Raw genomic sequence first — 61,371 nt, 5'->3', positions numbered from 1 at the left:
AAGACTTGTTCGCATTTATTAAAATGCAAAATATATGTAAGATTTATGTGAAGATACAATGAATAAATATACAGTTTGGCCTAGCTAGATCTAACATTTGAAATACAATTTCATCAAATAAAAAATGTTGAATTAACTTGAGTTTCCACAGTTAACATTTTTAGGGTTTAGCGCCACTCCCTCTGGTTACATTAACATTTAACACTATCCCAGAGTTAATTTTACTTTAACGCAAAAAGGATTCAGAAATAACACTGAACGGTGTTTATGAACATTCCTAAATACTTTTAATGTCAATAATACGAAACGGTGCTATTTTAATGATAACCGATGTTTGTAATGTTTTAATGTTACTAAATCATTAGTTACTTTAATGTTTTAATGTTGCTAAATACTTTACTTCCGTCTTTGTGGTAGGAGATATCCCACTTCAGAGGTCTCTTGAACGCAGCCTGTACCTTTCTGGAAAATTAGCTTACGAGCAATGATTTATAAAGTTAATTTTTTTTATTAAAAGTGCCATATTATGTTACATTATTAAGTGGCAACGGTTGGAGGTTGGCATAAAGACAGATTGCACAAATTCACCACAGGCTTTCACAATGGCGATGGAAATAATAATCTGGGCATCGCATTGCATGGCTGGAAAGCATTTGAAAATACAATACAATGCAATACAATATACTTTATTGGGGAAATTTGTCTTGGGCTTAGTGAATGCTGCATTTCCAAATCACACAATAACACAATATGTAAGTAAATAAATGCACAGTAGGTAAATAAGTCAATCAAATTAATTAGTCACATTAATCAAACACATTAACATGACAATCTAGACATGAACATAACATGCGGACAGGCATCATATTGAACCGCTCAACCAGCAAGTACTTTTGCACATATAACTGCTGTCAACATGAACCTCCCATGATGTAATCATGTTATCAATATAAATGCAGAGGGACTTATAAGAACACACCCGTTTAATTTGAGTGTCAAAAATGGGTTGTCCCTACCTCCACTGAGGGCATGGGCATACATGGATCACATGACAACCATCACGAATTTCAAAGTATGAGCTCAAGGTGTCTCCTGTGAGGAAATGGCTTTGGCTACCAAGATGCATTAGCAACATAGGTCTATACGGGGATGGATCTCTCTCTCTTCCCATTTCAAGCAACAGGGAGGAAATGGAACCCAACAACAGAGGTAGCAGATGCGAAGGCAGCCTTCAGACATGGGAACATTGTGGGACAAGTTCAACATGGCAGAGGGGTCAACCACATCCACATAGCGATAAGCGACACCGAAGGAACAGCATCATCTGGTAGAGGAGGAGATTCAACGTCAATAGGAGATCAAGAAGATGCATTGAATGGCTCAAAATCATTTGGAATGAGCTGTGGATTATGGAAACAAACAGGCTAAGTTTTATTATAAGAGCTAAATACGATGCGCTGCCCTCACAAACAAATCTGCATGCTTGGTGTGGACAGGATCCAGCCTTCCACCTCTGTGCAACTCCAGCAAACCTTACACAAATTCTTGTGGGTTGTAAGAAGAGCTTGACACAGGGGAAATACACATGGCGCCACCATTAAGTACAAAAGTGCTTGGCTGCAGCAGTAGAGACCAAGAGAGTGGCAGTAAATGCCATCTCCCAAAACCCCCGGGCTAAACTCTAAAAAGGAAACTTTCATTGTTACATGAAACATATGAGTATAAGCAAAACATATATTGTTATGCAAGTCAAAACACAAGACAAATATCAGACAGACTATAAATACTTATATGCAGTGTTGATTAAATAAAACTATTAAATTCTAGCAGCTAGAACAGCCTAGGCCAACAGGTGGCCCATGTGATTGCGACTAGGTTATGGTAATTTATTGTAATGTTATGCCACACGGGACCGGGGGCATTGAGCATGCATTAATGGTGCCATTAGGGCTAGAACAGCCTTAGCCAACGAGTTGGCGCGTATGGTTGCGATGAAGCAAGTGTTGTTGAGGCTGCAGCCAGTTATCTGGATGAGGTAATTGACACTGGAAGTGGGGTTCAGAGGACATGTGGTGCGAAAAGAAGAACCCAAGGGCAAGGCAAGGCAAGGCAAGTTTATTTGTATAGCACATTTCATACACAATGGCAATTCAAAGTGCTTTACATAGAAGAAATTAAAAATATCCATTTGATAAAACAGTTAAGAAATAAGAAAAATAAAAGTAACCAGTTAAGAACAAAAAATAAAATAACATAGTTTAGAAGAAATAAGAAAAAGAAAAATTAACCAGTTAAGAATACAAATAAAATAAAATATAGTTTAGAATAGATAATAAATAAAATAAAGTACAGCACAAACAGTCGGACGGTCAGAGGCACAGTGCACATTAATCAAATGCAAAGTTAAACAGATGTGTTTTGAGTCTGGATTTGAATGTGGCTACTGTGGGAGCACATCTGATCTCTTCTGGAAGCTGCTTCCAGCTATGGCTCTCATAATAGCTAAATGCAGACTCTCCTTGCTTGGAGAGAACCCTTGGTATTTCTAGCTGATACGATCCTAATGACCTGAGTGTTCTTATGGGTCTGTATTCAATGAGCATACGTTGAACGATTAATATACCAGTAATAAAACTTTAAAATCTATCCTATATGTAACTGGTAGGACCTGAGGACTGGTGTGATATGATCATATTTTCTGGTTCTGCTCAGTATCCTTGCCGCAGCGTTCTGTATGAGCTGCATCTGTCTTATGGTCTTTTTGGGGAGGCCAGTTAGGAGTCCATTACAATAATCCACCCTGCTGGTGATGAAAGCATGCACTAGTTTCTCTAAGTCTTGACTGGAAACAAAGCATCTAATTCTTGCAATATTTTTCAGATGATAGTATGCTGATTTAGTTATTGCTTTGACATGACTACTGAAGCTAAGGTCTGACTCTAGAGGTCTGACTTCATCTTTATTTCCAAACGCAATGACTTCAGTTTTGTCTTTGTTTAACTGAAGAAAGTTTTGGCACATCCAACTATTTATTTCATCAATGCATTTGAGCAGGGAGTCAATGGGGCTAAGTATATCTGTGTGTCGTCTGCATAGCTGTGGTAAGCAATTTGGTTATTTCTCATTATTTGGCTCATTGGAAGCATGTACAGGTTGAATAGGAGAGGCGCAAGAATTGAGCCTTGGGGGACTCCGCATGTCATGGATGTCCACTCAGACTTATGGTCACTTATACTCACATAATAACCTCTTGCTTCTAGGTATGACCTGAACCATTTTAAGACTATCCCAGAAAGCCCCACCCAGTTTTCCAGCCTGTCTATAAGTATGTTGTGATCGACCATGTCAAATGCAGCACTGAGGTCGAGTAGGACCAGCACGGATAATTTGCCTGAATCAGTACTTAAGCGAATGTCGTTTACTATCTTAATGAGCGCTGTCTCTGTGCTGTGATGTGGGCGGAACCCAGATTGAAAATTGTCAAAGTATCCGTTTGAGCTTAAGAATTTGTTCAGCTGGTTGAAGACAACTTTTTCAATTATCTTACCTATGAAGGGAAGATTTGAGATCGGTCTATAGTTGTTTAATATGGTCTTATCCAGATTGCTCTTTTTCAGGAGGGGTTTGACAACAGCAGTTTTCAGGGAGTTTGGGAAACTTCCAGAGAGAAGTGAGGCATTTACCACATCTAGGACATCTGCTTCCAAACAGTTTAACACACTTTTGAAAAAAGATGTGGGAAGTGCATCAAGGGCGCAGGTTGATGTTTTAAGGTGTTGAACGGTTTCTTCCAAATTTTTGCCTTCAATTTCTTCAAAATCAGACATTGTAACTACTTTATCAGGTTGTGGTGTGATCTGCCTGACCCCAGCGCTACTCAAGGATGTGCTGATCACCTTTCAAATATAATTGATTTTATCAGAGAAGAAAGAAGCAAACTCACTGCACTTGCTGTCTGAGAGCATTTCACTGGGAATCTGGCTTGGGGGGTTTGTCAGTCTGTCTACTGTAGCGAAAAGAGTCCGGGTGTTGTTTAAGTTGCTGTTTATAATATTTGAGAAGAAAGTCTGCCTAGCTTTGCCTAGTTCCATATTGAAAGCATGGATGGTGTCTTTGTAGAGGTTATAATGGACTACAAGTTTTGTCTTCCGCCACAAGCGCTCTGCTTTTCTGCATTGTCTTTTCAGTAATTTCTGAGGTAATTTATCTAGGTATAATCTGTGAATTAAATGTGTTTTATAGACACACCATTGGTTTATGTTATGAAACATAAGTCACTTCAGACACCCACAAGATGGAGCCATTAAACAGCCATGCAATCACTTAAAGAAGGCAGGCAGGTGGTGCTAGAGATAAACACACTTGAAGTGTAAAAGAAAGACAAGAGATAGTTCTGGGGAACAATTTATTCAACACTTTATCTAATCCTGTTATTCGAAACTTAAAAAAAGGAATTGGGATTGTGAGCAGGAGCAAGAGCAAGACCAGAGAAGTGAGATGACTTTTACATGACCTATGCTGAATTTCATGGAGATAATAGAAGTATCTGTTCATCATTACTTTCATCAGATTTATTATGTGACAGGCAATTTCCAGGCAGAGGTGGTGCGTTGTAAAGTGTAGCTTTCAGAGATTTATTCTTCTTTCGCCCTTGAACTGTATTGCTTTTATAGCTCTAGCTTGCGTATTTTGTTTAAACTATCAGTTTTTACTATATAAACACTGCACTGTATATGGTGAACAATTAAGGTGGTTTAATCACATATGAATATGATAAATATTAGTCTATACTAGATCTCACATTTATTCTAAACGGATTCGATTTATTTCTCTAGAAAATGTTTTACTAGTTTTCTTGAACAAATAACACGTCGGTGACAAAGAGTGTAAAATCGTTTTATTGGCAATTCAGGGACAAAAATTCAAAATCATACTATGTTCATTTCATTATTATTATGTGAATTAATATCTATAAAACAAACATACAATGTTTAAGCCATCACAGTTGAAACTGTTAAAATAGCACTTTCTAGGAATGCTGTTTTTACACATTACAAATACACTGTATAGGTGTGACTCTCATATTTTACAAAACCCCTGAAAAAAGAGAGTCCTAAATATAACTGTAAATAAGGCATCAGGCGAATAAAAACCTTCTACATTCTAAAGTCAAGCTACATTTTGAACCTCCGTGTTCAGAAAGTCCTGAGCACACCGGGTGAATCTGTGCATCTTCCATTTGTTCGGAAGGTCTATAGACTTAAACACCTGTGATACAAACATATTCATGGTCAATGGCAGATATTCATTGAAAACAACTTCATGTTTTTCCATTTCATAAATCTCTAAAACAAAACTGTCAACTGTATTACAAAAAGCGATATGGCCTGTTCTCTTGCAAGAACAGAGGAGGCACCACAGGCTGCTGTCACATTACATGATTTCCTGTTCTTTGCATCCTTTTTCTGTTTAGCACTTTACCATGGTCAGCTCACAATGTTTTGCTGGTTTCCGGTAAACCAGCATAATCTTTCTTGTGATACTGGTCTTGCTGGTTAACCTAGACAAGACGCCTGATATGAACACAACCTCATAAAAGATCATTATAAGATAAAGTGCAGCCTTTCAAACCCTTTAGGAGGATATTTAGATATGTAAATATTTGTGAGGTTTGATGGTAATGGGCGAAGAGAATGACTGTGAAGAAATGTTCACAAGGAAAACAAGCAATGTTGTTTTGTTGGAATAAAAAATGTGTGGAAGGTCTTATCTTCTTGTAGGAGTATCTGTTAGTATGGTAAGAGAGCCAGACTCCACCCAACTCATTGGACGGTACTGTTATTCGCATGTTAAATCCTGATAAAAGCTAGTCATTCATTTGAAGGGAGTGTCCACAAACTATTGACCACTTCAGAATTTCCACATACCAAGATTCCTGTTAAATCCTGATAAAAGCTAATATCATTCATTTTAAGGGACTGTCCACAAACTATTGACCACTTTCAACACTTCAGCATTTCCACATACTTAGATTCCAGTTAAATCCTGAAAAAAACTAAATTCATCCATTTTAAGGGAGTGTCCACAAACTATTGACCACTTTCACCATTTACTGAGATTCCTGTTGTGCATGCTGTTTTTCACTAAATGTCTATTTTAGCAAAACACAAGATTCCAAAACACTCCTGAGATTGCTGTTTTGAATCCTTTCCTGTTCAATGCTGTTTTTCACTAAATGTCTATTTTCGCAAAACACAACATTACATTTACTGTACTTTTCTCACCTTTGGATTTGTGCTTGAGGATGAATTCTTTGCTCTTTTTCCCGAGGATATTGGATGCGGTGCATGTATAAGCCCCCGGGCCTAAGGTCGTCACCGTCAAAACTTGTTGATCATGAACCTCCTGAAGGTTTGAGGAGGTCCAGGTATACTCAGGAGAGGGCTTGCCCACTGCAACACAATTCAGCACTGCTTCTTCACCATCGCTGATTTCAAGTATCTCCTCGCCAGGGCTGGTGAAGTCAGGGGGATCTGAGTGAAAGAAAACACAGATAACCTCAAACTATTTGGACTGTAGCTTTGGTTTATTGTTGCAGATATTTGTTTACATTGAACATTAATGCTGAGCACTTCTGATGTCACTGTAGGAGGAGGCTGAGGTCCTTCTGCTCCTAGTTCCAGCTCTGCTTCACATCTGTAGTGAGCTCCATCTTCACCTCTGGTTGGGACTATCAGTAGGGTGGATGAGACTTGCACTGGTGTAGCAGGTGACAACTCTGAGAAGGAGTGGTTGTAAACCTCAGTTTGTCCTCTGTACCAGCGTAAAGCAAGGTACTGGACAGGGGCAACGTTGTGCACCTCACATTGTAACTGGTACTCTCTTCCTTCCACCACTGGACTGGTGTGATTCACTAAACTTATGGAGACGCTGTCTGGTTTCTCTGCGTGACAAAAAATCCATAATCAACTTTTTACCATTCAAAACATGTATATGACTCTTTCCACTGTGGAGCTATGTCTCAATGGTTTTGGGTCCATACAATGGAGGTCAATTGGTGCCGGTGCTGTTTGGTTACCAACATTCTTCAAAATATATTTCGTGTTCTGTAGAAGAATGAAATAATCCAAGTAATGTACTTACTGTATAGAACGAGGTTTAGTTTTTCTTCACACTGTCTAGGTGCAGTGAAGAACACGCCATAGCAGATCGGTTCCTCAATCCAGTCAGTCAAACTATCCACCCGCCACTGAACGCTCTGGTCATGTTGTGTGTGCGATGCACCAATGACTGACTCCCATCCCAGCACCCGTACCGGACGAGAAGCCACACAACTTACTGACACTGGATCTGCATATTTCACAACTACTCTCGAAGGAGATATCCCTAGAGAGCAACTGTCACCGGATACTGAAATTTTTTGATAAATATCATCAAAATATCCCTCATCAAATGTATTTTTATATACATATTTTTAATAGCTCACCACAGAACATATAAACAAAATTTGAGTTCATTTGTAAAAACAGACAATAGATTTTTTTAAATCATGCTTTTTTTGTGTTATCTGTTAGATTTATAATTAAATCTATGATAAAGATCAAAGAAAAAATATATAGATTGTTTAAAAAAAATGTTACACTTATATTTTTAAAGTAAAACATTTTGTTTAAAGATTTATTTTCTTTTGAGAGTAAAGGTTTTGGTTCTATCTACTGTAAAATACCTCTTCTTAATAACAGAAATTCATCAAAATATTTGATTTAAAAAATCTGTCAGCTTTTCTGTAATATCTTAAGTAGATATGCAGTACATTGATCATTTAAACTTAAATAATGATTTCTCCCAGCTTACATTAAAACATTAGACAACAACACAACACCACATGCTTACTAAAACATCTTACCTGTTTCGAAAATGAACAACCCAAGAAACCACAAAATAATGTTTTTCATTTTGTTCAAAATGGTTGAAATCTGCTGTAGTCCAGGCACAGAGGCAAGAGGAATTCCAAGTCAGGTCTTGCTTGGCAACTAAAAACAGTGAACTGTGTCTGCCAACAAAAGCCTTCCCCTGTATCGAAGGGTCCGGAGGGGGGATTGAAACACTGGGCCTCATTAAATTCAGCCTTCCCTTTGCGTGCACTTAACATTTATTTTCATGAAAATTGATTTGTTTATAAAATTGCTTGGTGATGATTTGTGTTGGTTTGTTTGATTTGACCCCATTTATTGTGTAAAACCAAAATGTATCTTGTAAAAAATGTCTGCAACTGTTTATATACATTACCAGCGCTCAGCATCCTTTAGCTGCTTTATTCAGTTCATTTGATTTTGTTTATTTAAAACATTTGTTCTTATATATGTGGTTTAAAGGGTGACCCCGTTAAGTAATGTTTCAATTACCATATCACGTGTGTTTTTGTGTTCTTTATTTTTTTAAATGCATTTATCTTGGTCAAGAGCTACTTAGTCCCAGCGCATGCTGTCTTGAAATGCCTCGCAGCAGAGAGGTTGCTATGGCAACACTCTGTGCTCAGTCACACATTTCTGGCAGGGGGAAATCATAGCGGTCACTGTGTTAAACACACACAAAAGAGACACATAAAGACTTTGTTTAAAAATCATTACAATTAATGTTTTCCTCTAACGTTAAGTTCTTATATCAATCATGAACAACGCGGCTTGTTTTGAAACTGCAGTGACTTTAATACACGACAGCGATGGATTTATAACTCTGCTACAATCCGGATTCTGATCTTGTTGAGGTATAATGAAGATTAAAGAATAAGATTTTTACATTAAAAGCTTAAAAACATTTTTAATTGATTGTTCAACAGCATACCGGATGAAAGATCCGAAAGACTCACAGTGTCAAAATCAAACATCAGTTACACTTTGTGTGTGTGAATTGAAACTTGTTGTCATAGGTAAAATGTGAAAAAAATACGTAATACATTTCGTTGCACTGTACTTGTATGTGTGTAATGACAATAAATTGAATCAAATGCAAATCCAAAAAGAGAGTTTGTACAAGAATATTCACTCCAATAGAAAACACACGCATCCAAAAATACTGTAAACACGCAATTCTAAAAAAAGTAGTTCAGTACATAATTTCATTTAAGTCAATTAACATTTTTTCACATTTTTATATGTAAATGAAGATCTCCTCAGGGCACTTTGTGAGATATCAACCATCAGCTTTGGGACAGGTTGCATAAAAATCAAGCGAAAATGTGAGCTAAGTATAGAGGGAAAACAGTTCAATAATCCAATTTACATATAAGCAGGCTAAAGTTCAATGTCAGCCTCTCCAGAAAAGTATTTTTTTTACCACCAGAACATTGGCGACCTTGGTTCTTTGGCTTTGATGTATGGAACTCCCATGCCACAGGCACGCTCAGCGCCGCCGCTCCAACCAGGCGCATCATGCGCTGTGCGTAGGGCACCAAGTGCTGAGGGGGCACCAAAAATAGTCTAATACATTTTTTTTATCTAATATTATTTTATTAGGCTTTAGAAAAATTATTTTGCAGGCACATTTTAGCCATGTATATGTAAAAGAAAACGGCCGAACATAAACAGTTAAACTGGCAAAAATATATTTTTTTTCAGGGGGGGCATCATAATGGAATTATGGTTATGGCACCAAAATGGCTAGGAGCAGCCCTGGGCACGATGCTTAAGCCCGTCGATCGGCTGCGGCCGATATAGCAGAACCGGGTCACGGCACCAATTTTATGTAACAGATTCGCTCTGGTTGTGTTGTTTCATTAAAGAATTTCAGGGAAGACAGAATGATGAAGCCCATAGTTCCTTTATTTGACCTGCAGGAGACAACCATAAGGCACGAAATGTTATCCTGGCAAATCTCTTCTCTCCGCTCACGTGCAGCACTTTCACGAAAAGAGAGAGCGAAAACTTAACCCATCGACACACAATGTGCTTCTGCGGAGAGCCTATAGGAGCCGCAGCATTAAGCTGCAAGGGCCCCACTATTCTGTGCCCTGAACGAAAACAACATAGATATGCTTGGTTCCTATTATAAACATCACATCCAATCACGTATATTACATCAACATTTAACAACTCTCATTCTCCTTCACAACTCCTTCCTGGTGGAACATTCTTCCTTACTCGGTCTGGTCAACCACATCTCTCACAACATTAAAAAACTACTTCAAACACACCTCTTCTGTGAATACTTGACCGACAAATGAAAGAAATAAAAACACCAACCCTCTCTCTTTCTCTCAACACTTATTGGTCTGGCTTTTGTGGAAACTAGTAACTTTGTATTAGCACCTATTGTTTTATTGCTCCTGTATGACATATCGCTTATTGCTCCCTGAACTCTCTGTAAGTCACTTTGGATAAAAGCGTTTGCTAAATGACTAAATGTTAATGTATGAATTACCTGCAGAATTGATGATATAAACTTTGCTAGAGTCTCCTAAAATGTTTTTGGCGGTGCACGTGTAGTTTCTCATATACACTGGGTGTGCTTGAGCTGTGTGCTGTAAGGCTCCACCAAAACAACTGTCGGGTCCTTTTACTCATTAAAATTTACTTCTTTGTGCAAGCGACCGATGGTTTGATTCCGGTGAACACACATAACGATAAAAGACATGCATGCACTAAATGCGCTGTCACTTTGGATAAAAGCATCTTCCAAATGCATAAATGTAAATAATCAATCAGACTTACACGCTACTGTCATCTGAATATGTTCTGATATCACTGTAGGAGGAGGTTGAGGTCCTTCTGCTCCCAGTTCCAGCTCTGCTTCACATCTGTACTGAACTCCATCATCACGTCTGTCTGCAGTGATCTGAAGTGTTGATGATTTATTCACTGGAGTCTTGGTGGTGTCTGTGAAGGTCTCAGTACGCACCAGAGTTTCTCCTTTATACCATTTCACAATGAGATTCTGAACAGGAGCCACATTCACAACATCACAGTGAAGTTCATATGTGGAGCCTTCAGTCATCGGTCCTGTGTGATCACCTGTGCTGATGGACACACTATCTGGAGTCTCTGTGAAGCAAGATTTGAACCTCAAGTCATGTAGATATTATATTCTGAGAATGGGAATCCCATAATGACAATGAAACTTACTGTAAATAGTGACTGGAAGATAACTTTCACATTGTGCGCTGTCATAGTTCATATAGCAGATTGGCAGTATGTCCCATAGTCTCAGGCTCTGGACACTCCAGGTGATCAGATTCTGGTCTCTTTTCATGGGTACTGATCCCTCACTGGCTTCCCATCCGATCCCCTTATGTGTGATAGTAGTGCTACAGTCCACTGACACAGAGCTGCCGTACCTCACAACAACTCGCTTTGGGTTGAACTCAACAGGACATTTAGCATTTGTATCTGTTAAATATAAAGAACAGCAAAGCATGGAAAACAGCATATAGATGACAAGCAAACACAATAGTAAACTTTTGTGATATATTGTAACTGACCACTGGCCTGCAGGGCTATGCTCTATTTAAAGTGCTGCACCAGTGCCATAAACCTTCAAGTTACTGAGAATGTTTTTATATAGTGAAGATCGTCTACAGTATAATATGGTAAACAGCTAAAAACGCTGAACTACTGAGACATCTGCTTGACATTTGGAGTAAAGTGTTACAGTACCTTGCTCATGAAATAATGTTCAAAACTAAATATTCACGGATACAAACTATCTGTGTTTAAGGCATAAAACAGAATAAAGAGGAATTGAAGTCAAGATACATACCTGTGAGACTCACAAGAAGACAAAAGGCAGAGAGACAAAAAAGTCCAAAAAAACGTAACATGTTGTATGCGTTCAGAAAACATATAACAGGTCCCTCAACTGATCTCTTCAAGTCTGCACACTATTTTTACTGAGATGCGTGATTGAAAAGCTTCACATAAACGAACCCCAACCACATATGTTTTTATTTCCTTTGACTGGGCGTCTTCCCCGTATAAAGTGTCTGCAAAATCTGCGCAATATTCTGCGCACTGGCGACGTCATCTGGGATGTAAAAGCAATGACAACTATGCAACTGTTCTTTGCAAAGTAGACATCATCAGCAATTTATTCAACACTGTACTTAAAGCTATTCCTACAGGTCTAGTGCAACTGATTAAAAGTCATTTATTATACAACCAAAATGATACGAGGGAATCGGCTTTATTGTTGGATGGCATTAGCATTTATGATAAGAAATGCAATAATAAGCATATTCGCCAGGTTTTTCAAAAAAGAGATCTAATTTGCCCTAGAGGCAGATCACATTGGGCTGCCTTTGTAGGAAATATTGAACGGAGAAGAGCGTGGTTATTACCACATAGATATTTTATTCCCAACAAGTCCAAAGAAGTCCACTTTAAAATATTACATAAGATATATTGATATCTCCGGTGCTTGTTCGTTTTGTGGGGACAAAGATGAAACATTAATACATTTGTTTTATTCTTGCAATTTGGTTCAGAAATTTTGGTCTAACGTATTTTCCCATCTGAATAATACCTCTACTCATACGCACTCTTTTAACTTGACAGATATTATTTGTTATTATACTGACTCCCACACATCGAAAGAATACATTTTTAACGTTTTTATTTTATTTGGCAAATTTTTCATCCATAAACAAAAATGTATGGGGTCACCCCCTACCTTTTCTCACTTTTTGGTGGAAATAGACTCACTGCTTAAATCTTTTAGTTTATCTAAAAACAAAAAATGTAATAGATTCCTGAAATTGTATGAACAATTACTTTGTAATGGTTTTGATACTCCGGATTAACCAGTTATTAATATAAATTCCTCATGTAAAGCTGTACGATATTTATTTTGTAATTACCCTGTAACCTTTATCTTTTATGTTACCCTTTTGATACTCTTCTGAGTGTTCTGTATATTTGCATATGTTTCTTCAATAAAAAAAAATTAAACATGTTTATATAAATACATAATCGACATATGATATATGTACGTATATATGGGTTAGCCAATCTTTTTAGCTGACTTCAACCTAGATCACTTGGTGTAAGGATGGATAAGGCGTGACTGGACAATTTCATGATTCTACTCACTGTATTGTGCTATTGAATATGATTGAAATATATTACCAATAACTTCATAATGTAACTTTCCATCCCTTTCGGTTTACTTCATTGAAGCATTAGATTTTGTTAAAATGTTCAAAGCAGAAGATGAATATAATGTAGTTGGGAAATATGAATGTATTATTGTGAAACTAATGTTTGTATAACTACAAACTTTTAACTACAGTCTTACTACAACCATGTTAAACAATTGCTTGGTTAATAAAACGAGAATACTTATGTTTACTATATTTATGTTTTCTGTAAATGCTTTAGTATATCCTTGTATGCTTTTCGCAAGGCTTCCTCTTAGATGAATCGTGGTAGTCACTAAAACATTGTTAAATTGCACATAAATGAATTAACGTGTATAATTGATACCCACTTTCTCCTGCATTTGAGATCTAAAAGAAAACCAAAATACCACTTCACAAATGACTGATAAAATATATTTAACCGTAATAAATCTATAATAAACCAGCAAACATTCAAATAAATTTCACAATTATAACATGCACCCGGTCGTCACGAATTTGCCCCTCCTACGACGAAGGCGTCGCTTATGAATATTGATTACGCAACGCCGTTTTCGCGGATTATCGACTCACGTAACCTAATTGATATTTATGAACCAATCCCTGGCCATAGTAGGAAAGGTCTCATCCACAAAAGTGTGCCTCATACGCCTCCCATCTTCCATGTTTACGTCAAATCCCACCCAGCAGCGGATGTTACTGGAAAAGTGGAGCCGAGAACGCCAACAACGTATGATCTGAAAACCCTGGAAGAGTTCTTCGACCCGACATCTTCATTAACTCGAGGGATACCACAGGTAACGAGGCTTTGCCTGCGTGATTATTACGCGTTTTATAGCGTTGTCGTGGTAACGCTACTGGAGCCATCAGTGTGTTTTTGACCGAGGCCCGCGCTCGAATCATTGATGATGATCGCAAGGGATTTCGATTGCTTACGTTGTTTATCTATCGATACATATTTGACCTGTGTGATGTACACTTTGGCTGCTATGTAGCTCGAGGTTGGTCATGCTTCAGTTTTATCTTAATGTGCGTGAAAAGCAGTGAGCTGTGCTTGCTAATCTTTGCTGTTTGCAACAAAGCGTAGCGATGGTCACACACACTACACTTGCGTGCTATATTTGGGCGAAGTGTAGAGAACGTGGGCGTATTTTTAGGTGAACTCCACCCCCATAGTAGGATTTATGACAAAGACAATTATTTATGACACTTATATCTATTTAAATGACTCGTCCTTAAACGTAAGGCTAGCTCACACGCGCACACAAAGTGACGTAATAGTGAAATCATCAAATTCAGAGAAGTTACGTAATCCGTGTTGCTATCTGGGATTAAACTCGAGGTCGGCTGTTCGCTGCTCTCTATCCACAACACTCTAGAAAACACGAGAACAAACACATCAAATGCCCCAGTGACACACTCGTGTATTAGACGAGTTGACGTCAACAACCACCGCATTATAGATCTTATAGACCAATCTTACTTATCGTAAACAACAGAGGTCGTTTATTGGCAGAATATGTACAAGTTACACTCGACACACATTTATATGATCTAGATATAGTAGCAGACACGTGCCTTTATTTATGCATTTCCTGCTTTATTTCCTGTGTTAAATTACACGAAAGATGTCACGACACCTTTTATGTGGGGCAGGGGTAAAGAAACATTTCAACTTTATTAGATGAATATGATTTTATAAAGACAACATATCGATTCTGAACGTAAACAGCTGGCTTTCACTTGGAGTGCAAAAAAAGAACTATGGAGAGAAAACCTCTCTAGGATGATACATTGTGTGTATCTAGATACAATTAACATGAGATGCAAGGATACAATGAACATTCTGGAATCTGTGTAGCAAAAAAGCTGATAAACACTTGAAACAATCCTAATATTCAGTTGACTTTTAAATGAAATTTCTGAGCATCCCTTGCAACCTTTTGGAGGCCTCCTGGGGGTCCACGGACCCCAGTTTGAAAACCCATAATGTTGGTGGGCACGCCACATGTTTATGTGATTTGGAATGTTTGGGGGTGATACTTGGGAAATGTAGATTATATTTGTGGTGGATATGTTTTCTTAACTTCCAAATGATATTTTCCAGTTTTCTTCCTTTCTTCCTTTCTTCCTTCCTCCTCTGTTATTGGTTGAATTATATAAACAGTGCATTATCTGTTGTCTACTGGTTCATTTATGTAGCCAAGGGCCTTGTGGCTTTCACCGCTGACAATTATTTGTTTAAAGTGCAAAGCAAACATCATTCATGGTTGTGGGTGTGTTCTTTTTGTTGATGGACTCAGGAGAATGAGCAGGGAGTGTGTATCTGCTCAGTGATAACTAAATGAGACTGTAGTCATAGATGGAGCTCAGACTGAACCATCCGTCATGTTTGTGTTCACTACAGAAACAGGCAGTGTGAGCAGAGGTCCCTTCTCTAGCGCCCGTCAAGGGAATCAACATGTCCAGTGACCCCCCTCCTCCTTATCCAGGGGGCCCCAATGCCCCTCTTCTCGAGGAGAAAAATGGACAACCTCCAGTTTATGGTAAATTTCTACAGTAGATATTTTTTCTCGTCTGTGTGGTCTTTTGAAATCGTTTTCTTTAATCGTATACAGAATATATGTTTCCCTCTTTTCACAGCTCTTTAAAATTTCATGAAGCCAGAGGAAATGCATTTACGTTTAAAGGGCACTCATAGTTGTACTTGCTCAAAACATGTCAGTGTCAAATGTTGTGGCCAGACTAAAATGTACTAAGAAACTGCAGCGTGCAAAATGCTGTTAGAATTAGAGTGGGATGCAGAAGCCTGAGACCAAAGAGAATCGGCAATGTTTTCAGTTATTAGTAGTTTGAAGAATGTTTACAATAAACAATATTTAAAGGTCCAGTGTGGGGTGATCTATTGATAGAAATGCAATATAATATACAAAACTATGTGTTCAGAGATGTATAAAGAGCCTACACAATGAAGAGTTATGTTTTTATTACCTTAGAATGAGCTATTTCTATATATTATGCAATATTTTATTATTAAATACAAGACTTTCTAGAAACAAAAATCAACTTGAATTAACTATGAATAAACGTAACTTTCTGCTGGGTCGAAAATAGAATAGATTTCAAAATAGACGCATTCTCACTAGTGGTCCCTGATTCATGGTGTGATGCTGGAGGTCTGTGATTTCTTTCTTTAATTTTGTCATATCATGTTTCATCAGCAGCCAATGCTCCAGTAATGACAGAACCACCACAGGCACACCCCCTGCCTCCAGAATACGGACCTCCACCTTATGAAGCCACTCTACAGCCCGGCTTTGTTCCACCGCATGTGCCAGGTGAGAGCGCAATGCCTAAGCCTATGGCTGTACCAATGACCAGGTACCATCCCCACGTGGGTTTACCATTCACCTCTGTATGTTATACAAAAGAAATTCATTATCGCAATATATTCCCCGCTGCAGGTGGTTACTACCCTCCCCCTGGGCATTTTCCTCATTCAGTGGGAATGGAGCACTATGGTCCGGGGCCCAGTAACTTTGCACCGGGTCACACGGCCACGGTTCTCACTCCTCCTGGTGCAGCCACCACTGTGACTGTTATGCAGGGGGAGATGTTCCAGTCAGCTCCAGTGCAAACCGTGTGTCCACATTGCCAGCAGCCCATCATCACCCGCATCAGCCATGACATCGGCCTCATGAACACCCTCTTCTGTCTGTTCTGCTTCTTTGTCGGGTAAGTGTGAATAGAGCAGCAACAGTAGGATTTTATGTAAGGCCGTCTTTGTATGTTTGAGAGAATATGACATTCGGTAGGCCTGAAGGTGCTATTCAGTGTTCAAATACTTTCTCGTATCGCAGCTTATTTGGTTCAATGTTATTTATTTAGTGCTTTCCACAATTTGCACTGTTGCAAATAAGCGGTTAAGAAATTATTTTTATATGAAAAAGATTATGTATAAAATATGCAAAAATGTCATCATTTAAATATGCTGCATTGTCGTAAGGGCTTATCCAGAAGCGATTTCTATTCTGTTTTTGTAATGCTATTGGCCCAGAAATTCACCTTTAAGATTCCTCAAGATTGACAGCACGTTGTTTATTTCTTTGTTTTGCAGTTGTGATCTGGGCTGTTGCTTGATCCCCTGCATGATTGACGAACTCAAGGATGTGACGCATACTTGCCCGAACTGCAAGGGCTATATTTACACATACAAGCGCATATGCTAACAGTTATATGCTGAAAACAATCGTCCTGTGACCTCAGTCTGGTGGGTTGACAACTTTCTTTTCCGTCTGATACCCATATTTTTATTTTCCGCCCCATTTATTTGTCACTTCTCACTTTATATATTAAATCTCACTCTTAATGTACTGAGACTACAATGTAGTTTGAGGCTAAAACCTGTAAAATAAAGCAGCGCTGTTTAGCAGATAACGATGGAAGGAATGAGAAACATTTTATATGCAAAACGATAACATTGAGTCATTAAAGCACTATTACGTTTTTTTTTGCAACAAAAGTGTACGAGTTTGGAGAAAATGTTAAATGGTATCTTTGTCAAGCTCGTACGTGAATGTTACCTAGCAAAACTGAAGTTCACTTCAGATCAGTGTTGTTTTATTTTAACTGTAGGATTATGCATTATTTTAACATTGAATGTCTTTGAATGAGACTATTATTAAAGTCCTAGAGTAACGTCGCTTTTTCCTGTGAAAATAAGTTTCTCTGTATTTGTCATCTAATGCAAACGTAAATGTTTTTTTTTCCTTAACTTTTGTTTGTTGCTATTTTTTGTTTGCAGTTCACTTGATGTAATGTGCATTATTGTGTAGATCTGGTTCATTTCAAATGAAGGGTTTCTTTTTCTCAACAAGCTACTCCGTAAAGCTTATAGTGTGTTAATGCAATGTAGTTAATGTTAGGGTCGAATACAAATTAACTTTTAAACTGTGAATCAAAACTATAGCTTCGGTGCTTCTTGAACCACTATAGAAGCTGTCTCCGTTGTCACTAAGCTACAGTAGATGAAAGCTGTGCGACTTGCAGAAAAGCATCATTTTTTTATGTTAATTGTGGTCAGGACCGCCGAGGTTCTGTTTTTTTTCCTTTACTTGAACCTAGTGAAGTTGTTTCCTCTAAAGAGAGGAAGTTTTGGTACAGGTTATTTAAATCTGCTTGCTGTTGGAATACTCCAGCATGTTGAAGCCCGCTGCATGACATCACTGTAATCTTTGACAGTGTTTCATAGGGCCATATGTCCTCTGAGCTCAACGCATCACGATGTGCCGCTTGCTACACTGAGCTTCAGAACTCAACGGAGATGTACTGTTCACTGTGTGCAACGGGCCACAGGGATTTAAGAGATGATTGTCCCATTTCTCTGGAATGATCAGATCGTTTCATTTTTGGCATTTATCCTTGACATTTCTGCTAATTTGTTTCTTATGTGGAAAAGCTTTGATGATTTAGATTTTTGGATCATCCTAAAAGTGATGACCTACACTCGTAGGTGCTTCATGATGCCATAGAAGAACCATTTTTGGCTTTACCATCCAACGTACCTTTGATAAGATGGTTAAAAAGGGTTATTTTATTGCATCTCCGTATAGAACCTAGGCCTGGATGCAGAATACAGTTTGTAAACATTACAAAGGATTCCGTCCTGTCTAAAAGATGTTATTTACCGCATTGTTTTTCAAAAGATTCTACATCATGCATATATTACACTATATATCTGAATATTGTATTACTGAATGTTGTGTACTGCTTTCAACAAGGAGATTCAGACACTGTCATATTCTGTTTCTCTTTTAGACAATCTGACTATGTCTATTAAAGCATCAGACTTCTCCTGTAGTGTAAATTATAAAGAAAATATATAGTTCTTTGTAAATGTGTACAAACCCACTGTGTGACCACATATGTTTGTTTTTCTTGAACCAGATCTGTTGAGTCAACACTGAATCTTTCAATAGTGTTTGAGCCTTTGCAGATAAACATGTACCTTTGTATGTTTTTTACCTCATTTATAATTGCTTCATTGCAACCGTAACTAACCCTCAACTTGCAAGCCATGAGCCATCATTTCATAACAGATACATCTCCATCTTCCACGTCCGATAATAGTAGAATAATCTCCAGTAAATATGTAATGCATGTTCATGAGGTTTACTTGCACAATCCAGGCTGGCTCCCTTTAATATGCTCTTGACTAGGTCTACATGCTTTGTGACTTGATGCTGTGCCGGACAGAGTAAATGTCAAGCTTGTGTTACCAGAATGCAGCAACTGTAGATAGATGCCTTGAGAATAATCTGTGGCACATGCAATGCTAAACAGAAGTCTCCAATGAATATGTAAAACTAAATATACTGACCTGTTATTATTTGAGGAAATAAATGGACAAACCAGATCATCTTGAGTTTTCTTTTTATTGACACCCACCCACAAAAACGTCATGGGGTCAGAACAAACTGTCTGTAAACAATGGAGTGACCTCAAATAAATTAATGATCATATACCTAACTGATATATTATAGTATCCAAATGTCAAAAGCATGCGAAAAGATAAATGTCGCTTTAACTATATTGCCATCTATAGAAACCGAGTGCATTGTATTGGATGTATAATCCAAAATGTGATTTAGTCCCTCCACCTATGCCCACATTGTGGACTACAGCACTTGTAGAAAGTTGTCATTGGTTCATCTGCAGATCTGGTTTGTATCTGCATGAAAAACGCCCTTGGGTGCTCACATTTTGGACAAGTTTCTACAAAGAATAAAATGAGAACATACATTATGGTTCACAAACCAAGTAACAAGTAATTTGAAGCTATCATAAAGTATATCATATAAAAAAAAATGTACTCCGACATGGGCTTTACCTGCTGTTGAATCTACGTTTTCCCATGCGGCAGAGCCTCCGAGGACATCATCGACTTCTTTCAGTTTGGGATACTTTCTATTATTCACCTAAGAAATGTTATTCAAACAAAAGTTATTAAACAACGATTTAATAGCAATATGAAACCGTCATTTATCGAAGGTTTGCTTTGTGTGTTTTACAATAAAGGGATACTTCAACCAAAGATTCTGCCATAATTTACTCACCTTCGAGTTGTTCCAAATTAGTAAAAAATCTATTTGTTCTGATGAACAAGGAGAAAAATATTTGGAAGAATGCTTAGATTCAGACAGATTTTCCTACTATGTGTGTCAAGGGGGGCATAAGTCTGGTTATAAGTAGGGATGCACGGTAAATTATCGGCCGTATCGGTATCGGCCGATAAACGGTCATTTTAATGTTGTCAACCGATAATAAAATTTAGGCCGATATATTAAAGCCGAGAAATGATGAATAATTTATCTGCTTGAACCACTTCAGGTGCACGTTGCTCAAAGTTAAGTACAGTACTGTATCTTTCTGTTGTGATCATTCACTGACTGCTATTAGCAAAACATTGCTGATGTAGGTACAGTATGGTTGTGTAAATTGTAGAAACAAAAGCACATAGTTTGAATCAGACTGCTGTCTGAATGCTTTCTGTATTTAGACCTGTAAGGCTTGTGGCTATTGAACACCTTTCTGGGTCGCTCTGGGAGGACATCTACAATCTGTTTACTAAATAAACATTACACGAGAAAAGTTTAAATTAGTTGAACTAGTGTAAAGTAAGCTCGATAAATACATTTCAGTCTCAGAAAATGTTATGTTAATATTTAGGTTCTGCGTATCGGCCAATTTATCGGTTATCGTCTTCCAGTGCTCAAGAATGATCGGTTATCGGCCAGAATATACATATGGGTGCATCCCTAGTTATAAGCATTCTTCCAAATATCTTTCTCTGTGTTCATCAGAACAAATACATTTATACAGATTTGGAACAACTCAAAGGTGAGTAAATGATTAAACAATTTGTATTTCTAGGTGAACTGTCCCTTTAAAATCAAGCATGCCAGCCGCAATATGACACAAACATGCGTATATGACCCGAACACACACGCAACTATAAGAAAATGTCATTCATATTTGATTCAATTGCACACAATCTATAAACACATAATTCTAAATGTGCCAATAATACAGATCACTCCCTTCTTTTGGTGTTGTAACGATCTTCCCATTACCTTCCTCGTGACGTTGTGTACATATGGACAAGTATTACACGCGAATCTGTAGCATCTTTGACCCTCTTCAACGATCAACACATTTCCGCACGTTGGACAAAACAAAAGCATTTTCCAACAGGTGGATAAAACAAACGGGATTAAATACGATCGGTTTCTTTCGGTCTTTTCACTTCGAGAAACACATGACGGCCAGCGGCGTGTCACACTGTTTTGGGCTCGGAATGAAACCAGAAATGAATAGGAATTAAAGTTGGTACTAATGAGCAGAATGATGCTAACGCGGGTGAACCTGGTAAAAAGTAAAGCTTGAACCATTTGCATTTTAAGTATATATATATATATATTTAGATAATCATAGATTCACAGAAAAAGAAACGTACATCTTTAACACGCGGAACTAAATAATGGTGCATCGCCGAAATGTGTCGACAGAGTGTTTCTTTCATTGTGCTTCAGCAGCACAACGCAGTTAGTTTAGTTTTATCAGACAAACTTTCACTCATATATCGTGATACTGCTCTCAATATGAAGTTGTTGTTTGATATGAAGATGTAGTTTCGTCTACTGAATACATTAACGCCGAAATGTCGGAAAGAATGTCGACGGGTAACCAAGTACAGAAGAAGTTACGTAGAGAAACGATCCACATTAACGGATTTATGGGTACACAGAGTCAGAGATAGTACAGATTTTACTTAATAAAATGGATGAATGTCCAGATCTCTTGATTGTGGAAAAGGGAGAATTGGAGGAGAAAAGTGTCGCAGATGATATCAAAACGGAGGAGGAGGAGGAGCAGGAGGATGAGGAGGCATTGCCACATTCAGAAATTCTAGACATCTTTGAGGAAGGGCTTGCTCTGATGGTGCAGGACCCTTTACTTTGTGACCTGCCGATTCAGGTGCGTCCTCATTGGAAATCACAAAACATGGCCATGATCTTTTAAGATGTTTATTTGATTGAATTTTATCATCCAACTGTATAGGTGACATTGGAGGAGGTCAACTCTCAGGTGGCACTGGAATATGGTCAAGCCATGACTGTTCGAGTTTGTAAAGCCGATGGAGAAGTCATGCGTACGTTGTTCCTGCAATCACCGCTGTTTGTTCTCAGGATTTTGTTATAAAGAAAGATGTTGAGTCTGTTTAAATGCGTTCTCAGGTCAATGATGTATTTATTTATTAATATGCATTTATTTATCCGCAGCTATTGTGGTTGTGCAATCAGCCACGGTGCTGGATCTGAAGAAGGCCATTCGTAGATATATGGAGCTCAAACAACAGCGAGAGGGTGGCGTCAAACACATCGGCTGGTGAGACATGACACATGCCATGTGACTTTGAATATACGATATGCTTAATTTATGTTCATATATTTTTCCTTGTGATAAATCCACTTTTCCTCTCAAGGAAATATGTGTGGAGAACCTTTCACCTGGTTTTTAATGGAGACAAATTAGAAGATGACAACGGAAAGCTTAAGGAGTAAGTTCAAATGATAAGTGTCCTTTTTAAGCTGTAATAGAAAAGAGTGAAACGTGACATATATTACCTTGATCGATGTAATGAAATGTAATTCAGTGTTCCCTCACATTTTTCAGTTATGGAATCAGAAACAGAGATGAAGTGACATTCTTGAAGACACTGAGGAAGAAATGAGCACGGGCTTGACATTCAATTGCTCAGTTTGTGGAATGAAATTCTTGTCAAAACTGGAACAGTCTAAATAAAACAAATGAAAAAGGAAGATTGTCATTAGTACCTAGGGTATATTTAGTCATATTCAAATCAACCTTTGTTTTCTTTGCAAAGATGCAAATATGTGACATGAAAGCAAAAGTCATGTTACCGACACACTTTAACAAAACTGAATCTGAATTATATTAAACATGATATTTGTGGAATTTAATGTTAATGAAATAATGGAAATATTGAACTCCTTTCCTTGACAAATAATAATAAAAAACTATACAATATAAAACTTTAAATAAAATTTTATAATGGGTCCAGCAGACCTGACAAAGCCTCTCAACAAGATATGTTTTTAGAAACCTTCCGGTGACACGAACTCTTCATGGCTCTGAACGCAAGAAAAAAGTCACACCACATATTTAAATATTGAAAATATGTTCCTCGTTCTGTAGCATTTCAGTTTGACTTTCCTATTATTTCCTTACTGCATTGTAAACAGTTGACCAGTAAGGCTAAATGCATCGACAACAGCAAACACAGGTAACTGTCCTTTATATCTTTCATTTTTAATGTGACCCAGACTTTGTTCACTATATTATGTCACAGTGCAATTCGAAAGTTTTATTTATGTAGAATTACGGTCTGATTTCCTAATATTTTCTGATTTGATTCATTTTAACAGTGCTGTAAAATATGACAATGTCATATTTTATATAAGTTTCTTTAAATAAATAAGCAATGTTAATTCCTGTCCTGAAACCACAGTGATATCACGACACCCAAGCATGGGCTCTTAGAAGACTAAGAACAAGTGAATTCTCACCATGCCTGGACAATCTCATGAACGGGAGTTGGAACTCCCAGAGGAGCTCAACGGGCTCTCCTTAAGAAGGCAGCGGCTCACCGACAGACGCAATGTCTTGGCTTTGCTGATCGATTTCAAGCAACATAACTGCCAAAATGAAGAACGTTAGTACAATATGTTAATAGCATTTGTTATTTTCAACTAAACTAATGTTTTAAAGGAATATTTCACCTTCAAAGTGAAAATTTTGTTATTGTTTATTCACCCCCTTGACGTTTCAAACCTCTATCACTTTCTTCTGCAGAACAAAAGATATTTAGAAAATTATTGATAACAGAAAACCGTGGGTCTCCATTGACTTGCATTGGTTTTGCGTCCATACATTAGAAATCAATGGGGACCAATGGTTTTCTGTTACCAACATTCTGTACAATAGCTTCTTTTGTGATCTGCAGAAGAAAGAAAATCTCACAGGTTTAAAATGGTAAGAGGTTGAGTAAATGATGACAAAATGCTCAGAATTGATCTAATCCTTTAAGCCAAACAAATCGTGAAAAATATGTTATTTTTAATATAAATTATAATGTATATACTACGTTTGATCTTACTTTTTTATCATTGTTGTGACCAAAAGAGTATTACAGAGAGACTGCAGAACTTCAAGAAATTGATAAGCAACTCCAAGCTCTGTCTCAGAGGAAGATTCAACTGCAGATGGAACAAGACCAGATAGGTGGAACTCATAACATATTAATTGGTAAAGTAACTAAAGACTTTTGTACATTTAATGTTTTGAGCAATTCCTGGAAATAACCCTAATGCACTTAGCTTGTGCATTTGAACTGACCATTTGACATACTTTTGTGGATATTTTATAACTTCTTTATGACAGACACATCCGTATCATCTCCTATTATTGTGGAGAGTCCACCGTCCTTTCCAGGTTAGTGAGTTTCATACACTTTTTCCACGATGTTAAGTCAATACTGCAGGTCATGGCAACATGTTTTAACATTACTCATCATCATAAGCTATTTTAACTTTTCACTAGTTGAGATTGAAAATAGTTATTATGCTTTAAAATTAAAAAGCAGTTTTTTACACTGTATGTGATGTGTTTTTAAAACAAGACGACACACATTTAGCTTCCTGCAAGTTGCTCATTTGTTTATTTCAGCTCCGCAGATTATTCTGGATGTTCAGGAACTTCCTAGACACCCATCCCAGACACAGTGTCCATACTGTCATGAATATATAACCACAGAGGTCACAAAGATCACCAGCAGTACCTCGTGTCTCATGTGTTTTATTTTCATTATGTTTGGGTAAGTTGAGCACTGTTTGGTTGTTAAACAGTTGTTTCCATGAAAAAGGATGTGTCTGTGTGGATAACAGGAATTGTTTTGTGCTTTTGTCTGTGATGGTCGTAGTTGTGTAGCTGGCTGCTGTCTGATCCCATTCTGCCTGGATAACTGCAAAGATATTGTTCATAAGTGTCCGAAATGTCGGAGTCACATATTCACCTGCAAAAAGCTCTGAGGGGTGGAACATGTCGAGTGAATTTAACAGAAAGATCAACAGAGATATCACAGCATCTGTATCTGAACTACAGCAACTTTGAGAATATCCATTCCTTTTCTCGACTATATTTCACCCGACAGGGTCACTGGAATTTTTAAACCAATGCCTGAAGCACCCTGGGGGTCTGAGCAATGGCTCTTGCTTATTGGTGAGAGCTCACGGCTAGCTGTTTGTGGGATGCGAACCAGCAACCTTCTGGTAATCGGCTCTGAGCTTGGCCACTTGCTGTGAACTTTCAAAGCAAAAGTTCATATGCATACTTTGTTTGCTGGCTAAGCACTTTTACATTTTCACTTTAAGGTGTCCTGGAAGATAAAATATGGAAAGATGGAGCACTGTGACAACTGCGACTGGAACTGTGATCATTCCTTCAAAGTCATTTAATTGAATTACAGTTTGTTTTGGTGTTTTAAAGGATTTTAAATGTGAAGAATATGCTACTAAGAAATGTGAAATGTAATTGACATAATTGGGTTCTGGTTTTTATTGCTGATTTGTCAGTAGTTGTGGTTTATTCATGTTTAAACACGTCCATGATTTATTTACCAAGCAGCACTCATGGCGGTTTGATGGATATATATTGGTTAGAAACATTAAGTTACTAATCTAATATATTATATAGGCCTATTCTTAGAGATAAATAGCATTTAATACTTATTTGGTATTAATACTATAATTTGATATGTTTATGCACTTTAGCTTTATTACGTGGTTACTGTTTTAAAAACAATAAGGCACTTCAAGGTCGCCTTGAAATTATGAGGCTCTATCGGACATTTGTCACAATTTAGTTATTCACATGTTCTGTCGTTTTTTCTTTATGTTGTGTACATTTTAAAACTTCGAAAACAAAAGGTTTCATTTACGAAGTCAAAAGGAATTAAAAAACTTCTCAAAATCCAGACTTCTGGCCACTCTCAGCCTTCTTTTGCTTAATCTTTCTTTAAATGAGAGTTAAAGCTGCTGTTGTGAACGCCAAACAAGTCGTTTTTCAAGTTTCAAATACAGAACCAATTTAATGATAAAAGGCTGTATATACAATAAAGATATGTACAAAGACAACCGCAAAAACTTATTTACAGTTGCACAAATATGTAAAAAATGTATGTGTATATGTAAAACTATATACACTGTGCAAATATGAGGCATACAATCACTCTCCAAAAGGTCATTAAGATTACAAAATTAGTTCTTGACAATCTTCAAAAGACTGCATTACATAATTCATTTGCTGAACATGTAGGAAAAAGTTAAACCCTTCTTTATAAATTCATACATATGTTGTCAACCATAACCTATGAATACACTGAAAAAATATATATTCATGCAATTCAAATACACGTGAGCACTGCAGAAATGCAGCGAATGGTCTGTTTACATAATCAGGAGCATTGGATCTCTGGTAAAGAGAAAGGTAAAATATCCCTTCAGAAATAACATTTCTAAATATAGTTTAGACATTGTGTTTGGATGAGGAACTGCTAGTCAATGAGTTAATGTTCCATCCAAAGTCAAGTAAGTGCACTTGTTTTGGGCGTGTTTTAACAGAACAGGCTGCTATTAAATCTGCAAACACAGCAGAAAACTAATTCATGGATAGAATGTTACATCTTGAAAGAGTGCTGTAATTTTCCAACGGGTGGCGCTACATCTTCACATTTTATAGAAAACAGACTAAACCGTCAATCTGACCGAAAGCCCATTTCAATCTTACAAATAAACGGAGGTTTGTGATTAAAGTACATTCACAAAAAATGTAATCCTGTATTTCAGTGGTTATAAATGAATCTCTAATGCTGTGAGATAATTTAACCTTCGGCTTGAAGACTTTATTTAGGCTACAATGACGACAAATGTGGGCTATAAGTCACACCACCAGAGTCTGATAGCTACGGTCTGATGTGATCCTGGTCCGTATTTCAAAGGGACAGTTCACCCAAGAATACAAACTCTGTCATCAGTTCCTCACCCTTGAGTTGTTCCGAATCTATATGCATTTCCTACATTCTTCAAAATATCTTCTTTTGTGTGCAACAGAACAAAGAAATGTATAACCCTAATGTATAAAGCAAATTTACGATGGTGGACGGGAACTGTTTGGCTACAAACATTCTCTGTGTTCATCAGAACAAAGAAGTGAACAAAGACAGAATTTTCAATTTTGGGTGAACTGTTCCTTTAAGATTAACCCCATCTCTCTTGTTCGGGATAATAATGGCCCTCTAGCGTATCCACAGGTCATAGAGTTTGTGCCTCTCCCTCTCATTTGCTTTGTGTTTGGCCCCACGATGGGTTTGGTAAACAAAGCGTCCAGACGCCAGTCATCTGACGAGGATGAATTTGAATGTTTTACAAATTCAGGACGAAATGTTTCTAAAGATCACTTCTTAGTCCTGCATGTTATTTAGCTGCCAAAATGAACAGAATACCCCAACGGAAAAGGGAATTGCTTTTTGACCAAATCTAAATGAGCCACTAGACAGGTTGCTACAGGAAAAAGATTACATAAGAAATCTAACAATTACCATGACACCTTATTTCCCTCTCAAATGTCTGACGTTTGAAAACTTCAAACAGTGTTAAAATCTAAGACTACTTACTGAGCTCGGTTAATGTAAAAAAAAAACAATGGTGTGCGTCTTGCTTTCCTAAAAATATGTGATTTGTCTATAATAAATCTAAAATGATAAAGAGCAGAATTCTAAAAATACATTCTATATAACACAGTTAATGTTTTACAGCTTCAGAATATGAAATGCAGAAGGTCAAAATGACTGCCCATGTCGGTGAAAATGACATTTCTTTGTCTTGATAGAGATGTAACCGCATACAACTACACACACATCTGCATTTATTGGCACGGATGAGTAACGCCGAGACAGAACTATCAGTGGTCTCTATATATTTGAATGGAAGTCACACCGAACGACACCATATCCTTCACATCCGAAATGCTCAGCAAATCTGAACAACTAAATTACCAGAACCAGTTCTTTAAGTCTTGGAACTCATGACCACCACAAATGTTCGCCTCGCGGCTAACAAATCCTCTGAGATTCTCCGTAGTCTCCTTTCCTTGCATCATCCTCAATCCCAATGTAACTGTAGATCGGATGAGTCCAGAAAATCCGAAGAAAACACAGTGGGAGAGGATATACCAGCAGTTCCAGGTATGGTCAGGTCTAACCACTCCATGTTGTCGAGGCCGGTGTCCTGCAGATGCAGGGCGGAGGTTGGCGTGTGCGTGAAGGTCAGATCTGAGGTGTCCATTGGGGAGTGGGGGTGATCCAGCAGCTGATTTTTCAGCAGGGTCCGTGGTTCGGCGTCCCCCAGCAGGGCCTCCAGCTGGTTATCTGAAGCCAGGGCCACCAGGCGGGGTGGAGGCACTTGGGGCTGGTGGAGCGGGCGGGCCACGTGTATCTGTGGCGGAGGGCGAGACAGCACCGTGTTGATGGGCAAGGTGGTGACGTTGGCTGTAACTGGGTGGAGTCTGTCCAGAGATGGATCCTGCCTGGTCAGAGGGGATATTTCTGTGCAAGATCAAGAGTGACGTTATGTAAATACATCGCAGGATGAATTCATTCCATGAAAACGCGAACAAACTTTATTTTGAGTTTACTGTTCTTACCTCCACTCTCGATCAAAATGTCAAACAAATCATCCATGTGCTGACTTGTAGCAGTGGGAACCTTGGTAAGAAATTAACATGTTGAATTTACATGTGGTTCATTATATGAGATGAGAAAGAGGCATTATGAAAGCAGGCACTGTTTGGGTTCTTTGCATATTTCGCTATAGCTATTGCTTGAAATTACCTGCATTGTGGCTTGTAGGCAGCGGGTCTGTTTGACGGCCTCCTCATAGCGGGGCGGGTCTTTGCTCTTTGGGCTGTGATGATTGGGGAATGTAGACGGCTGGAGGATATTATTGAGCTGACAGGGTGAGGGGGGCTGATATAAAACATATGTAACATTAACTGTGTGGATGAGCAAACAAATGCAATAAACAAACATATGTTGTGATGAGAACTAGACAGACAGCAAATCAAAGAATATAAACAGATTTAGGCCAGATATCTACCCTACACAAAAACCGCTTACACCAAGAAGTATATGACACTCTTAAGAAAAAGGTTTTAAAGATAATAAATGTAAAAGAATAGTGAATTATAGTGTAACTATAGTGATAACCATTGTGATCTTTTTTTTAGAAAAATGTTACCACCTTGAACAATAAAACATTAACTTCAACACAAACTTGTGCATTTAAAGGAACAGTTCACCTAGTTCACATTATTCATCTGAACTCTTAAAGAGCGTTCACACCAGACTCGGTATATCGCGCTATTCGTACGTAGTTGGATGCTCGAACATTTTGAGTTTACTCAAAATTTACTTCATTACAGGGTCAAATTCGTGTTGTTGCGAAATGGCTGACATAGATTTAGTTGAGAGGGTAGCTGCGCCTTATGTGCCATCGCGTCTTTGCATTGACTTAACATGTAAATCACTCACGCTTAACGCTCCATTCGCATCTGGTGTGAATGCACAGTTAGGCCGAAGCGTTTTGTAAATAAGCTATTTGATCATTGTCAAAAAAACTATGATGGCCATCATAATATTTTCTATTAATATATTATCAAACTACAAATTAGATTAGATTGCAAGCTTATTTTTTATCACCTCTCAAATGTGGGCAAGTGTCAGTGGATGGGCGAAAGAAGTAAAATCCAAATGTGCAGAACTGTGCATAAGTTAAAAAACATGTATGAGCCTACATGAAGTACGTTTCAAGCCTAACAGAACTATATAATCTGGCTTACTTTCTTAATGGGTCCATTTGGGGTCGTGTGTCTGGGCGAGACTCTGGGTGAAGTGCTGAGGAAGCACTGGGGCATTTCCACCACAGACTGATTGTGATTCTGCCTGTACTCAAATCCAGAGGTAGAGCTTCCACACAGAGGAACTGTCTGTGAATACATGAAGCAGATGCTAATATCACTCCAGTGCACTGTGTGTGTGTGTAAACAGGAGTCTCTTGTTCTTGGACTAGTCTTCCTTCTTTCTGACGGATTTTCTTAGACTTCTCTACTTTTGTCAGTTATTTACTCATGTCTGCGTTTGATGTTGTCGAGAGGATAATGCATCACCCCCTTGGCAACATCGATATGTACAGAACAAACCGCAGGACCCCGCAGAGGCTTTCCATTCGTGCCAAATCGGAGGAATATGCATCTGGGGCTTGTCATCGCAATAGTAAACGGAATTAGATTCATGCGGTGCGGGAACATTCAGAGCGAGAGGAAAGGTCAAGATAAAATCTACAAGCACTCTAAAACATACCTGTATAAAAGCACGCGCAGACAGCTCATACTGTTTATTTCTTTCTAACTGCAAACATTGTTTATGCAGTTAACCGCTTGAACTGTACTATCACGTATCTGTGAAGGGCAAAGCTGCCACCCACAGTTTAAAATCCTACATTTGTGATCAGCTGCTGACAGAAATGCATTTTTTGCTCGCAAAATGATTTTCACGTTCATTGGGCCTCATTTATCAAACGAGCGTAAAAACGGGCAGAGAAATCCTCTTATACAGAGGTTACGTGTTATTTATGCAACATTCGCATCACCAATCCATCCTAGAAAGATCGTACATGAATAAGTGTACATTGAAAATTACAGCGCTGTTTTCGGATCTGAAGATGATGTATCATTTCAGCAGATGGGTATGAGCGCCCCCTAATGTATAACATTCAAAACATGGATTGGCGGTAACAGAAGATCAGCAGATTCTGTGGCCATCTTTAAGAATCGTCTGAAAACCTCAGCAACTGACCGATCAGTTCTGACTTCTATCTCTTTCCATCAAAAAAAGCTCTGTATACTGTGGTAGACCAGTTTTATCGCACTTGTGCTTTTTTTTGTCCTTATGTCCTTATTCCAAGTGCTTCCATTGTTTACCTCATTTGAAAACCAATAAGGAAATAAGGATAAAAGCGTCTGCTAAATTAAAATGTAATATAAGAGAGGTTTTTGTTGTGTGAATATAAAATTGGCCAAAGAAAATCAGACGTTAGTTATGGCGTAACATGCTATATGCAGCAAGGTCACTGAAGATAAAATTATCTGTCTGTAGTGCATTTTATTTAAGAAAGTATATTTTAATATTTTAAATAAAACTATATTTTTGGCTTTATTAAAACTGTAGTAAAATTCCTAGATACAATAGTGCTTTTGAAACTTCCCATACCACATTTCATGTGAGGAAATATGAGAAATGCGCTGAAAACTAAATTTCTGTCCGCATGACTAAACAAACAAAACTTATTTCTATTTCTCAATATTCCTTCCATATAAGATATCAGACAGCTAAAACGTGATCATGAGACGTAATCTGATATGAGATTGGATCCTAGGCACCGCTTACGTCCATAGACCAACGCTAAGTTTTGCATTAAAACAACTGTTTATTCATGTCACAGACATCCAAACGGTCACATTAGATAGCACATGATACCTATTCTTGTATGAAATTCTGTAAAAAAATTGAAACTAGTAGCACTTAGTAAGTGTTCTGCTCACTTGAGGTGCAGACTGCGTCTGGTTTGAGTGTTGTTGTAGAAGTGCACTCTCAGACATCCGTGTTTGCTGAAGTGGACTTTGTAGGAGGCCTTGAGTCACCCCTGGCATTGCTGACTGGAGAATGGTCTGCGCCTGCAAAGCATACAGAAAAAACTAAGTAAGACAAAAGATCTATTACACATTTCCCCAAAGTGCATACCCAGAATGCTGAGAGACCTGTGTGGTGATGCAGTTACTGGGCACTGATATGGGCAGCAGGATCTGTGCAGCAGACTGAGAGTTGATCTGGGCCTGCGTTTGCTGATGCAGGACCTGAGGGACTTTCTGGTTGTTGATGTAAAACTGTTGGACTTGGGTGTGGTGCATCTGAATATGTGACTCTTCCTGTTTCACCCCTACGGTTTGTCGCATGGGACTGTGCTTAAAGTTGCAATTGGAGGCGGCACCGGTTTCCTCTTTGACGTGGACCGGCGATTCAGGTTCGGGTTGTAGTCCTCCGCCGTGCTGACCCCTCTTCTCCACCTTCAGCTGCATCTTGAGCTCCTCCACCAGACGCTGCTCCTGTTCCAGCTTCCGCATGAGCTCCTCAATCTGACGCTCCTTCTCGTGGAGGCGCTGGTCTTTCTCTGAAACTTTGTTCGATGTGATCAAGTCTTCGGATTTGAGGGCTGAGGTGCCAAGTGCTTTGGTCGGGCTTTCCTTACTTTCCTCCATAGTGTTGCTAGACGCTTCCAATCGTTCGGGTGACACGGGGGGAGTTGTGCTCATGTTGTCAGGTTGCAGGGCTGTTTTGGAGACGTTTGAGTCTACGGCTGTAGTGGGTTGAGAAGTCTCTTGGTGGGCTTTGAGTCTTTCTATGAGGTCTATTTTTGTGCCAGACACGGGTAGTCCACGCTGTTTCAACTCAATCTTAAGCTCGGCCACCTAAAGGTCAAAGGGTCGTCTTGATTTATTCAATATTATAGGTATTTTTTACAAGCCGGAAATGGATGGGCATAGTACACACCTTCATTTCATCTAGGTTCGCAGGCAGGGACCCCGGTTTCCGACAGGTCGCATTGTTGTTGGGACGTGAAGGGGTTGCGTTTGCCAAAGACACCACAATAGGAACGGACAGACTTGAGCTGCTGCTCAGGGCTACATTAGGGCAGCTGTTCTGGCTCTCAGCCGTTGGCCTGCAGAGGAGTAAAGGGGATTTTAAATGCAACGAGAACTTCCTGTTCCCTCATCATTTACACGTCTTTCACACACAATAGAAACAGACGTATATCTCAAAGTAAAAGAAGCCAAAATGAACAAGAATGGGAGGAACAGCCACGCTAAGTCTGGAGTGTTAACAGGTTTGTTAGACAAGATGAATAGTCGACAACACTATTTAAAGGCTATCGTTCATAGCACACAATGCCTCCATTCCTCGCTATTAAGCGTGGCTCTCTTGTCAAGCAATCAGGTTGATATGAAATACTTTTAACGTGAGAGCTGACACTGATATTTCATGATAAGTCATGAGCAGTTTGCACAGGGCTAAAAGCAGTTGAATGTGTGAACAGAATTTGCATTATGTAAGGGTGGAAAGTCTCTTCTGAATATTAAGAATCATTGTAACAAGTGCAGACAGTAATAAACACATCTATTGCCGCCGGCCGAAATAAAAAAGCCTGACCCTATGCATACTGAGGTATAGAGATCATATTAACTCGGAATATGCAATAAATATATAAAATGCAAATTAAAGGGTTGGTTCACCCAAACATAAAAATCATGTCATCCTTTATTCATATGTTGTTTAAAACGTGTATATGACTCTTTTTTATGTGGAACACAACCCAAGATATTTTGAGAAATGTCTCAGTGATTCTGTGTCCGTACAAGGGAATTCAATGGTGGCCAATATTGTTTGGTCGCCAAAAATCTTTAAAAGATCTTCTTTTGTGTTTTGCAGAAAAAAGTCATACAGGTTTGAAATGAGATTTGGGGGTAAATGAGGAAAGAATTTACATTTTGGGTCAAATATAGCTTTTTTAAAAACTTGCTGTTGCACTTTTCATGTAAAAGCATTTGCTTTTATCACTAGCAGCTTACAGCGAGTTCCTTACCCTTTTTTATTCATTTTTAATGAAATTGGAATACATTTTTTTATTCAGTATGCATGTGGCATTCACATTAACATTTAGTCAATTAGCTGATGCTTGTGAATGAATCATTTGCTATTTGTAGTAAGTGCTATCAAACTGCTCTCAGTCAGCTTAACACAGTACACGAAGCTATATACTGTAAATACATTGCCACATTTTTGTCTGTCCTTAGAAAAATAGGTGAGAAATAGAAATAATATAGATAGTGTCTGTATTATTGGGTCAGGTGTTGACGAAAGAAAAGCATCTTGAGCGGATTCTTAAAGTTGGCTAAAGATCCTGAAAAGACAGACAGATCATTCCACCATCGTGGAACGTCGCCAAGGCATAAAATCACTTTCACGCACCTTTCTCTAGAGGTGGCCGTGATATTGTGGATTATGGAAAATTATGGATAAGCTGAATACTGCAATATATCTGTGAATTTTATTGTTGCATGTGTCGTTTTGTTCTTATTTTAAATTTATTTTTATACGGTTTATACGGTTTCTTAATGTTTTCTTTTAATGTGTTATTGTTTGCACAGCACTATGGTCCACATTGCTGTTTTATGAAGTGCTTGATCTTTTCTTGGAATCGAACCGTTGCGCTGCTAACACAATGCTCTACCAGTTGAGCTACAGAAACACGTACTTGAGGGGCGCCGGCAATATTGCCTGGTAATTGTAGTGCTGTTGCTGTTGGCTGAGGATCTGGAGCTGCAGGAACTGCTGCTGTTGTTGAAGAATTTTGCCGTACGCTGAGTCCATGAGGGCTTCACTGTGTTCTTGCTTCTGGTCTGGTGGGATGTACTGGTGATATTTCAGCTTCCTAACCCTCGGTTTGGGTTCTCTACTCTTCTTGCTGCGGCTCTTGTCGTTGGCCTGTTTGGGTTGGCTTTGCTGCATGAAAAGAAGGGCGATAACTGAGATCATGGGTCAGATCATTGAAAGAGTCCCCTAAATCACACAGCAAACCAGCTCTGTGATTTCAGGAGACTCCCACGATCCTCCCTGTTAGAGATAACACAGCGAATGTGGAGGATTATGGGAGCCTCTCAAAATGAAGCATCAGCACTGTGACTAAACCATGAGGTGAAAGATTTGTTGGTGAAACGGTCAGCATGCAACTGTGAATAGGTGTGACATGCTTGAACATCTACCTAAAATGGCAGGAAGAGGAAACAGGATGTGGAGAGGATATGACCCTTATTGTTTGAGTCACAGGATATATGTGAAATGGTTTGGCTTCTGAGAGAGGGAGTTGAAAGCCATCAGGATGTAATAACACCGTTTTCAAGATGGCTTATGTCCGTACAGATTCCCAAAGTTCACGCCCCTTTCCAGGATATCAGCTGGAGGAGAGCAACAGTGACCTTCTGTTATGAAGTAAATATGTGGAGTATGCTTTGAAGGCATTATGATAAACAGACACATTATTGCCTGACCCGTTTCTTAGTCATCAGTTTTTTTCAGTTTGTTCTTCTCCACATTATGAGGGCAAGTATTTCAATTGACCTCCAACTGAAGACAGAAGGTGCTGCTGGTGTCTTAAACTCTGCATCTGCTGCTCTTTAAAAAAATTGGCCTAATACACTCTTGACAAGTTGTTCTAAACAACTGGTTTAAAGTGACAAAACACAGCTCTTTCCTCTAGCTCTCCTTTTGTGCACCGTGAGCAGTGTTAAATTGGTTCAATCTGGTTTATGCAGGTTATAGCTAGGGCTGGGTACCAAAACCAGGTGCCAATATGGCCTATGGTACCCATGTATCCGGTATGTCCGAATTAAAAGGTGGATTTCGGTGCCACATGCTGACTGAGCCGTCGATTGAGACATTCACGTGAACAAAAGTCGGAAAGCTCAGATAATACAAATCCAACACATCGCGAACGATCTGTGATCTGCACGGATCGGAACGCGCATGACCCGCGCATGACAGGGTGCAGTCTTTAACTTCAACCACAGCATAAGGCAAGTTTTTTGACTCATTATTATATACAATACAGAGCAGCATTATTATGCCTGGCTGAAGGTCTGAACTTGAGCCAAGTTTTCTTGCTCTATGAAAATGATGAATACCTTCTTTTACCTCGATGTTTCTGTAAATTAAACCATTCAGTTCAATATGGTTAAACTGGTAAAAGGGATAGTTCACCCCAAAATGAACAATCGGTCATCATTGACTCGCCCTCTTGACTATTCAAACATCTTTTTCTACTGCAGAACACAAAAAGAACATGCAAACACGGCCATTCGTTCAAGAAGCTAGAATACGATCTGGTCTCTTAAACAAACACTAGAAAAATTTGCTATACAGCACTAAAAGTTGTTCCCTATGATTAGCACCTAACCACCTTTTTTAGCAAAGAACCACTTTTAGTGCTATATAGCTCATTTTTTTAGTGTTTGTTTAAGAGGCCAGATCGTATTCTAGCTTCTTGAACGAATGGCCGTGTTTGCATGTTCTTTTTAGGCAAACAACCATTATGACATCAGTCCACTGATCTATTATTAGCTCAGTTCTGTGCTATCTGGGAACCACAGCGACGTGTTGAGAAATGAGGAAATTCTCTTTATATTCACTTCTATGATGGTGAATTTTCAATGCATTTTATTCTTGGTTCAGTTTTTTCTGTCTGTCTGGTGAACTTTATAAGGGTTGCTATCGAGAAATCAGCTAGAAATGCAGTGAGTCACTGACCGCTACCTATGAGGAGAAAATAAACACGGGCAGGAAATGACATCACGGTGAAAAGGCTTTATGGTTTACCTTCACGAGGGCGGGTGCGGGTTTAGAGGGGGCAGCAGCGACTGGCTGAGCGACCGTCACTTCACGACTGTTTGTTCGATCATCTACCGATGTTCTGCTGAGGAAGTCTGAGCACTGCTTCGTAGGTGGACAAAACTGAGATAAAATAAGATTAAAAACCATATGGCCATGATGTTAAGAGAACTACAAAAGGCCGGATGTCTGGATAATTAAAAAAGAAAGCATGTGTCGTACTTCGTAAATACATACATCAAACCTTGCTTTATCAAGAGCGTGTAAACAAAGTTTCATTTTGAATTAGTGGTCACTACACTAGATGTGAAAGGAGGGCTGGCGGAGGGGCTGACCTGCACGCTGGAGCCGACTGGAGGTGATATCGAGGAAACATCAGACAATCTGCCTTCTATAGGGGATGATGCAGAAAATTGAGACTCATGACTAGCCGGCTGCTCTGGAGAAAGAGCATCACTACTGTCTTCGTCAAATTTATAAACATCCATTGGGCAGTTCTCGTCTGTAGTGTAAACAGGACATAACAAAAAACAAATATTAGGTCAGTAATGTATTTCCCCCGATTCCAGTAAAATTGATGAATAAGCATGCAATTTCCTTTTTTTGTTTACCAATGATAACCTCTTTAACAGTGGAGTCGACCGGAAGGATGTTCTTCACCACCAGTTCCATTGGTCCAGGCCTCTGTGCAATCTTCTCATTGAGGTCATCAGCCAGGCGAGCCCGCTTCAGTTTCAACTGAGTGGCCTGTAAAGACGGCTCAGCCTGGGTTTCTGAAATGCAAACAGGGAAAATGTCAGAATACAGCAAAGCTGCACTTTGTGTTGCTCCACAAGACTTTGACTTGATGTGCTCTCCACTTCACACCATCCAGTGGGTCGGGTACTTGCCTTGTAGAATGTGCATACGGACAAGTTCGGCTCGATCCGGTCGGCTACGGATTTTATGCTTCAGGAAATTCTCGGTCTGTAAAATGTGAATTTGAGATATTACACAAGAGCATATTACTGTACTCTAAAACAGTTGTGTTCAAAACATCTCTGTCTAGTTAAGGACATATTAACATGTTTGTGTTACTTTAAAGTCAACTTTTATGTATTTAAAACAACGCAAAATGACTCATAGTGTGCTAAAACCAAAGTGCCAAAATTCCATTACACAAAACAAATTTACACATCATTTTCTGTGCAGAATTATCAGGAGATGCTAAAAAAATACCAAGATGACCGCATACAGTGTAAAAAAAAAACACTCCTGTTTTAAAGGGATAGTTCACCTAAAAATTATTTTTATTTGGAAGAATGGCCGGAAGTTCTTGGCCACCATTGACTACCATAGTAGGAACAATGACAATGGTAGTCAAAAGTAACCCAGAACTGTTTGCTTTCATTCTTCTAAATATCTTTCTCTGTGTTCATCGTAACAAAGAAATGTATACAGATTTGGAACAACTTTTAACATTCACAGAAACCTTTTGGTTTACACAAAGTTCTTGGTAGTGGAAATAGGTTCTTTGGATTACATAAATGTGAGAAAGAACTGGTTTCTACAGGAACCTTTGACTGAATGGTTATTTGAGGAACCTTCAATGGCACTGCTATAAAGAAACTTTTGTTGTTCATCTTCCAACAGCCCAAAAGGGCTCATGTGACACCCCTTTTCATCTCTCTCCACTGGCTACCGGTTGAAGCCCGGATCAGATTCAAGTCACTGATGCTCGCCTACAGGACTATCACTGGATCTGCACCGGCATACTTTCACACCCTCCTACACCCCATCAAGAACCCTGCGTTCTATCACTTCTATCTTATATAAAGGCTTTAGTCTTAACCTTTTGTAATCTTACATTCTTAAACCAAAGTAGGGCCGTAACAAAATTAAAATACAAAAATGATGGAAGGTGTACGAATATGTCCGAGAAGGGTATATTTACCCGTGCCCTCTCCAGACTCCTGACCTGCTCATGGAAAACTGCTGGAGTCTTCAACGCTGAAAAGGCAAATAAATCATTTAAAAACAAGTAACTTGACATGCAATCATTATTCAATATCTTATATTTCTGTCCAATAATGTTGACCCACTTTATAGGCCCAGTTCGGAAAATATATATAATACAAGACAGAGTCTTTCTGTGGGTGTCGAGCTTTCATCTATGTGAATGGTCAACAGGAAATGAGCGTTCAACTCATGCACGTCCCAACGACGTGGCTTGATTAGCAGAGATATTTTTCACTCCTCTTTGATTAGTCACATCAGTAACCACAACTCTCCTCTGCTGTACAAACTACACAAAAACTGTCTGAAAACATCCTTAAAGCCTGAATCCTCACATTAGCACTAGGCAATAATTTGTCTTTGTGGGAGATTCCAAGTCATTAAACATTGACCACAAAGCCTGTGAGGTAACCGCAGATCTTGCTGACTAGAAGTGCAGGCTCAGTCGCTGACTCACTCTTGGAGTTTGGACCGTGACATCAAGGGCTTGTGCAGACTGTTCCAGACAGACATCAGCCACACCATTGTTCTATCGATCCCTTCTTATCAGCTCTTATCCTCAACAGACGCTTTCTTTTATTAGAACTGCCCTCCTTTCCGACACTCATAAGTTAGTTCATACCCAACCTCCTGCCAAAGCAGCAATCTTCAAAATAATGGTGCCTGGTGGTCAGCGTGTTCCACTTTTTGAGTGAGCATTTGCGCTGGACTTAGATAGGATGAATTGAGGGGATAGTTCAACCAAAAATAAGAATTATGTCATTGTTTATTTACCATCATGTCGATGGTCAATAGAAGATGTTTAGAGTGGTTTTGTGAATAATGAAAAATGAAAGGAAATCGGGATCAATGATACTTGGTTGCTCACGTTCCTGAAAATATCTTCTTTTGTGTTTTGTAGAAGGAAGAAAGTCATACACCATGAAATGACATGAGGGTGAATAAATGATTTTTCATTTTTGGGAGAACTTTCCCTTTAAGTGATAGTAAATTTGGAGCTATATTAAAGAGACATCCGGCTGATTTTACTTACATATAACGTCATGAAAGTCGGGTAGGTTATATTTGATCGATATATACAGTGAGGGAAATAATTATATGATCCCCTGCTTATTTTGTAAGTTTGCCTGCTTACACGTCTTAGACGTCTTTCATCTTTATGGTAGGTTTATTTTAACTGATAGACACAGAATATTACAAATTTCAGGCAGGGGGGGAAATGTTATATAAAGGTTAGAAATTGATTTGCATTTTAGTCAGTGAAATAAGTATTTGATCCCCGAGCAAAACATAACTTTGTACTTGGTGGAGAAACCTTTGTTGGCAAGCACAGATGTTAGACAATTTGGATAGTTGGTCACCAGGTTTGTACATGTGTCAGGATACATTTGACTCTACTCCTCTGGAAATCAGAAGGACCTTGCTGGTGCTTCAGGATTTCAATCTATTGTGGCATAGCGTGTTAACAACGGTTTGCTTGCTAACTGTGGTCCAAACTGTCTTGAAATCATTAACAAGCTTCTTCTGTGTAGTTCTGGGCTGATCTTTAACCTCTCATGATCATATTTACCCCATTGGGGAAATCTTGCAGGGAGCTCTGGACCAAGGGCAATGGATAGTTATTTTGTATTCTTTCTTAAAGTGACATGTAGGCACATAACCAATCTGTAGAGCCAGAATTCTTGCTGGTTGGTAGGGGATCAAATACTTATTTCACTGACTGAAATGCAAATCAATATATAACTTTTATATACATATTTCCCCTTGTTTCGTTTGATATTCGGTTTCTATCAGTTAAAATAAAAATGTATTAAAGAAAATGATAGACCCTTCATTTCTTTGTAAGCAGGTAAACTTCAAATCAGGATCAAATAATTATTTCCCTCACTATAGTTACAATTTAACCATCCTGTTCTTTTGTGAAGCATGCATACTTACGTGGCATGATGCCTTGGTCTATGAGCTGCTCGCGTGTGCGCCTCTGCTGTAGTCTTAACTGCAACACTGTAGATAAAAGAAACAGAACGGTTTAAAAATTACTACATGCATTTCAATTACAAAAAGATAAAAAACTAAATATCCCACGCACATCCTTACCACAACTAAACACAAAATCCAAATACCAGATTCTTCATTAGGGGTTCAACCAATGTCGCAAGTGGCCGACAATAAATTTGTTAATAGTCAATAACGATCCTAAATATGTGGTTACAGCAAAATATCTTTGTCACTATTAACATCATGACATCATAATGAAATAATAAAGATTTCCTGTAGGTAAGTGGTTAGAGCATGTCACTAGGAATGCCAAGGTCGTGAGTCTGATCCCAGAGGAATGCACATATTAAGCAACAAATGTATAGAATAATGCAATGTAGGTCGCTTTGGATAAACGCGTCTGCCAAATGCATAAATGTAAATGTAAGGTCACACTTTAGAATATGGACCAATTCTTACTATTTACTAACTATTAACAATGACTTTTGCCTCAATAAACTCCGGATCACTGCTTACAAGTTAGTTTTTAGGTTTATGTATTGGGTAGGATTAAGGAATGTAGAATAAGGCAATGCAGACTAAATCATTAATATGTGCTTTAAACCTACTAATATACAACCAATGTGCATGCTAATAAGCAAGTAGGTAATGATGGATTTGTGTACCATGACATTTGTCTTTTAAAACCCTGTTACATTTAAATGTTAGAGGGTTGAGAGTCAAACTACATTTTGTATTTGTTGGAATGTAATAAAAGTATCAAAAGGGACCAAAGATTGATAGCATTGACCTCAAAAGCGAACCTATAAAAAAGCTGTTTATAATCGAGATCAACAACAGAACAGCCTCCAAAGCACATTCGAGCGAAAATAATAAACACTGCATTGGTCCTATCAACCTCTGCAGATGATGTCATCTAAAGTGCTGGCCGAACAGTCTCCCTTGCGTGTGCTGGCCATAAAAAGCGAGATGCTTTGTGTTTTGATTTGGATCAGGAAGCACTGGTCCATTAAAAACCAACATCAAACAGACAAATCCAGTTAAATAGTGATACGTGGGGTACTATGTACTACACCTTGGGTCGGTGCCTACTTACTGTAATAAACTGCAGATGGGACTTTGTGTACAAATTCATAAACAAACATGCATGGGCATGTATATTCACGAGACTAACGTGACGTCTGGAGAAAAAAGACGCTGGGAAAAACGATGTGGCGGAAAGCTGAACATTCTCAGTTAACTAAACCCCCCTTCACCCATCATCAGCGCTGGGAGCACAGACCAAATCTGATTGGCTGCAGAATGAGGCCTAGCACACCCAGTCCCATAGAGCTCCCAGGAGAGCGACCACTCTTGTCTGACTCACCCCGTCTAAAATAAACTGAGCCGATGTGAGAACAAGGCCTGGGAAACCAAAGGTTTTAGAAATTGCATGGGGGGGGGGGGGGGGGGGTTCGGGTGGTGTAAGAGCCAAACAGAACATATCCATCCTTCATACAGCAGCTGGGTAAAGATCGAGCCGAATAACGGCAAGCTTGGTGCATGCTCATTGCCCTCCCATAAAGCTTGGAACACTCTGTACCGGCCCATGTTTACCATTGTGTCTTTGTGCCAGAAGGTTATCAAGTGGGTTTCGATATTAAAACATTATCCATCACAGAGGAAGCAAGAAGCTTTTTTTAAAACAATGTGACGAAAGAATCTTGATAGAAGAGGGTCATTTCAAGTATGAAGAATAATACCACAATCACCATTACATCAGAATTGCGTTCACCTGCAGTCATCCTAATGTTTGATAGGATAACTTCAACCCTGATGTTCTGTGGTCAACCCCTGACTGACCTCTTCAAGCCCATCTTCAATACGTACAGTAAACAAAAGCGAGCTTAAATCCTTTCAGCTTCAGTTCTCTAATATCCTGAAACAAATAGTTCACCCAAAAATGAAAATGCTGTCATCATTTACTCACCCCCAGATTGTTTCAAACCGGAAAGAAATGTCTTTGTTCTGCTAAACACAAAGGAAGATATTCCGGAGAATGTCAGTAACCAAACCGATCTCATCCCCTGTTGACTCCCAAAGTATTTATTTTTCCTACTATGGCAGTAAAGGGGGGATGAGATCTGTTTGGTATCTTTTCTCAGGCAAATATCTTTTCTCAGTGTTCATTGCAACAAAGACATTTATACAGGTATGGAACAACCTGAGGTTGAGTGAATGATGACCGAATTTTCATTTTTGGGCGAACTATCCCTTTAAGATTCAATCTGAAAGGGACAGTGCGCCCAAAATTTCAATTCCGTAAAAATTTCTCAAATCCTGTCAATGTTTCTCATGTTCTCCCAAACCGGTAGGACTTCAATTCTGTGTAATGCACTTTCATAGTAAAAAAAGACAAAAGCAATAACATTCTTCAAAGTTTTCTTAAGTTCCACAGAAACGTTAAAAAAAGACGGATGAGTGAAATTACATCACCATTTGTGTTTTGGAGGGTGAAATCAACACTCAACTTCTCTTCAAACCCAGATGCTTACGAGACAAATTTTGTTATGGCTACCGAGTCCCTTACTAAACTGTTTAAAAAACACTTCAACGCTGACTTGTCTTCTGTTAACATTACTGTTTAAAAATGTACATCACCAGCTCCACACTTTACTGTATCTGTAGCTCTGGAAGAACACTGGAGATGATATATGTTGGCTCAGGTTTGGGCTTTGATAAATGAACACACTCTTTGGTTTACGTATCATTGATGGGCGCTATCTCGACAACCAATAACTCCTTAAACATTCAAACTAAAGCCATACATGTCATCAAATAGCAGTGCGGGCTGCCAAATATCCTTCATGTGTTTTACTGCCGAGTTAACGTGTTAAGGCGTTACACCCACAGGGCATTAAAAGCAGATAAACTTCCTGAAGAAAAAATCCAAATGATTATCAGAACGGTGAGGTAATGGTTGTGTGTGCATTTGAATGAAAACGTGGGTGTTATTTCAGATGTGAAAACCGATATCAGACATCAGAAACCTGACGTCATTGCGACATTTTGACATGCATCTTCATGTCAGAAAGTTTTCTCACGTACCTTCTCTGGATCGGTTCCACATTTGTGGAATGATCTGCCCGCTGCTACAAGATCAGCAGATTCTGTTGCCATCTTTAAGAATGGTCTGAAAACACATCTCTTCCGTCAACACCTGACCGATCAGTTCGGATTTCTCGCTTTTCTACTCTTTCAAAAAAAAAGTATACTGTGGTAGGCTATAAGAGACCAGTTTCATTCCACTTATGCATTTTGTTGTCCTCATTCCAATTGCTTCCATTGTTTACCTCATTTGTAAGTCGCTTTGCATAAAAGCGTCTGCTAAATGACTAAATGTAAATGTAGAAAGTGTCCCGACTTGAATTCACCCTTCGTTTTTTAAACGAAAATATTCTACCACCAACCGTACAACCACAAGACACGAATGTTTACATTTAGTTGATGACATTCCTAAGTAATAACCTGAAGTTGGGTTCTCATAACCCAAGTCAACGTCATTCACTCAATATTTTCTATTAATGTAACACTGTTTACAAGCACGCTGTTGCTTCTCCAAATCCACATTGAAAATACTTCTAATAATTTGACATTACCCCTGCAGACATTCAAGGTCTCCACTTCGAGGCAGGCCATGGAGCTGAGAAACGGATCGAGCCGAGTCTGGTGTCCCATGGATTGCTGCAGGTATTAAGGAGCGGGGCAAAACAGCGAGAAAATCCCCAGCCTGGAGTCTGATTCCAGCCCGCTCAGACAAGTTTCCTTCAGCGGCTCCGTCTCTAGACGGTTGGTGTCAGCGCTTGTGGTTTTGCTCTCTGTTCAGCAGTTCAGCTCTTGTTGTGTGTCTAGTAACTGTCAGAAGAGGCGGGGCTAAGGACCGAAGCTGTTAACCCTCAACACTCACTGGGTAAATACTGCAATTCACAAGTCAACTTGATTTAAAACAAAGAGGAACTGAATGAAACTATATTTATCACAACAACGCACAGTGATCGACTTTTTCTTCACACTAGTTTAATTATAGCTGCAAGAAACTGTATTTTGGGCAAGCAAAACATGCCGTCACAGAACAAAAATGACAAAAAACAACCTCTGGGATATTTCTGCTAGTGATTGTCGCCCGGTGTGTGGCTGTAAACAGATTACATCTAGGGATTACATGAGATTTCATATTTCACTGTTTCTTATTTATATTTCAATGAACGGCTCTAAGAAAGCACCGCACATCTCATGTGGTTCCAGGCAAAAATGCCATTACATTTGATCTTATCTACTGTACATTCAGTGCTGTCTCTTTCATAATAACTGGAGATTAATATTGCTAAAACATTTAAAAACGAATTCTATGGGAATCAGATGGAGCGAATAAAAACAACCGGAGCGTGTGGACTCATCAGCCAAGACTAATATAAATACGAATGCATGACGTGCAGATCTCAAATACGTATGCGCAAAGATTCAACCCCTGCTCATATTTTCAATAGGGGGAATTTATTGAAACAGCACGATAAGTTTCAATACGCCCAGACGGCTGATTCAAAAGAGAAAGCATGGTACTGTCTGTTCTGTATGAGAAGAAACAGATCATGGTAATACAGACAAGCGTAATAAATCCACTCGGAGATCAAAATATCATCAGGCACAAGGGAGCAGGAATCAATTAGGAGATCACTATTGGCAGTTTTGTCTGCTTTTTAAATAAGCAATATGTGTGTATTTCGTGATGCAATTATTCTGGTTATTCTTGTATAGAAGTTCAATGCTGAACTTCTATACGAAAGCTGATAAAGAGCAGAAATCATTGTTTAAGGATTCATTATTTACGAGTGGGTCTCTTTTATTACTGGATGTTTATGAATCGGTTTCTTGTGCATTATGTTCTTAATATGAACACCGTGCAATTTTGTTGAACATTTTCTGGTCTTATAACAGTACCATGCAAGTCCTATACACATCACCAAAAACTTGAGTAATTTACAAACAATGTTCGACATTTATAGTAATTTACAGTCAAAATTAAAGGTCCAATGTGAAATTGTTTGGAGGATCTATTGACAGAAATGCAATATAATCCACATGTAATTTACGGTCTTCAGAGGTGTATAAAGTCCTTACATACTGAAGCGTTGTGTTTTTATCACCTTAGAATGAGCTGTTTCTATCTACATACGCCACGGGTCGGCTTACATGGAATCGTCCATGTTGTTTCTACAGTAGCCCTAAACAGACAAACTGCTCTACAGAGCACGTTTCGTAAACACCTTATCTCCTTAGGCAAAGAAGCAAAAATGTAACGACATCTTATTTCTGTGTCAGCCGCCGTAGTGCTTCAATAGGGAGGGGTGAGCGGTGGAGTGAGACATGGAGTGTCACACACAGTACCTTTAAGTTCGATAACAAACTGTGTAGTCTGCACAAAAATCTGAGCTCGACAAAAGAGAAAGAGAGATTTTTGCTCTTCTAGATTCTTTCTGGATTCAGTTTTCCTTTAATCTCAGATTCATGTACAGGTGCTTTTTCGGTTTTTATTTTTAATTAATGTGCAATGATTTCAAACAAACTTCTTTCACGTTGTCATTATGGGGTATTGTTTGTAGAATTTTAATGGAAAATAATGAATTGAATCCATTTTGGAATAAGGCTGTTACATGACAAAATGTGAAAAAAGTGAAGGGCTGTGAATACTTTCCTGGATGCACTGTATATAGATTTTTCCACCTGACACACTGAAGTCTTGCCTAAGACATTATAAGTACAATACACAGTATCATGAACACCAAAACCCAAAATATATTGTATAGTTGTAACTCACAGAAATCAAAGAAATACAATTTGTTAGGTTCAGCAGACGAACATGTTAAATATTAAAGTCTCTGAAATAGAATCGAAACTGTGACTCAAGGAACAGTCGGAGAACTGCTGATCAAAGGGGAAGTTCACCCAAATCTCAGCTTTGTGTGATTTTTTACTCACCCACTTGACGTTAAAAATGTTTAGAGAACTTCAGGCGACTTTGGAGCACAGATGAAGTTATTTAGGTGACATCCGAGAGTTTTCCAGGCCTCCTCATAAACATCATGGTGTCAGTTTTAGCCAAGGTCCAGAAAAGTACGAAAGACATTGTTAAATTGGTCCGTCCGCACACAAAGTGGCTCAGTTGAATTTTTTTGAGAACATATCGATTAAAGTCGGTATTTTGGTTTGTTTTTCGAACATAAAGCATTCTTGCCGCCTCAGATGTCTTTAGTACTTTTCTGGACCTTGGCAAAAACTGACACCATGATGTCTATGAGATGGCCTGGAAATCTCTCGGATGTCACCTAAATAACTTCATCTGTGCTCCAAAGTCGCCTGAAGTTCTCTGAACCTATTAACGTCATGTGGGTGAGTAAAAAAAGGAAAATAACACAAAGTTGATTATTGGGGGAACTTCCCCTTTAATAAAGAAAGTAAAGACGGTCGTACTGTGTGCGCTAAAGTGCAAACATGTCTGTTGGTGTCTCGGTTTCCTTCCTTTGTACACTAAATTGCCCAGCAGCCCCAGGACACGCTGACATTCTCAAAGGCAAAGATATCCATGGGGAGTTAAACATGAAGTCAGACTGTAAACGGACAAATGTAAATGGGTAGTTCGGGAAGGTTTCGTCCCAGACTGCCCGCTTGACCACCCCTTTTGTGCCTTTTCACAAGCATCGACACACCAGTCAAATATTTCCAGACTGAATCTTCTGGCTTTGTTTGTGAGAGCCAGACATATCGACCAGTAAATGTTAAGGCAAGATGATAAAATCACAAAAATCAGCGCTCAACGTTTATCTGAACCACTGAGTTCCGACAAAAGCAGCAACACGAACGTGAACCTTCCACAGTATCAGACACTTTTGTCAATTATATTTGACGCAAAAATTTGTTTACCCGTCGTGTACCCGAAAAGTGAGCCAAGAACACTTTGGAAAAGAGTAAAAGAGCGCGTGTAAGCCCTGATTATACATTGGCTCTCAACGTGCAATTCCTGCGTAATTCCCCACATCTTACAAACAACAAATTTCTCAACAGTCTGGCAGTCCTCGATTTTTCAGCGTCAAACCGGGGCGGCAGTTTAATGGATGAGGGGGAAATAGGAGCTTGGGAGCAAAGCTCTGGCCTGAGGGCACGACCGAGCGGGCTCACTCACCGTTCTTGCGATCTTTAAGGGGTGGGAGGCTCTGAGTGGGCTGCAGGGACAGCTCCTCCATGTCATGGGTCACCGCATCACTCCGTGGGCTCGGCACCAGGACGCCCGAATCCCCCTCAACTCCCAGACTCTCCCGGGACTCCATATCTCTTCGGGGGCGAGGCGAGGGTCTGTCCCTGGAATCTACCACGGCGGTACAGGCGACTGGCGGGGACCTCGGTCTGCCAGGAAAAAACAAAAGGCTTCAAGTGTTTCGCAGCTTTTATAAACCCAAGAAAGTTGTTGTTGTCGGGGCGTGGTGGCGAATTAAATGTACGTGCATGGAGACTGATTGTTCATCAACTGGGCTTAGCGGTTCATGTCTCATATTGCCAAGATCCCAAACAAATCATTTGATAAACCCACAAGAGAAGGATGAAAGCTGGGGATGTAAACCCAAGAAATGCTCGTGTTTCACAGAGCTTCCTCGAAACGCTAGAAAAGAAATGTGGCCAGAAAATCTCCCCGATTCTTTTCATATACTCCCATGTTTTTAATCAAATAAGTTTGATGCTACTTCCAGTAATCCCTGTAAAAAACTACAGCCAATGTTTAAAGTGCAAGAAAGTCTAGATGTGGCTATACTCCAATACACAGTATATGGGAGTATATCCAAGCAGCGAGTCCAGGCCAGCTGTTTAATGTGTTGTTCTGACAGATGCTCCCTGCGCAGCGTGTTCTACATTGTGTCGCCGAAGGACCACTTAGGATGGATGGAAGTAATATCTATACAGTCTAATTTAGCAATACACTTAATGGTGAGCGTTTGTAAAACGTACTTTGAATGTCCAAAGGGCTCTATAACATATATTTGCAAAAAATAATAGCAAGTTTTAAATATCGTATAATCAAGAAATGTAGTTAAGCATAACGTGAAGGTAAGTGGCCATAACTGAAATTGAAAAACTACCCGGCTGCAATTTAACATTCAGACAGACGCTTATAAATACAATATCAACTTACAAAGAGCTTCAAAAACAAACACTTGAAACATTCTTATAATACAAATACACTGTCTCACACATGATGTTCGTTTTGAAACAAAACTTGGTTCTTCTTCCAGAAGACTGGAATTCAATAAGGCAGCAAAACAGAAGACGGATTGACTAATGGAAGAGAGGCAACAGGTATCCTGCAATGCGAGCGCTACTGTCAAAGACAAATCCTGCGCTTGGCTGCTTCTCCCCTCCATGCCAAGCTGAAGACAAAGTGGATTTGGCTTGGCAAAACCACAGATATGAGCCTGTCTGGAGAGCTTCACGGTGAGGTTTTTCTCTTTGTGGAAGGATGGAGATTTGCCTGTGTGCAGCGTGATGGACTGGACGAATAAAAGGGATTTTACAAAAAGTTTTTCAATCAATCATATGAATAATCCTGTTGCAATTTCGTCTTGTTCTAATTAACTTACAAAAAAACATGCCTAACAACGTTGGCTAACAACTATTGTTATGAACCTACGCTACGATAAAGTGTGAGACAAGTAGCTGTTTTAGTCATCAGATGGGCTTCAAACGACACCCACCGCCTTCTCATGATATTCTCCCTGGAGGTCTGCAAGGCTGATGGTGAGAACAAACACAGATCCCCTGTGTTTTCATTTTGAGCCACGTTTCACAACCAAAAGCGTTCAAAACATCTGCCGCCCACTATAGAAGCTAAGAAAGTCAAGTTTCTATATTACTCTCCGTTAATAAAAGCTCTCATGTTTCTACATTACTGAAAATTCATTGCTTACGAAAGCAATAAGAGCACATAGTTACAGCAATGCATCAGTAGATGGCGCTCCGGTCCTCGTTCACTTCAATGATTTGAAACATGCCAAATAATATTTGTATTCTTATCGATAAAAAACATGTTGGACCATGGATCTGTATGCACTCCTTCGTACATTAATTTACCTTTTGCTAATTTCCTTAAAATAAATCTGAAAGAAAAATCTGTCAACAAACTTAAGCCAATAAAATGCTATACAATAAATAGGAACAGAATGTAAACAAACATGTAAAAACTTGTATTGTTATATGTTTGTACCTGTCAGAGGAGCAGTGGGTCAGGGAGGGGTTGATGTCTTCCTGTAGAATATCACTAGGTCATGGTGTCTCTAAAAAAACAGAGGAATAGTCTGACATGAATTGAATTCAACTCTATGAGCATTCCCATTGGTACAATTATCCGCAGGTGAGAGAAGAAGTTCCTCCTCGTACGGCTGTGAAACAGCAGTGAAGCAGGCACGCGAAGGAAAGGCTAGTTTGCATCTCATCAATGCAGTTGCTGTGGAAACAGTAATCTGCTTGTGTACGGATTAATGTCTGAACAAAAGCATCACAGATATTTATGGATGTATGCCACTCCACAGAAGAGGCCATCAAGAGATATGGAAAACAACCTCACGAGGGTCTGATCTGATCCCTAGCATTCATATTAATGCAGCACACAACAAATATGCAGCTTGTATAATAAACACTGTGCTTTATATATTTATTTATAGTTTTTGACAAATCGAGCTACACAATTAAAAAGATGAAAATGTTGCTTTAAAGCTTGTATGAGTTTCTAGTGGAACGCAACAAGAGCTCTAAACAAAAAGGAAGCTGGCCTATTATTTAGGGATGAAACGATTACCTCGGCTCAAGATGCGATACGATTCACGATACTGATCTCATGATACGTTTCCTTTTATCATTTCTCAAATGCTGCACATTTCTTTGTAAAATAAAACATATCTTATGTCGAACAACAAAACTAAACTGCAGTTTTAAAACAAATTGTCAATCAAACAAAAAAGCTAATAATTCAAAGTATCTTTAATCTAAACAAACTAAGACTTTATCCGTGCTTTTTCTAAATTGGATTGTTTTGACAGTTTTTTTTTTTAAGTATTAACATATCCACCAAGTTTGCAGTAAACACAGCGGCACCAGCTGTTTAAAACATGTATCGCGATTTATTTCACATGTCAACCGACTTGAATAGTCACATATAATAATCGATTTTCAGCAGGCTCATGGTGAATCGTCCCATCACTACTGTTATTGGACAAAAAAATACAACACAACGTCAACGGAATTTGTAACTACTGTATTTTATGAGGTGGCTAATTCGTATGATTGTATTCCAATTTGTTTTCGCACCAACGATATTAGGCATTGGGTTAAGGGAGGGGCTTTAGTATTGCTTTTTCTAATAATCATACGTTATTGTATAATAGACTCTATGCACGATCACTTTGGCGTTTTGTCTCAGACCGAATATGCTTCAAGCAATATGCTTTAAGCTACGTCGATATAAAGAAAACCTAAGTACACGTACTCGAGGCTTGATCACTGAGGCACTCAACAAAGTTCAGCTGTAGTACGGTTGGTTCGCCGAAATATAAACGTTTTTTTAGGTAAACACATCCTTATTGCTTGGTGACCTCAGCGCCATGAGAGCGGAACTGGCTTAGCAGGCTGATATTTTAGCGCACATACGTCATCACACTGTGTGCATATAGTCTATTCACACCATACAAAATATTAAAAAGTAGGCTAAATGAAAAAGTTTCATTTGGTTGTATTTAATCTCACATATAGGCAAAACATTCGAAAGGATTGTGTTTTGTTGTTAAACATTTAGACCCCCGTTCCGTTCATCTTCGGAACAGAAATGAATGATTAATAACATTTTGATGAGGTCCGGGAGCGTGACTGACACGGAAGTCAGGAATTTGTTGAATGAAGTCTTTATTTTCTTTAAGTTGTTGCTTTATACAGTTTAGGCTTAACCACTGGGGTGACTGAAATTGATTTTTTCAGTGATCACTTACTTTCTGCGCTATTAATGATGGTTTCTCTGCCGTCTATGGGGGTCAGAAAGCTTCTGGACATTTTCAACGCCATCTTAATGTGTGTTCTTAAGATGAACATGGGGTTAGACTTTAGGGTGATTTATCCCTTTCACTACATTGACCCCCATCGACTTCCATTGCAGTAAACAGCAAAACATTTCACCAAATATCTTCTTTGGTGCTCCACAGAGAGAAAGAAGTGTGATATACAGGTTTTGAATGACATAAGGGTAAATATATGATGACAGAATTTGTATATTTGGGTGAACTATCCCTTCAAGTCCAAGTGTTTTAGGAGAAATATGCAGAGACAGTCCGTCTCTTAATGTGTACAAAAACAGTCGTGACTCATGCTGCACTACACAAATCCCTCTGATATCTCCTGTCCCAAATTTCCTCATTCATTATAAAAACATTTTCCACCATCTCACAGGGTCTTTAAGTCTTACACCATCTCCCACATCCACAACTGCTTTTGATTTCCAATACGAATGGATACAATTTTACTCCCAAATAACTGAACTAGAAGACGTCATGCTTACTGAGTTAGGCAAAACCATTTTCTAAGGAGAGCAAGACAAGCAGATGAATTGACTCAGTAAGCACTGTGATCTTGTTATCTTCTGCAAATTAAAAACAACAGGCTGATGAATGACTTAACTCTTCCAGGCACACAAGCCTCCACGACTGACTTAAGCCTTGGATTGCTTTCTTAGCTGCTCGAATTCCCTGCTTTCAATCTTATTCGACAGAGTTTAAAGACTTTCGGCAGTTTTCTCGCCGAGGATCACCATTAAGCCGCTCTCAGTGACACTGGAAGAATTCATCTTAGTCCAGCACTATTTCGAAACCTCAAACAGAATTACGTTCACGATTCTGAAAAGGGAAACTTGGGCCAGTCGGGGACACCGCAGGAGCGCCTGCTGCCAAACAGCTTGACTTGTTCAGACACACCTCATCGGTAGAGGATACTTTGCGTTGGGACAAGTTTACTCTACACCTAGAACAGGAAGTGTAGATGTGCATGACTGACCACTTAGTACAAACAATGTACATCTCCCCGAGGAGATGGACTGTGACTGGAGCGTGAGGCTCACAAACAAACACGATCACACATTGTAATGCACTTTCAGTTTCGACCGGATCTGAACCAAAATTGCTTAACATGCAGCAATTTAAGAGTCTAATTCGACTGTTACGTTAAATAGAAAAATCTGTGTTTGTGTGAATGATTCACAATTGTTCCGTTAAGTCATACAGGCGTTTGGAAGAACACACAATGGCCGTATTACAGCATTACTACACAATGAGAACTTCAACCCACACAAACACAGAATGACTCATCCACTGTGAACTGGAGGGGGTCAGCTGTGCTGCTAAATTTAGCTGTGAGACCAGCCAGAATAAGCATCTGGGATAAAAATGAAACCGCTCCAAAGCTTTTCCATGTGTTTGCAGAGAGCGCAGGCAACAGGAGTCAGCAGAAAGAAAACACCAGCTTGAGCGAGGAAAGAAAGGGGGAAAATTCCTTTGCCATTCCCCAAAATGATCCCACATTTTAACTTTCCCAGAAAGCCTCCTGATTCCCAAGGGACCGTCCCGGAGCGGAGGGCACAGGGCTTTTGCCCCTCCCACTTCCCCTAGTTCCACTGGCCCGGCAAAACACTCAGCAGGGAGTCAGTAGAGAGCACATCACTAAACCATTAACCAAAATAGCCTGCTGTCAGCCAATCAGAATCCGTTTATTTCATTTAAAGTGAAAAGACAAAATCGATGATACTGAAAAATAGGGCTGGTTCACAGATGAATCGCATCGAAAATAAAAGTTTGTGTTTACATAACATTTGTCTGTGCATATTTCTTTTGTATTCATCAACACATACTTGTATATGTTTAGGAAATATTTGCAGGTATATATTTAAGGGCTGTCGAATGATTCATGGTGATTAATTGCATCCAGAATAAAAGGTTTGTGTTAACATAATACCGTATACTGTGCATATTCCTTCTGTATTATAAAAACACACACATACGTGCACATATTTAAGAAAAAGATGAAATAAAAAAATGAATCAACATTTATATATGTTATTTCATATAATAAAAAACATACTGTATATTATTAAATGCAATAAATATATATTATTGAATTAAATAAATATAAACATGTTTTTCCTAAATATGTATATATGCATGTGTATGTGTTTTATAAATACAATATGAATATGCAGTTCACAGACAAATATTATGCAAACACAGACTTTTATTCTAGATGCGATTAATCGTAAATTGTTTGGCAGCCCTAATGTGGTTATATTTATATACAATTAAAATGACATATAAACATATTTTTCTTAGTAATACAAATGAATGCGTTTATAAATGCAAAATAAACATGAACAATGCACTTCTCCAAATCTACTTCCCACTTTCAAAACAACGTGATTCAGCGTGACTACATTTTTTACTACATTTCCAAGAAACTTTACAAAATTCTTTAGCTTTGCAAGAACAACAAATGTTTGTCAGTATGATTCATGATACCGTGTTATTGTCATCAAGCAACAACGGGGCAAACAATGACCTAAGCTTGTTGATCATTTCAAACAATGGCCAAAGTGAAGAAATAAGTGCTTTCATAATAATTTTGTATTTGGATATTTGAATATTTGAACCAGACCTCAGTGCCCCAGAGTTACTACTCAGAATTAACTGAAACAATGAAAGTTACTGACATTAAATTCATACCGGCTGGAACTTCAGTCCCATTCTCTAATACACGGAGGAAGATTCTGAATACTCAGAATATTATCTTGTAAAATGACCAATGTGCAGCTTCCTAGTACACAAAAAAGTGTGATTGAACGACTCAGGTTGACGCCAGAGCATGAATATAAAGCCGGTCGATCTGCATCAAAGCCTGCGAGGTCACATCGAAAGACGTCTCAGTGGAATGTGACTATGTATGAGCAGTGTGGAATTGTAACCCTTACCAGAAATTTGTTTAAAAACTTTAGTTTAACGGAAACGCGATAACAAAAAAAAGCAATGATCTCAATCTTCTTTGTGAACTTTCCGAAAGACAGTTCAAATGCACAAAATAACATTTACACAGTGATTACAGGTAACGATAACAATGTTAAAGACTCGAGCTTTAAGTCAAACAGGCGACGCAGCAGACTAAGAAAACAATGTCCAGACCTCCAGGGACTATGCTTAAAGTCACTATAAATCCCTGCCTGAGCACATCTGCGATCTAAAGGTCCTCTCAAAAAACTAAACTGTAGACATGCACTTTGGAAGGCAACATCAGAAATACAAAATGAAGGTCAGAATTTGATAGATCTTCCCACGGGAGCATCCAGCTCGGATCATTCAACCTTTATGAATGTACTGGTTGATGTACTGTAGGTGAAATAAACTGCAGACATCTGTGGTGAATAGGACACAGTCTGTCACCAGTAAAGAATGCTTTACTTTTCCATTCAACATCTAATAATAAATGCATCACAGGCATTCTGTGAGTTATATTTAGGTAAAACAGACCATTATAATCTGACAATAGATACAAAAACCAGTGTGCTAATTCTCTAAAAACGTATGTCGGTATTATTTGAATAAACAACCCTAAATACTGTAAACATCATGTCTTTATAAACAGAGACGCCCCAGGGCCTTAGGTGAAAAAACAGCCGTGAAATTATGTTGGCAATTGATGCTATGCAGGAAACCTGGCACAGATAAACAGAGCTCTGCCCTTTAAAAGAAACATTGAAATATTACACTTCATCATAACATACATTCACTATCTTGGTTGGGTTTGTCTGGCACATTACAGTAGAGTTCATTTACACGAAAACGTGCCGAACATAAATGATAACAATCTGGTTACTTCAGCCCCGGGTAGGTGACGGTGTATGTACTTCTGTGGGTGTTCAGATGACATATCACAAATACAGTAAGATAAACAATAACAATACGCAGCATGTGCACGGTGACTTTAGAAGCCAATGGAACAAAACCATATACACAAACCTTGAGGTAAAAGAAGGTATAAATAATGTTCATAGAGCAAGAACACTTGGATCAAGGTCAGACCTTCAGCCAGGCATGTTAATGCTGCTCTATATGGTATATAATAATAATGTGTGAGTCCTCTGGCAGTGAACACAAGCGTGTTTCAACCTTCATGCCTTCACAAAATCACATCAACGCCAAACATCGCTGCAAGGAAGCGCTCAACAATGTGGCCTTGCAGACACACCCATAATGCCAAGAGTGTGTGCATAGTTAACAACATTTTACTGAACTAAAGACCTTTTCGGTAGTTCGTGCCAACAAAGACAAGCTCCAACCCAACACCCTCACACCTGTGAATGGAGTGAAGAATATGCGTTCATTACTCTGAACTCAAGTCGCTTAAGCTATAAATAAGTTACAATTGTATGTTAAGTGTACAGTGTTGTATACACAAATAAACACAAATACGTGTTGCCCTTGGCTGGACATATATATTACATTTACATTCAGCACACGCTTTTATCCAAAGCGACATACAAGAGTTCAGGGAGCGCGATATGACATACAGAGCAATAGTATAGGTGCTGATACAAAGTTACTAGTTTACAAATCTTAAACATGGCGTTAGTGATAAAAAAGAAAAATTTAACATTATCAAAAGATTACACTACGGAAGTATCTAGAATATTCACGACTTTGATCAAGTCGATCATTCTTTTACAGCATCGGTAAATACTCATTCATAAGACGTCGTTAAATATGACGTCAAATTACTAACAGTCGTGAATCTGTCATAATGTTTCAGCTGTGAACATCGTGAAATGAATCGTTTATAACTCCGTTTATGACTCATTGTTCTGAATTACAGCGCAGGTGACTATGTATCATTCACTCGCTCACTCGCTCACTCACTCACTCACTGTACACTACACGCAACAGGAGAAAACTCAGGACGAGGAAATCTTACCGCTGTTTCTGGCTTCCGAACTTAAACGCGTTCACACGGATGACACCTACAGAATGAAGTGAACTTCCGACGGGTCATTTCGTTTCTTCGCTGGAGCAGCAGTTGTTGTGTAAAGATGGCTGCTCTTCATTGTGTTTCGCTGGAGCCGATGATGATGTAATGAAGTTGCGTTAACCCTTACAAACTTCCCGAGTCCACTGCTGCTGGCATCGCGACTACAAAGCTGAACTGAAACAATCTCCTTAACATGAACTCGTTTTCAAATAAACTTCAGTGATTCTGACAAACGAAAACAAAAGACAAAAAATCACGCACACTAGCCAATATTTGTATTAGATATACTGTACATAAACTGTATATGTTGATATTAAACTGTGTTTATGCTGTATAGTTTAACTAACTTGTACGAAGTCATAAATTCATTGAGGTATCGTGGGAAATCATTATCATAAGCTGATGTTGTGTAACACTGCCATCTGGTGTGCACTGAAAGGCAGATCATAAAGCAATGAAGAATATGCAAATATTATGTATATATGTATTATAATAAATATTTATCTGACTTACTCACATGAAGACAAAGACTAAACCCCTCTATTGGCACTAAACAGATTCATGGAGATTATTACTTTAATATTATTATTCATGTATAAGTGAAAGTGGATGTTCTTAGGTCTTTGACTCATTTTAATATGACAAATATTCGTATATGTGGCCACAAAAGGTGTATGCATGCATGATACTAATAAAATACTTAGCAAAATGATCTTTGATAGCTCTTTGAAATAACTTTCCATAAGTATGTGTCATCAGCGTCCAATGTATGCAAAGACAAACAGAAAGGCGAGATATATATTCACAATATCTGTGATTACTTTAATATGCTAGGACGCATAGGTGTACAGGTGACATCTGCAGTAGTGACAGCCTTTTTTATCATGACCTGTGGTCCCTCAACATAAAGAAAAAAAACGTAATTCCTTGCAAAATGTTTACACAAACAATATATATATATATATATATATATATATATTTGCCATAGAGAGTACCACTTGATTTATCCAAATGTTTACATACAGCACACAACATTAATGTATGGCCCGTGTGTATCCCCCCTACATCTACATCACACATAATCTGTTAGAATCCGATCAGAGCCAGCAAAACAACACACTGAAATAAAAAAGCGTGAGTCAAGAAAAGGTTGCGCTCCTTTACCCCTCTCTTTTTTCCCTCGTGCTTCCGTTTCTCATGCGTACTCCTACTCGGCTCTCGCTGATCATGTCCCACATTGCCCACACTTCTCTGCTGGTGGAGGTGTGAGGCTTAATCATGTCCCGGAATAGTGTGTGGTTTAGAGAGGGAAGAGGGGAAGCAGGCTGAAGGCTGCATGCCAGCCGTATCTCTGAGAGTGCTGGCGTGAGATGTGACTCATTGTAGTGCTGTGTGTCTTTACATGCTTCACACACGGAGAGATGACGGCTATGATGGAGCCCCAGCTGCCCGAGAGACTTGGGGGCTCCAACAACTGAATGGTTATTAATTTAGACTTTTTTATGCAGCCACTAAGCAATCAAACGGCATAATAAAATAAACCAATGAAACTCGACAGCAGTGTATTATATACAAAATAGTACGTTTTTATTGTGTGTGTGCAGCATTGCATATTACAGCTGAGGCCTCATGGTTCGTTTATATGCAGTGATGTGATATAGCAGAGAAATCGTGTAAGGCCAAATGTTTATTGTTAAGTATAATGGCCATTGTAATGTATATGGTACAAAACTTTTTGGCTCATTCTTAAATACTGATTATTTGGGAAGTGGGTGTCACAGAGAGTTAAGTAGTTTGAAAACCTCTTAGCAATTCTTCTTGAGTCTAGTGGCCCTGTAGAGAATGGAAAGATTGAGGTTCTGTGTGCATCATTTGGTACTGAATCCCATGGTGAGAACACAGTAATGTTCTTAGCAGTTTTCAGTTTACAGATTACCTAAAGCCAAAAAAGTGTCTAGGCTTAAAGCCCAACATTGTTTAACATTGAAAATATTTTAGTTTTCCATAAAGAAGGTATACTTTTTTTAATGTTGGCCACTTAAACGCAGGAGGTCACCTAGTGGTTGACTTGCATTTAAATCACATAAAACGTCACATGATAATCGTAAATGGACTATATGTTTTTATTGCAATGACTAAGTCTTCTGTGAATACAGAACAGTCTTATCCCAAAGAAAACAGTTGTTTGTCTAAGAGTTTAAAGATGTTATATTTTGCTTATTTAAAAATAACTGACATGATAAGGCCGCGCAAGCTCTTGGTGTTTTGCAAACGTGCATGCGATATGTCTCCATTCAGGTGTGTAAGACCTTCTAAACCTTTAAAGGATCCAAACAATTATTGCATGCACAGAAAATCCTAGTTAAGATATCAAGCGAAACACACTGCCGCAACTCACTTCCGGCATCGCTTTCCACCAGTAAGTTACCTTTGATCTAGTTTTTGGTTTAAAAAATACCGGAAGCAAACATTTATACATTTGTTTGTGCGATTGAACACAAAGAGAGATATTTTGGAATCATGTTAGCAACCAACATTTCTGAAGCACCATTGACTGCCATAGTAGGAAAACATTTTTAGTTATTTTGTAGTTCTGTTGAACACAAAAGAAGATATTTTGGGCAATCGGTTCTGGGGCACCTTTGACTACCATTTAAATGTGTCCCAATATGACAGAATTAGCATTTTTGGGTGGAGTATCCCTTTAACCCCCCCCATCTGTTGGGATGCGTGATCCTTCTGATGGAGATTTTTCACACGAGCAGAAGAGGGCAGTATAGTGTTTCTGTGTTATCACAAGCCCTATGATTTATTTGATTTATTTTTTGGGAACATTACAAAATTAGAAATTTTGTTTTGATCCATTAAACAAGAGCAAAATGATATCTCAAGGACATCCCATGTCTCACTGCTCAAATGGGAAATGAAGGAGACCTTATTTTCGGAGAGAATTACAAACTGCTTGAACATTTCACTTTGCACTCGCATTTCGCTCAACACAAAGCATCAGCGGCAAACGCCTTATTAGTCTGCATGATGTGTTCTTCTAAATAAAAGAGTCACGTGTTTTCTGTAGTCATCATCATAAATCAGCATAATTTCAGGTGAAATGAAGCAGTCATTTCCTGAGACAATGAGTTTGTAATGCTGGAAGTGACCCCTGTTATAAATAGCTTATATAGGCCTCTATATGCACATAGGTGAGCACGGATATGCAAGAGTGCAAGTTTATGAGGGTGTCGCCTAGACTTCCACTGTTGTAGGGTTATGCTATTTTCTATTATTTTAATCTAACCCTTAGACAAACCTGTTGACATCATTAGACTGAGAGAAAATAAGCTTTTGCGTCCTCATGAGTTTTTGACATATTTCACTATACTCATAGCTTCAAACATTTTGCCAAATGTATAAATATCGAGACACATAGACGCGCATGTTTACATATGTTTACTGATACAGCGTTTGAGCATATGCTTCCTGACAGCTTACATGGCAGAGAGAGCATCAGTACAGTGAGTATAGGGGGGCGTTTTTATGGTGTGTAATGAAACCTTTTTCAATAGATGGATGCTGAACGCTGAACATCTGCATCTAATTTAGTGGCCCTCCTATGATGACGTAAGCATGTGTCCGTTTATAGCTGGACCGATTGGGGCACCCGTGCATTCTCACACACCAACAGTTAAAGTCCTGCCAGGCTTCAGAATTCACCCTGCATTCTACAAGTTTCCATAATAACATCCCATGGTGGAGCAAAATGTCGCATTTCTAATTGACATTCAGAAGGCCGATTGACCCTCACGCCAAACAGACCGGAGGGTACGACCTTGAAGTGAGAGCAAAATAATGACCCGGCCTTTTAAAAGCTGATTTTAGTTTGAATCGTAAAGAATTTTGTTTTTATTATAAGCATAGATTTGAACACTTTTGCATAACCTGATTGTTTTCGATACCGTACCTTACGTCTTTAAAAGAACAAGCAGACAAGTGAATAAATGAATTATTTAGCATTTTCTGCTGGAAATCACAATTTTAAACATCTACTTAACATTTATGGGTTTTCTGCTTTTGTAGAAAAACCCTGGCCATTGGGATTGGGAAATGACAAAGCAAGATTCGGTCACCTGCAAAAGCATCACCACACAGTATAAGAGCACAGTCACTAACCCCCAGTGCACAGCTCCAACTACTTCTGAACTTATTTTCCAAATCAGAGCTCAGAAAGATGAGATCCGAGACCAGGGTGTTCTCAGTGCAGAGGAAAGTAATCATCACATCAAAATGTGTTTGACTAATCAAAATAAGTCTTTGAATAGTATTGCTGTAACAAAATGTACTTTTTGATTTCCTGTTTCTTTTGAAATAAGGCAAGGCAAACACACTTGACATATCGCTGTCTGATCATTGTTAAATGTTTGATCTGATGTTCACTACA

General features: G+C 38.8%; 6 protein-coding genes across 15 annotated transcripts; 2 read left to right on the top strand and 4 right to left on the bottom strand.

Moving 5' to 3' along the window:
- Window positions 1-671: 671 nt before the first annotated feature.
- On the bottom strand, window positions 672-12,002 carry LOC306894846 (intercellular adhesion molecule 2-like). 3 transcript variants are annotated; one of them, XM_079457684.1, is made up of 4 exons: window positions 11,755-12,002; window positions 11,121-11,384; window positions 10,710-11,039; window positions 672-1,324 (listed from the first exon to the last, which is right to left on the bottom strand). In XM_079457684.1, exons 1-4 carry the CDS (start codon window positions 11,813-11,815, stop codon window positions 1,260-1,262), a joined length of 720 nt encoding a protein of 239 aa, XP_079313810.1. In that variant the 5' UTR covers window positions 11,816-12,002; the 3' UTR covers window positions 672-1,259. The 3 variants fall into 3 exon arrangements, with proteins under 3 accessions (XP_079313810.1, XP_079313811.1, XP_079313809.1); XM_079457685.1 differs by lacking the exon at window positions 672-1,324 and adding an exon at window positions 8,692-9,829 and having other exon boundaries at window positions 11,755-11,966; XM_079457683.1 differs by lacking the exon at window positions 672-1,324 and adding an exon at window positions 8,799-9,457 and having other exon boundaries at window positions 11,755-11,933.
- On the bottom strand, window positions 4,883-8,102 carry LOC306894845 (vascular cell adhesion protein 1). The gene is made up of 5 exons (XM_079457682.1): window positions 7,907-8,102; window positions 7,144-7,410; window positions 6,611-6,943; window positions 6,285-6,533; window positions 4,883-5,268 (listed from the first exon to the last, which is right to left on the bottom strand). Exons 1-5 carry the CDS (start codon window positions 7,953-7,955, stop codon window positions 5,261-5,263), a joined length of 906 nt encoding a protein of 301 aa, XP_079313808.1. The 5' UTR covers window positions 7,956-8,102; the 3' UTR covers window positions 4,883-5,260.
- A 1,765-nt stretch (window positions 12,003-13,767) lies between the features above and the next one.
- On the top strand, window positions 13,768-19,544 carry cdip1 (cell death-inducing p53 target 1). Of its 2 annotated transcripts, none has more exons than XM_079456580.1 (5): window positions 13,768-13,926; window positions 15,537-15,675; window positions 16,351-16,467; window positions 16,594-16,864; window positions 17,247-19,544. In XM_079456580.1, exons 2-5 carry the CDS (start codon window positions 15,591-15,593, stop codon window positions 17,356-17,358), a joined length of 585 nt encoding a protein of 194 aa, XP_079312706.1. In that variant the 5' UTR covers window positions 13,768-13,926; window positions 15,537-15,590; the 3' UTR covers window positions 17,359-19,544. The 2 variants fall into 2 exon arrangements, with proteins under 2 accessions (XP_079312706.1, XP_079312707.1); XM_079456581.1 differs by having other exon boundaries at window positions 13,808-13,926; window positions 16,354-16,467.
- A 1-nt stretch (window position 19,545) lies between these two features.
- polr3k (polymerase (RNA) III (DNA directed) polypeptide K) lies at window positions 19,546-21,476 on the bottom strand. The gene is made up of 3 exons (XM_079456579.1): window positions 21,262-21,476; window positions 20,019-20,106; window positions 19,546-19,903 (listed from the first exon to the last, which is right to left on the bottom strand). The coding sequence occupies exons 1-3, from the start codon at window positions 21,370-21,372 to the stop codon at window positions 19,776-19,778; spliced, it is 327 nt and encodes a 108-aa protein (XP_079312705.1). The 5' UTR covers window positions 21,373-21,476; the 3' UTR covers window positions 19,546-19,775.
- Window positions 21,477-21,673: 197 nt separating this feature from the next.
- Window positions 21,674-26,395, top strand: snrnp25 (small nuclear ribonucleoprotein 25). 2 transcript variants are annotated; one of them, XM_079456197.1, is made up of 10 exons: window positions 21,674-22,165; window positions 22,250-22,340; window positions 22,471-22,576; window positions 22,674-22,748; window positions 22,865-23,495; window positions 23,721-23,924; window positions 24,395-24,517; window positions 24,653-24,703; window positions 24,938-25,085; window positions 25,191-26,395. In XM_079456197.1, exons 1-5 carry the CDS (start codon window positions 21,968-21,970, stop codon window positions 22,920-22,922), a joined length of 528 nt encoding a protein of 175 aa, XP_079312323.1. In that variant the 5' UTR covers window positions 21,674-21,967; the 3' UTR covers window positions 22,923-23,495; window positions 23,721-23,924; window positions 24,395-24,517; window positions 24,653-24,703; window positions 24,938-25,085; window positions 25,191-26,395. The 2 variants fall into 2 exon arrangements, with proteins under 2 accessions (XP_079312323.1, XP_079312322.1); XM_079456196.1 differs by lacking the exons at window positions 21,674-22,165; window positions 22,250-22,340; window positions 22,471-22,576; window positions 22,674-22,748 and having other exon boundaries at window positions 22,997-23,495.
- Window positions 26,334-57,016, bottom strand: mrtfbb (myocardin related transcription factor Bb). 6 transcript variants are annotated; one of them, XM_079456190.1, is made up of 17 exons: window positions 56,883-57,016; window positions 50,101-50,170; window positions 48,031-48,251; window positions 40,755-40,820; window positions 38,755-38,810; window positions 37,712-37,787; window positions 37,433-37,594; window positions 37,157-37,323; window positions 36,810-36,944; window positions 34,693-34,940; window positions 32,931-33,099; window positions 32,141-32,848; window positions 31,925-32,056; window positions 30,164-30,310; window positions 29,157-29,291; window positions 28,970-29,030; window positions 26,334-28,871 (listed from the first exon to the last, which is right to left on the bottom strand). In XM_079456190.1, the coding sequence occupies exons 3-17, from the start codon at window positions 48,173-48,175 to the stop codon at window positions 28,429-28,431; spliced, it is 2,850 nt and encodes a 949-aa protein (XP_079312316.1). In that variant the 5' UTR covers window positions 48,176-48,251; window positions 50,101-50,170; window positions 56,883-57,016; the 3' UTR covers window positions 26,334-28,428. The 6 variants fall into 6 exon arrangements, with proteins under 6 accessions (XP_079312316.1, XP_079312318.1, XP_079312319.1 ...); XM_079456192.1 differs by lacking the exons at window positions 48,031-48,251; window positions 50,101-50,170; window positions 56,883-57,016 and adding exons at window positions 43,902-44,043; window positions 44,453-44,699; XM_079456193.1 differs by lacking the exons at window positions 48,031-48,251; window positions 50,101-50,170; window positions 56,883-57,016 and adding exons at window positions 43,902-43,986; window positions 44,453-44,470.
- Between the last annotated feature and the right edge of the window lie 4,355 nt (window positions 57,017-61,371).

Source organism: Barbatula barbatula (assembly GCF_947034865.1).
Source record: "Barbatula barbatula genome assembly, chromosome: 5".
NCBI lineage: Eukaryota > Metazoa > Chordata > Actinopteri > Cypriniformes > Nemacheilidae > Barbatula > Barbatula barbatula.
This window is presented reverse-complemented; position numbering and strand designations above follow the sequence as displayed.

What these genes read in the sequence shown, in the direction of transcription:
- LOC306894845 (XM_079457682.1), bottom strand. Translation starts at nt 7,955, where the DNA reads ATGAAAAACATTATTTTGTGGTTTCTTGGGTTGTTCATTTTCGAAACA. An exon ending in GTTGTTCATTTTCGAAACAG is followed by an intron (nt 7,411 to 7,906) that starts GTAAGATGTTTT and finishes AAAAAATTTCAG; the next exon opens with TATCCGGTGACAGTTGCTCT. An exon ending in ACTAAACCTCGTTCTATACA is followed by an intron (nt 6,944 to 7,143) that starts GTAAGTACATTA and finishes TTTGTCACGCAG; the next exon opens with AGAAACCAGACAGCGTCTCC.
- LOC306894846 (XM_079457683.1), bottom strand. Translation starts at nt 11,815, where the DNA reads ATGTTACGTTTTTTTGGACTTTTTTGTCTCTCTGCCTTTTGTCTTCTT. An exon ending in TCTTCCAGTCACTATTTACA is followed by an intron (nt 11,040 to 11,120) that starts GTAAGTTTCATT and finishes CTTGCTTCACAG; the next exon opens with AGACTCCAGATAGTGTGTCC. An exon ending in TATTCAGATGACAGTAGCGT is followed by an intron (nt 9,458 to 10,709) that starts GTAAGTCTGATT and finishes GTGCCCCCTCAG; the next exon opens with CACTTGGTGCCCTACGCACA.
- cdip1 (XM_079456580.1), top strand. Translation starts at nt 15,591, where the DNA reads ATGTCCAGTGACCCCCCTCCTCCTTATCCAGGGGGCCCCAATGCCCCT. An exon ending in TGGACAACCTCCAGTTTATG is followed by an intron (nt 15,676 to 16,350) that starts GTAAATTTCTAC and finishes ATGTTTCATCAG; the next exon opens with CAGCCAATGCTCCAGTAATG. An exon ending in CTGTTCTGCTTCTTTGTCGG is followed by an intron (nt 16,865 to 17,246) that starts GTAAGTGTGAAT and finishes TTTGTTTTGCAG; the next exon opens with TTGTGATCTGGGCTGTTGCT.
- polr3k (XM_079456579.1), bottom strand. Translation starts at nt 21,372, where the DNA reads ATGCTTTTGTTTTGTCCAACGTGCGGAAATGTGTTGATCGTTGAAGAG. An exon ending in TACACAACGTCACGAGGAAG is followed by an intron (nt 20,107 to 21,261) that starts GTAATGGGAAGA and finishes AACATTTCTTAG; the next exon opens with GTGAATAATAGAAAGTATCC. An exon ending in AAACGTAGATTCAACAGCAG is followed by an intron (nt 19,904 to 20,018) that starts GTAAAGCCCATG and finishes TATTCTTTGTAG; the next exon opens with AAACTTGTCCAAAATGTGAG.
- snrnp25 (XM_079456196.1), top strand. Translation starts at nt 23,780, where the DNA reads ATGCCTGGACAATCTCATGAACGGGAGTTGGAACTCCCAGAGGAGCTC. An exon ending in AACTCATAACATATTAATTG is followed by an intron (nt 24,518 to 24,652) that starts GTAAAGTAACTA and finishes TCTTTATGACAG; the next exon opens with ACACATCCGTATCATCTCCT. An exon ending in GAGTCCACCGTCCTTTCCAG is followed by an intron (nt 24,704 to 24,937) that starts GTTAGTGAGTTT and finishes TGTTTATTTCAG; the next exon opens with CTCCGCAGATTATTCTGGAT.
- mrtfbb (XM_079456190.1), bottom strand. Translation starts at nt 48,175, where the DNA reads ATGGAGTCCCGGGAGAGTCTGGGAGTTGAGGGGGATTCGGGCGTCCTG. An exon ending in CGAACCTAGATGAAATGAAG is followed by an intron (nt 32,849 to 32,930) that starts GTGTGTACTATG and finishes TTTGACCTTTAG; the next exon opens with GTGGCCGAGCTTAAGATTGA. An exon ending in CAAATGGACCCATTAAGAAA is followed by an intron (nt 29,292 to 30,163) that starts GTAAGCCAGATT and finishes GTTTTATATCAG; the next exon opens with CCCCCCTCACCCTGTCAGCT.